Source organism: Nothoprocta perdicaria, unplaced genomic scaffold (assembly GCF_003342845.1).
Source record: "Nothoprocta perdicaria isolate Ctin4 unplaced genomic scaffold, notPer1 scaffold_283, whole genome shotgun sequence".
NCBI lineage: Eukaryota > Metazoa > Chordata > Aves > Tinamiformes > Tinamidae > Nothoprocta > Nothoprocta perdicaria.
This window is the reverse complement of record NW_020455514.1, coordinates 373,279-426,198: the sequence shown is the minus strand read 5'-3', so window position 1 is coordinate 426,198 and position 52,920 is coordinate 373,279. Positions and strand designations below refer to the sequence as shown.

Here is a 52,920-nt window from a genome sequence, read left to right as displayed (position 1 = left end):
CAGCCGCCCCCCCCGCAGCGCAGCGTCTCGGACAACGCGCTGGTCGCCATGGACTTCTCGGGCTGCACCGGCCGCGTGCTCGAGAGCCCCGGCGAGGCGCTCACGGCGGCGCTGGAGGAGGCGCAGGCCTGGAGGGTGAGGGGGGCGCGGACCCCTGGGGGGGTGTCGGGGGGATCCCCTGGGAGGTGCGGGGGGGACCCTGGGAGGTGAGAGCAGGGGGGGCGCAGACTCCCTGGAGGGTCACAGTTGGGGGGGGAGGCGTGCGGACCCCCTGGAGGGGGAGTGTGGGGTGGGGGGCACACGCGCACCCCACTGCGGGCGCCGCTGATGCCCCCCCCCACCCCGGCCGCCAGAGGAAGACAACGCAGCGGTACAGCCTGCCCACCGGCTGCCACGGGCCCCCGCTCAGCGCCGGTGAGAAGGGGCTGCAGCCCCCTGGGGGGGGGATACGTCCTGGACCCCCCACCCCTCACACAGCCCCTGTCCCCGCAGCCATCCACCGCACCCAGCCCTGGTTCCACGGGCGCCTCTCCCGCGAGGACACCCAGCAGCTCATCGGCCGGCAGGGCCTGGTGGATGGGTACGGAACGGGGCAGGGGGCACGGGACACCCCAGGGCACATGGGACCTGGGGGCTGGCGGGGGCCGTGGGACACCCCAGGGCACACGGGACCTGGGGGGATATGGGACCCAGGGGCTGGCAGGGAATATGGGATCCCTGGGGATATGGGATCCCCAGGGATACAGAACCACCAGGGATATGGGACCCCTAGGGATAAAAGTCCTGAAGGGAAATATGGGACCCTAGGGGGTCCAGGGGTGTCCGGAGCACCCGGTGACACCACTCTGGGACTTGCAGCGTCTTCCTGGTGCGGGAGAGTCAGCGCAACCCCAAGGGCTTCGTGCTGTCCCTGTGCCACCTGCAGAAGGTCAAGCACTATCTCATCCTGCCGGTGAGTGCGGGGGGCCGGGGGGGCCGGGGGGGGCAGGATGCCGACGCCCGCGCTGACACTGCGTCCGCAGAGCGAGGAGGAGGGTCGGCTCTACTTCACCATGGACGACGGGCAGACCCGCTTCGCCGACCTCATCCAGCTCGTGGAGTTCCACCAGATCAACCGGGGCATCCTGCCCTGCAAGCTGCGCCACTACTGCACTTGTGTGGCCCTCTGAGCCGCCGCGGCACGGCCGGCGCGGCGCCCACCTGCACGGGACACGGGCCGGTGCGGCCAGCACGGCAGGACCTGCACAGCACAGCCGGCATGGCACAGTCCTGCATGGCCAGCACGGCAGGACCTGCATGGCCAGCATGGCACAGTCCTGCACGGCACAGCCGGCATGGCACAGTCCTGCATGGCCAGCACGGCAGGACCTGCACGGCAGGACCTGCATGGCCAGCATGGCACAGTCCTGCACGGCACAGCCAGCATGGCACGGTCCTGCATGGCCAGCACGGCAAGACCTGCACAGCACAGCCAGCGTGACACAGGCTGGCACGGCCGGCACGGCACAGCCAGCACGGCCAGCAGGGCACAGCCAGGATGGCACAGCCAACCTGCCACGCTCCTGCATGGCACAACTGGCCAGGCCTGGCCCGCACGGCACAGTCCTGCACAGCGTGGCCAGCTCAGCACGGCGGGACGGCACGGTCCTGCATGGCACAGCCTGGCGTGGTCCTGCGTAACAGGAGCGGGTGCAGCCGGCGCTGCCCGGTCCCGCGCGGCACAGCCGGGCATGGCCAGCACGGCCCCGTCCCGCTCCCGCACGGCACAACCGGGCACCGCCTGGCAGTGCCGGCCCTGGGCACCGGCTGCCAGGAGCAAGCATGGGGACAGGGGGGTCCCCCCGGGTGCCCAGACCACGTCATGCGGCTCCCCTGTCCCCCGTCCCCACCCCCCACTCATGCACTTTTCCAGCCCCACACGTGGGGGTCCTGGGGGAATGGGGGGACACCTGGGCAGAGGGCAAGCAGCACCTGCCACAATGTCCCCCCTGTCCCACGTGTCCCCCCAAGGCCGCTTGAACTGTGACGTGTTTTATACGAGTGAGAATAAAGGTTATTTTTTCAGAACTGCCGGTTTGTGCCGTCTGGAGAGGAACTGGGGTCCTGATACGGTCTCCATCCCTATCCCTGTCCCTGGCCAAGAAGCCCCAGTGGGGCCAGTGCCCGGACGCCTGGGCCCCCTGGCATCGCTGCCAGCCTCCGTTCCCCTTTGGGGCCCCTGCCTCTCCCTGCCAAGCCGGGGGCATGTGGCAGCGTCCCCGCTGTGTCCCTGCTGTGTCCCCGCACAAAGGCCCCTCTGTGCGCGGAGCGGCACCACGTGCGGCTCAGCCCCTGGCGGGTGGCAAATCCCGGCGGATTAGCGGGCAGGGGGATTAAGAGCCAGGGCCAGCGGGTATTAAAGTGGCAGGGCCGGGGGGGCGCGCGGGGACACGATGGCTGTGGCTCCCAAAACGGTGCTGATCACGGGCTGCTCCTCCGGCATCGGCCTCGCGCTGGCCGTGAAGCTGGCGCAGGACAAGAAGCAGCGCTTCAAGGGTGAGCGGGGCCGGGGCGAGGGGCGGCCTGGCACGGGCAGCCCGGCGCGGTGCAGCCTGGCACTGTGTTGTGCAGTGCAGCCTGGTGCAGTGCAGCCCGGCGCTGTGTTGTGCAGTGCAGCCTGGTGCAGTGCAGCCTGGCACGGTGCAGCCCTGCACTGTGTTGTGCAGGGCCAGAAGGCACGATGCTGCCCTGCAAGTTGCAACATGGGGCACTGCAGCCCACCACGGTGCAGCAGGGCATGATGTGGTGCAATGCAGCATGTTACAGTGCATGTTACATCGTGGTGTTGTGCAGTGCCGAGTGGTACAGTGCAGCAGAGCAAGGTACAGCAAGTCACGGTGCAGCCCGGCACAGTGCAGTGCAGTGCAGGGTGCAGTGCAGTCTGGTACAGCTGCAGCACAGTGCAGGGTGCAGCGCAGGGTGCAGTGCAGCCTGGCACAGCGCAGTGCAGGGTGCAGTGCAGCCCTGCACACTGTGGTGCACTGCCCGGTGCAGCGCAGGGCGCAGTGCCACGCTGTGCTGAGCCGCCTCTCGCCGCAGTCATCGCCACCATGCGGGACGTGGGCAAGCGCGGGGCGCTGGAGGCGGCGGCGGGGCCGGCGCTGGGCCGCACGCTGGACGTGAAGCAGCTGGACGTGGGCGACGAGCGCTCCATCCGCGCCTGCGTCGACAGCCTCCCCGGGCGCCGCGTGGACGTGCTGGGTGAGCGCCCCGCGTTGCCCCGCGCGGCCCCGGCGCCGCCCCCGCTGACCTCCCCGTGTCCCCGCTGCAGTGAGCAACGCCGGCGTGGGCATGATCGGCCCCCTCGAGTGCCAGAGCCTGCCCGACATGCAGCGCCTCATGGACACCAACTTCTTCGGCCTCGTGCGCCTCGTCAAGGAGGTGCTGCCCGACATGAAGCGGCGCCGCAGCGGCCACATCGTGGTCATCAGCAGCATCATGGGGCTGCAGGGTATGGGGGGTCCATCCCCCAGGGCTCGGGGTGCCCCCCGGGCACCGCTGACACCCCCTCCTACCCAGGCATCGTCTTCAACGACATCTACGCGGCCTCCAAGTTCGCGGTGGAGGGTTTCTGCGAGAGCCTCGTGGTGCAGACTCTGCACTTCAACATCGCGTGAGTCGGGGGTGCCGCGGGGCCGGGCGGCCCGGGTGCCGGTGCCACCGCGGCCGCCGTCCCTGCAGGATCAGCCTGGTGGAGCCGGGGCCGGTGACAACGGAGTTCGAGACCAAGGTGTACGAGGAGGCCGAGCGCGCCGACTACTCGCGCACGGACCCCGAGACGGCCGACATCTTCATGCGCCTCTATCTGCGCAACTCGCGCGACGTCTTCGCCAGCCTGGGCCAGAGCGCCGAGGACGTGGCCGAGGTGCTGGAGCCCCCCGGAGCTCCTGGGCTGGCGGGAAGGGCAGCAAATAGCACTAATGAGGAGCTGGGTGGGGTGAAGGGAGAGGGAAAGGAATGGGAATGGGAAAGGGATGGGCATGGAGAAGAGAAAGGATTGGGGATGGAGAAGGGAAAGGATTTGGGATGGGAATGGGATGGGAAAAGGATGAGGATGGGAAAAGGATGAGGATGGGAAAAGGATGAGGATGGGGATGGGAAAGGGATGGGGATGGGAAGGGGATGGGGATGTGAAAAGGATGGGGATGGGAAAGGGATGGAGTTGGGAAAGTGAAATGGAAAGGGATGGGATGGGGAAGGGAAAGGGATGGGGATGGGGAAGGGATGAAGCCGTGGTCGGGGATAGAGAAGGGGATGGGAATGAGGATGAGATCAGGGTTAGGGATAGAGATGGGGCCGGGGTGGGAAAGGGTTAGGGCTGGGAACGGGGACAGGGCTGGAGAAGGGGATGTCGGGATGGGAATAGGGATGGGATGGAGGCTGTGAGGGGCCCCGGGAGCGGCGCCGTGCCCGTGGCCACGGCAGTGACGGCGCCGCGCACAGCACACGCTGCGGGTGCTGGAGGCGCCCGAGCCGCCCTTCCGGCACCGCACGAACGCGGCGTGCGCGCCGCTGGCCGCGCTGCGGCACGCCGACCCCAGCGGCGCCCTGGCCACCGCTGCCCTGGCCGCGCTGCTCTTCCGGCGGCAGGGGCTGCTGCGGCTGGGCCTGCGCGCGCTGCGCCTGCTGCGCTGGAAGGCGCAGAAGCTGCGCCAGGGCGCCCGCCTGCTCGGCCTGCGCTAGCGCCCGCCGCAATACAGCCCTGCAACCGGCCCCCCGCCCGGCTTCGCGGGTGCCGCCCGGACGCCGGGGCCCCTCGTGCGCTCCGGGAGGCGGGCGCAGGATGCCGGGGCCCGGCAAGCGGGACGGGAGCCGCGCGGGGGGTTTCGCTTCCTGCTCCCGGCCCGAAATAGCGGCGGCCGCGGCCGTAGTAAAATCGGGCGGGTATTTTTAATTGGCGCCGGGCGCCAAAGCGGAGCCGCTTCCTCCGAGAGCGCAGCGGCCGTGACGGGGCTGGGAAGGGCTGGCAGGCACCGCCGAGCGAGTCCGTGGGGACGGCGGGTCCCTTGGGGGTCCCCACATGTTCCCACAGCCCCCCGCAGGCCCCCACGTCCCCCCTGCACGCCTGTCCTACTGCACTCGGAGCTGCAGGGTGGGTGCTGGTACAAGGAGCAGAGCCGGGTGCAGGGTGTCACTGGTGGGTGCAAAGGGGTGCAAGGGAGGGAGCAGGATGGGTGCAGGGTGCAAGATGCAGGTGATGGGTGCACGGATGCTTGCAGGGTGCAGGGATGCAGGCTGCAGAGATGGATGCAGGACACAGGGATGCTTGTAGGGTGCAAGAACGTGTGCAGGGTGCAGGGACGGGTTCAGTGCTGCGTGCAGGATGCAGGCATGCATGCAGGACGGGTGCAGGGACGCATGCACGACTGCAGGGTGCGGGATAGAGGGATGAGTGGAGGGATGAGTGCAGGATGCAGGGGGCTGCGCGGGAGCCAGGGAGCCCCAGGAGGGCCCCCCCCCCATGCAGGAGGTGCTGGTTTCAAACCCCCCCACGCCCACGAGCCGGTGACAAGGGGGGACGCGGCGCTGGTGGCGCTGGCGACGGGCGGCACCTGCGGCCGGGGGGGGGGTGACGCCCCCCGGCCCCCCCGCTGCGGTTTCTGCCGCTTCGAGCCACTTTCTCCGCCCGGGGCGCCGGGGGGCGGCGCGGGCCGGGCCGGGGAAGCGTCGCCCCCGCGGGCGGGAGGGGCCGCGGCCGCCGGGGGGGCCCCGGGAGCGGGGGCGGGTCTCGCCGCCCGGGCTGCCCCCGCGGGAGGGGGGCGCTCGGGCACCCCGAGGTGCTCGGAGAGCTGGGGGGCTCCGGGCTTCATTGGGGCCGCGCCGGGGGGGCAGAAGGGGGCCTCAAGGCCCAGGGCAGCGTCGCAGGGGCAGCGTCGTGCCCCGCGCGGGAGCAGCGCTGCAGCACTGGGGGCAGCGTCCCCGGGTACCCCTCACTGCAGGGTCCCCCTCACTGCAGTGTCCCCCTCACTGCAGGGTCCCCGGTGTCCCCCTCATTGCTGCATCCCTGGTGTCCCCCTCACTGCAGGGTCCCCCTCACTGCAGGGTCCCCAGTGTCCCCCTCACTGCAGGGTCCCCAGCACCGGGGGCAGCATCCCCAGTGTCCCCCTCACTGCAGGGTCCCCGGTGTCCCCCTCACTGCAGGGTCCCCCTCGTTGCAGCATCCCCAGCCCTGGGGGACAAGGTCCCACATGTCCCCCTCACTGTATGTCCCCAGCCCTAGGGCCGTGTCCCCAGCCCCGGGGGGCAGCTTCCCCAGTGTCCCCCTCACTGCAGGGTCCCCAGCCCCAGGGCCGCGTCCCCAGCGCGTCCCGGCCGCGGCGGTGGCTCCTAACGGGGACTTCTCGTCACCGCGGGGACTTCTCGCCACCCTGCGCCGGGCGCCCAGCTGCGCCGCTCGCCTCTATGCAAATAGGTGCCCGATATAACCGGCGGGGGGGCCCCGGCGCGCCGCGAACCCAGCACTGGACGTGGGATCACTGAACGATTCGCAGCCAACGGAGGGAGCTCCACGCGCTCCCAGCCCGGAGCGCTGCCCAAAGCAGCCCCCGGGGGACGGAGCAACTGCGGCCTCCCGAGTCACTCAGAAGGACTTCTGGGTCGTGTTGTGGCAATGGGTATTTATTAGGGACAAGAACAACCATCCATCCTGCCAGCACGAGCCTTAGCACGAGAAAACGGCCACTGGGAAAGCCCTTCCCACCGTGTCCCACGCGGCAGGAACAGCTTCGCAAAATGAGTTGTCCTTATTCGTCCCCCTCCCTGAGACAAGCAGAATTTGGCACTTCTATTGTACTTGAGATAGCAAAGCACTTTGGCAAACATATTTATCCTTCTTCAGACATATTCCCATCAAAAAAACCTGACTGCCGTTTCCCTTTTTTCTACCCTAAAAATGAGGGAGAGAAAGTGTCCGGCCCAGGGAGAAGGAGCGAGCCCCAAAGGCACCTCGATAGCGAACCACGCAGCGCACAGCAAGCCCACCAGGCTACATCCAGCGCTGCATTATTAAAAAACTTGCAAAGAACAAGCATCCACTCAGCAAAACAGTTATCAAATTCGTATCTTGGGCACGGTGACTAATAATACAGCTGCAGAACAATGATTAGAGCAAAAGAACTATTTTTAAAGCTGGCTTCAAAGTCACCGTCAATACTCATTTTGCAAAGCAGCACATCTCAGTGCGAGGGATATCCCCGTGTAAAACCAGAGCGAGCCGCGAGCTCCCACACATGCCGACGCGAAGCTTCTCACGGCGTCTCCCGCTCCGCGCGGAGCCTTCGGCTGCGCGGAGCCTCCTCCGGGACGGAGCTGGGGCTGGAGCAGGAGCGGACGCGCGGGGCAGCACAGCCCTGTTCCGTGGCTGAGCACCTGCTGGAAAGAGGCACTTCCCACCAAAAGCCAGGATATTCCCAGCACGACCTGCCAGCGCCCTGCGTATTCCGGGCTGTGTGCCATGTAAAAATCCCAGCCCCAAAATCAGCCGGATTTCTCATTTTGCTCTTCCTAAGGGGTATGAGCGGAGTGATTTTTAAGAAAGTGAACGGAGAGGTGAGAAAAAGGAAAGTGTGGTGGGACCACAGGCTCCTCAGGCTGAGGGGAAACCCACTAACAATGAATTAACGCTCCCGCCCCAAATACATGTTTTCTGTGTTTCACTAATTAGCCATTTTAAGCCCATAGGAATCGAAACAGCGAGAAAACACTCTCCTTATGCACTTGTGCCTCTGCATCTGCCCCACCACACTAAATGGCAGAAGGGAAGAAAACACTTCTGTGCTGAGTTATAGCAAACACTATAAAACAAAATACATGTTAAAAAGTTAAAAAAAAAACCCAAACTTTAAATTGTTATTAACTTTCACAAAAATAAAGTTCATAAAATCTCTCTCTGTCTCTCTCTACTTCTGCTATTGTTTTTTGCAGAACCGCTCAGCAGAGCAGCCAGGCAGGGATGCTACAGAACAAGGAACCGCTTGTGAGAAAAGACCAACACACAACCCAAAACGCAACAAAACTGTCCCTCTGACACTGCTCCTTATGAAACGGCATGGGAAAACACTCAAGAAAACTCTTTAGACTAAGTAAAAACAAACGAACAACCTTCCCCCTCCGCAAAACTCCCGTGGCGGACTGCGGCAATCCGAACGGCCGCTCCTATTTCAGCGGCAGCCGGTGCTCCCCTCGCGCTATGTGCGAGGAGAACTCGTAGCGGTCGTGGCTGCGGTAGCCGCACACGTTGCACTCGAAGGGGTCGCGGAAGCCGTGGCAGCCCATGTGGATGGTGAACATGACGTAGTCGAGGAAGAGCACGCGGCAGTGCTCGCAGCGGTAGGCGCCCACCGCCGCCCCGTCCCGGCCCAGCACCTGGAAGGCGTCGCGCGCGCCCGGCGGCTTGAGCGCCTCGCAGGGCCGCGGGAAATCCCTGGAGCAGGGCCCGCCGTTGCGGGCCGCCGCGGGGAAGGGCAGGCCCGGCCGCTCCTCGTGGTTGCTCTCGGTGTCCGTGGAGTCGTGGCCGCTGTTGTTGGGCGAGGGGCCCCGCTCCGCGGGCAGGCTCTTGTCTCGCGGGTGGCTCCTCTCGTCGTGCGAGGCGGCGCCGTTGGGCATCTCGGCGCGGGTCAGCGCCACGGGATAGAGGCTGCTGATGACGGGCACCATTTCGGAGGCGGGCGCCGGCGGCGTCTGCACGAGGGGGCGCAGGGCTTCGGCGCCCAGGTAGCTGATGGCGTTGTTTATGGCCTGGTCCATCATGCGCCCCTGCATGAGCTCGCTCTCCTTCTCGTAGAGGAAACCCGAGCTGTAGCCCACGTCGAAGCTGTGGCGCTTCTCGCCTGCAAGAGAGCAAAGGTCCAAAATCACCCGCGTGCTCCAGGAGGGATTTAACCTCCAGGCTGCTCTTCGAGGAGTCTCCCGGGCAGAAAGGTTCCCTGCGGAAAAGCCAACACTTACATAATACAAGTAACAATACAATACAACAACAATACAATAATAAAAAATAATACAAGTAAATTTTTTAAAGCCCAAGACCACCGGAAGCAAAACCCAAATAGATCAGGTTGTGACAAACTCATCAGCCAAGCCCCTGATTTTTTTTTTTTTTTTTTATTATTATTCTAGGATATAAGGGAGAGAACATCAAGAAAGACTTCCATAGATTAATTTCTCTCATCTTTTTTTTCTAGGAGATGAGCGGTAATTTGTGGAAAAAAACCCGTAAAAGAGCTAACCATTTACCAACCAAAGGCCCTTCTAGGGACCCAGACTGCAGCTTCCCCTTCTTGAACTGTCTCCTGCTTTGCGGAGCATTTTCCCCAGTGTGTTTCAACATTTTTTAAAGATATTTTGTTATTTTTAGGTAACAAAAACCGTGCAGATTCCCAGCCAGGCCATAATGTAGCTTCCTCGGCACTACAACTCCTTCGCATTATACATAGATTTTCAGATAACCAGACGCTGGCAGCCATGTGTGTATGTGCAGAACAGCAGAACAGACTAAGGGTAACTTCACAGGAGGCTAACAGCAGAGGAACAAGACATATTTCTCTGAATAATCTCACGAGGCAGAGCGGGAGGGGAGCTAAGAAACTGCACGCCTGGAATTCTGCTCCCGTCTCCTGGAGCAAGGGGCAGGGCCGGGCGGGCAGCGCCCTGCAACTCGTTTCCTCCACACTAGGTACGAGACAGAAAGAAAACTGCCCCCCGAAAGCAGCTAAAGGCACTTTATATATTTATCTATTTTTGCAAATGTCTAGAAATAAGTAACTGAATTCTGCGGTTACACCAAGCTTGAAATTGTTCACAGATTTAAAAAGGAAAAAAAATAAAAAGTGGATCAGATCAAGTGTTTCACGTGCAAGTGACTTGCACACATCAGATCCCCTAATCTTTTAGTTACGGTAATTTGAGTAGTGCAGATGTTTATCAGTCACCTGTCAACACCATGACTCAACGCACATGAAACTCATCAGGTTTCACTGCAAAGGCAGAAAAACCAGGAGCTCACGTTTCTTTTAGAAAATACTCAAAAAGGTCCGTGAACCACAAGAGCGTAACTGCTTCCAGCCCTCGACACGACGTGTGATCCAACGGTGCGCGGAGGGAACCACCGCGGCCAGCACCGCCGGTGACTCACAACCCCAGCTCCAGGCACGGGAAGGCTGTAACCAAATCTGAAATTTTAAACAACAAAACAACAGCAAAAATCTACCGGGAGAGTCTACAGAGCCCTAGCACAGGCTGTGCAGGGAGGCTGTGGAGGCTCCTTCTCCGGAGGTCTCCAAACCCACCTGGGTGCCCCCTGTGCTCCGTGCTCTGGGTGTCCCTGCTGGAGCAGGGGGTTGGACTGGATGGTCTCTAGAGGTTCCTTCCAACCCCAACCACTCTGTGATTCGGTGAAGTCTGGGGCAACGCTCTGCTCGGGAGGCACTAGGACACAGCGCGCAATCCGGGATGGCTGAGGCTCTCGCGCTGTTTTCCTGCTGTCTTTGTGGCTTTTTAAAATCTCCACTAAAACTTATTCTGCCTCTCCTACATTAGCAGCGATATTGAATTAAATGCAAACATGTTTGCTCTCCTGACATGCATTAAGATGCCACGTGGCTGCAATGCTCCCCAGGAGTGGGCTCAGCTTAGGAGAGGACAAGCGACCGCCTCGTGAGGCAGCCTGGGAGCAAACGGGAGCATTGCACGAAGAGGAGCATCCCTCTCTGCACCGAGCCCAGGGAAAACACGATTCCAAGCCTGCCTAACCCAGTGTGAGGCCCTTGCTTAGCCAAAACGCCCTTTTTTCGGCCCGCTCCCTGTTTTCCTGCTCCGGGTGCGGTGCAGAAGCTCTCCCGCGGCCGCACCGCGCTGCTCCCCACGGCGTGGTGCCCTGGGAAGCGGGCAGGGTCCTGCCAGGCCAGGCGGGTGGCCGTGAGGGAGGTGCCTCCTGGCGCCACGAGCGCTGCCCTTGCACTGCTCCCAGGGAGGATTTCCAAGGCTGCCCTCGGGGGAACCTTAAGGAAACATCATGTGAGAAAAGAGCACCTGCACAAGGTGGCTACCAGAGACTCCTTAAGGTTGGGAGGGACCTTCAGGGATCATCTAGGACAACCCCTGCACACGCAGGGCACCTAGAGCACGTGGCACAGGCTGCATCCAAGCAGGTTTGGAAGATCTCCAGAGAAGGAGACTCCACAGCCTCTCTGGGCAGCCTGTGCCAGGGCTCTGGCACCCTCACTGCCAAGAAATTTCTCCTTAAGTCCCTGCAGATTTTTCCTTAAGTTCCTGCAGAACTTTCGGTGTTTAGTTTGTGGCCGTTATTCCTACCGATGACGAGTACAGGGGAAATGGAGGGTGAGAGTGCTCACACACGCAGAAATCTCCGTAGGGCCATGAAAGAAAGTTATTTCTGACCAACGGACTGCCAGCACGATGCGCCCAGCCTGGCACACGTACTTCTCCATCCCTTCTTCCTGCCGTCCTCCCAAGGGCAGCGCCCCTCGCGGAAAGCCCGTTCCCCAAGGCAGCACCAAGCTCTCCTGGCAGACTCGCACTCCCACGCACGCAGTTCAGAGAGTCACAAGAGTCAAACCCAGGTCGGACCTCGGGCTGCCGCTTCCCAAGGATAAAAGGGAACGAGTGAGTCACTTTTTCACACGTTACCCAACACGAACGCGCCAATAACATGGGCTTTACAAAAACACCAAGTTTCAGAAATCGGTTAGTTTATGCCCTTAAGTAAATGGCCGCAGTTCCTCTGACTTTTCCCCCTAAACTTTTGCATGACGGTTTCAGTTTGCGCTATCCGCAGACACTGTTACTGAGCCTTACCAGAGGGCTAAAAATGGATTTATCCTGCCCAGAAAGGAGCACGCGGGTACAACAGCGAGCAACACACCAGTGCTCATGCATCATTGCATGCACGTGCTAAGTAGTTTTGCCCTGCAGAAGTGTTGAAGCAGGATGGACTGGGGAGTCACTCCAAAACAAGACGTACGAAGCTGCTCCGGGCGCTAAAAGGAAGCTCAAGATTTTGAAAAACACTTGCATTAGTCTTACATTTTGAATCACGGCATGACATGCACGGCCCAAGCCACCCAGTCAACAGTTTCAATATTAGGTACCCCATGGCGCTAGCGCGGAGCAGCCTGGTGTCATGGCATTCCTGCACAGAAGGGTGACATTTTAAAGTCTATACTACAACATCTGAATAAAAATGATCGATTTTCACAGATTATGAAAGTCCACCACTGCCCAAAGCCCCCCAAATCTACATTACCTTTAAAAAAGTCAAAATGTCAGTGTTTCTTATGAATTTACGGACAAAGCAGCATACCCCGGCTTTGAGCCTTGGCCCCAGAAGTTCAAGAAGCTGCCGGGAACCTGCCTGTCCCCACACGTCCCCTCCCCGCGTCCCCGCGCGTGGGAGCGCAGCAACCGCAGAGGCTGCCGTGCTGAACGCAGGGTTTATAGTCAGTGTCCAGCACCACGCAGATCCACCCAGAATATTGCAAGACATTCTCAGGGCTGATATTATAGAGCTGCTCGGCAAAGTCCAAAATTTCAGTTGCGTTTTCTTTTTATACAGAGCAAGATAATGAAACACAACTCGCCAACAGGATTAGGCATCCACTGAAACATAGAAGCTGCCAATAAGCTTATGATTATGTAAAAATTAAACTGATGAGCTATTTTAATTAAAAGAAAGCCCCTTTATTTTCCTATTATGACACACAGCAGATCTAGTTACATAAAACGATGGATTAGTGCACCTATTTCAAATAGCTTCTTGGCAAAAATAAGTTCCAAACTTCCTAGTTTTTATAGGAATATTGGTGGTCCTTTTTTTTTTTTTCTGGTAAAAAACCTTGAGACGGAAGTGAAATAAAAAGAACACACAAGTGAGCTACAGAAAGCAGTAAGTTTGCTAAACGAATAGGCGAGATCCCCAACGTGCAGCACTGAGGGCAGGGGACTCAAGGGGCTCCCAAACTGTCCCAGGCCTCATTCTGCACATGTCCTACAGGAAGGCTGCACTAGGAAGGGTGGTGAGAGCAGGCAGCAGCTCAAAGCCTTTCTGCTCTTTTCCTGCTTAGACCCTCCTGGAGAATAATTCAAACATATAGCTGCAGAGAGCAATTGCACAACATATCTATATGCTGTCTGTAAAGACAATTAGGAGCGTATTTCCAGCTTACCCGCAACAAAGCAGCAAAAGCATCCCAAAATTAAAGTTAACATTACTTACGTTCTCTTGTGCTAGACGGGATTATCAACTGGAAAAGGATATTCAAAAGAAGCAGGGGCATTGTCCTGTAGGTTAGCAGCACTGACATATTTAACTGTTGCACAAGAAAAGGCTTTTTGTTCTTACCAATAAATTTCTGGGGCATTGAGCTTTTTCGCTTTGCCACGTTGCTCGCTAGCCTGTCCAGCACAAGGGCTCTTTCACTCCCCATCTCTGCCTTCATGTGCCTTGCCTCCACGCTCGCTAGTTTGGAAAATGTGAAAAGAGAAAAAGAATTAAAAAAACACGTAGGTGAAAAGGGAAAACACATATATATCAAAAAAGAACGAAACGAGTGGTTTAATCTCCGGAGTTGGCCACACTAACTGGGAGGAAACAGTCTGGAGAGCTGCTGTGAACTTGTTTTGTTGCTGTTTCTGGTGTTCTTGCTTTCCGCGTCTCGGGCACTAGTTGCGGTCAGTGGAAGCCAGCACAGAAGCTCGCCCTGATCTTGCAGTCCTGAGCTCATGCAGGGAGAGCACAAACCATACAAACCCAACACCTTCATTAGCAAGGGGAAGTGCAAAACGAAGAGGCTGGCCGGGTTGCTTGCAAAGCGTGGAGGGAGATGCAAGCTCTGTTAGCCTTTCTTTTTGATTCTGAGTAACCCTGCGTGACACCTGCAGGCTGACACAGTTCTCCAAAGCTTCAATATGAGACATTCGCTCCCTTTGTTGCGCTTCACATCAGTCATACATGGATGCCTTAACTGAGTACTAAGAAACGCACACCAAAATACATCAATATTGCACTAAAGTCACAACCTTTCAGGATTCACTAATTTTTTTTAAGTTGCATTATCACTTCTTCAGTCCTTTTGTAGTTGCTACAGCTGAAGCCAATTGCAGCTCTTTTCCTTGGTGCTTTAGGTGCGGGAGGTGCCTCAAAGCTCCTTAGGAGACCTGGAATTTCTCCCTTGGGAAGGGCTCCGGGCTGCACGGGGGCCCCACGGCCGGTCCCGCGCGGGGAGGCCCTGGGGCTGCTCGCGGGCTCGGCAGGGGCTGCCACCTCATCTCGCAACCGCGGGCGAGCGCAGCCGCCGCCGCCCGCAGCGCCGCTGCCCGCAGGGGCGGCCGCCCTCACTGACGGGCAGCGCCAAGGGCTCGGGATTAGGGACCTCGGCACGAAAACGGTGGCAAAAGAGCAGGCGGCCGCCCGGATCCTTAAGCTTCGTGCTTGCCAGCCAACAAACACGGAGGTATACGAGGATGAGCGAGGGGAGCTGCCTTCCCAGCAGGGCACAGAAAAGGGTGCATTTCATGGGAAGGGAATCCTGGCTGCTAGGCTGAAGTGTCCGTGTGCAATAGTGCAAAAACTACACAACACCTAACAGAGCAGTAACACGTAGCAGAGGAGCAGAGGAAAGCGTTCCAAGCGTGGGCATCGCTGTAGACCTGCTAAGCTCACCTTTGTGAAGCATCAGGCTTAAATTTAGGCTTGCTGAGCACAGCCCGTGGTAAAAATGCACTATCATCCTTCCATAGCTTACGGTGCAGCATTTCCCTGCTATTTCTAAGTAAATTACTCCTTCCTGGCTTATTGTTACTGTTATTGCTAGGAGTTTCAGTCGGTGCAAACCATGACTCACCAAACCTCAGCCATAACCATTGGCTAATGTTTGTACGGTATTTTGAGAACGTGAGGTGCTTCATAAGAGCTCAACGCCACAAAAATCAGCTCTGAATATGACTCAAGATGGATGGGATAACAGGGCTCGCTTCGGCACTGTGTTAATCTGGTTTCGTGCGGCTGCAAGCCCAGCACATACATAACAACCAGGCAAGGAGAAAGCACGAACACTCAGGGCTTTAGAAACACCAATATCTTCCTTTTCTCCTATAGCTGCGATTCCAATTTACTCTGGTACCTTTAAGAAATGTGCATATTAATACAGAGACAATTTCACCAACTGCTTCCAGCCAGAAACAGCACCAAGAGGCTACCTAGTAGTTTCCATAAAGTGAGGCCAAATAGCCCATTCCGTTGAAACTATATGGGCAAGTTAGGCAGGTAAAACACTGGATTTTGTCCAGAAACTCTTGTGAATAACTTTCTGAATTTTTTAACTGCAAATTTTTAACCTATTTTAATAATTTCATATCCCATACATCCTTGTGGAAACAAATACCCTGATCCCTGCCATTTCTTTCCTTTTCTTCTTTTTTTTTTTTTTTTTCCCCTAGTTCCTTTTCCCCCCTTCATCCTTCAGCTTCAAGAGCTGCTGTGCTCTTAACGCTTTGTTTTCCCTTCCCATGCTCAGATTTTCCCCCCTTTATCTCCTGCCCACACTCCAAGAGCGGAGCTGCTGTAAGGCGGCCTCAGACTCAGCCTGGAAGCCACACGCAGCAGCTCAGTGTCCTACTTGTCTCCTCAATGTTATTTATGTGCCACCAAGGGGACTTTATTACATTAGTGTCAAAAGGGCAGACAAGTGGCTTCCTGCAGAGGTAACAATAGTTACTGTCTCCTCAGCAATCTCTTCTGAGTAATGATTATTGACCTACATAGTATCTTCTGGGACAGCTGTAAATATCAATCTCCCAGCTGCATGTCTGCCTGCTATTTTATTTTTAAAGCTAAAGGTCTTTTCTTGAACATTAAGAGTTTCTACTGCTTGTCAACGACTGTATTTTTCCTAAAGAAATAAATCAAAATCATCTCTATTAATAGATCACAAAGGATCTTTGACGGTGTCTTCTAATAGCTTTAGGAAAACATAATTTGCTTCCCTTGAGACAGAGCCAGCTGAAAGGAAGCTAAGTTTAAAGGATCTGCTCCACCTTTTAATTCTGGATCATTTATTAAACAATCTAAGGATAATGTTTAGTAAATTAGAAACACTTTTTATTGCTCAAAATCCACTAAAGACATCTTGAAGCAAGACTTAGGACTATCTCCTTCTTCAATTACTTTTACCTGCTAGGAGATTTCACTGCACATCATGCCATTTTAGCTAAGGAACTACCTACCTATATATATATATCATGCATGGACCGTACAACACCTCAGAAATATCTTCTGTGGATCAAACATTTTCAGAAGCAAACTTGTGCACGTGGTTTATCCGTTAAGAATGACTACGTGTGTGTTGTCCTAATCACTAGATGACAAATCAGCTCTTTATAAAACTATGCTGTCAACTAGCCCTAATGTCATGCTGCAAGAAATACAGGCAGCGGGTACTTTTCTCCCAGCCTGAATGTGAGGAGACCATCGTTCAGCCCATGCTAAGTTGTTTCCACAGTGTGGTTTCTGTCACACCATAACCGTGAGTCTAGTTTTTAGTGCGGGCATCATCAACAAAACCCTCAAGCACAAAGCGGAGCTCAAATTAGAGGCATTGCTTCCTGTAGCATCTCTGTGTGGTCATTAAATAATGGAGAGTGGAACACAGAGGTGGGTTATTGTGCAACAAGAACAATGTGACCAGAGATGGTTATCGGCGAGGCAGCAACGTCCTAGCAATACTGTCAGAGAGGAACATATGTATTCTTATTTTTTCAGAGGTCTTTCCGTCCTGCTCTGTTTGGCACATGCAGCCTTCATGCTGCACAACTGGCACAGCGGGAGCTGTGCTCCCAATGCTGTAATTAACAACTGGATGGGAGGGAGAGCGGGCATGTCAAGATGACGCCGAATGGGAAGGTTGCAAGCGCTTCAGAAAAGAGGACTACAGCCCCAAGTGATGTAGGTAAGTAGGAGAGAGGTCAAAAATCAAAAACCAGTATTCACTGAAGAGCAAAGGGCTACACTCTGAAGAAAAAAGCCAAAGCGAGCGCACAGAACAAGCTCTTCAGGTCCTTCCCAGCCCCACTTTCCTACGACTCTGTGATGTGCTACAGAGCTGATACCGGCAAAGTGAGGCCTCAGCAAGACGAGAGTTCCTGTTTTTAATAAAACTTACGACTCCACTAACAACATTGCAATATTTTTCAAGTCTGAAGGTCTTAAAGGCATAGGGAACAACCACGTTGTGCTGAACTGGAGCTTTACATTTCCTTTGTGACCAAGTCATATGGTGCTACTATAGTAAGTACATTGCAGATTCCGGATAAATGACATGTTGCTATTCTGAAATGAATATAAACTATGGGAATCATTTCAAGCAGAAATCTCTATTAGGTATCATGTTTTCCATTTTCCTGTGGTGGGCATCTCAACATGATTGCCATCATGGGAGCCTGTCCTGTAACATAATCTACAGTTACAGCATGTACGGGTTCTCATGAAAATCAAAACTTGCTGATGCTCAGATAACCACTGACTTTTACTAATGCTCTATAAAACCACGACTTGTTGAGAAGATGACACTCCATGAAAAAGTAAAAGACTAATTTAATTAAATCGTTGTTTCTTTCTGGCATGAACATGTGTCTGAACCTCAACCTGCTTCGCATGGGGTTAACAGCTCTTGCATGCACACAGTTACCCTGTGCACACGGATCTTCCCACTAGTTGGGGGCCCTGTTTTGGGATGATGCTGGAGATTTTTTGCTTGACCATCAGATCACTCAAAGCAATTTTGTCATTATTCAAGGGCCGTACACTGTCGGCTTTCTAAAATTGTACAAAATTTCAGTCTTTTCCTTGCAAAGAGATGCTATTTAAAATCCACCATCAGAAGTAGGGAGCTTGGCACTTGACAGGTTTTTAAGGCTATGCAGCAGAATAGGAACCTGCCTTGTGAAGTTGTCATCTCGGCTCCGTTATGGATCAGTTCCATAAGCACTGGGCTAGTCACACCTTTCCATGGCTCCCTGAGCGGGAAGAGTTATTCCTTCCTGACTCACTGGCATAATGTGGGACCTCAGTTCAATCCGGGATTTGAAGTGCTCCCATTAAGAAGGCTCAAAGAAGAAAGCGGTTATTTTTTCATTGGAATGTTTTCAGAAATCCAGCATTGAGACTGTGCAATGGAAAATACAGCATAAAGACGGTGTGTTTTGATCCATTTTACCTTCATCCTTTGCAAAAAGCAGCCCTACACCGAGCAGCCCTTTCCCTATGATCTTCAGAGTAATATTCCATTCCAATATTGCTAAAACTTTGGCAAATTCTAACTGATTCTGACCGACAGCTCTTACTCTAAAGAAAAGGAAGCACCAAGTAGACTGACACATGTGGACAACTGCTGATAACAACTATGCACATCAACTCATCTAATAAAAAAACACCCCATAATAGCATTAATATAGGAATAATTTAACCTATGGTGAGTGTCACCTACAGAAATGCTGCAGAGAAGGTAATTCAGATGTTTTATTCAAAGTAACTGTGAAATAAAAAAGTGATTAAAATAAAAGTATTTTTTAGCTAGCTGCCTGAGGGATACGTTAAACCTGACCGCTTTACAAGACATTGAAGCCCCTTAGGTTGCTGAAAATTAGTGTAATAAAAACTGTTCTCAAGCTATAAATCAACAGCTTGCCAAATGCTCTTTTTAAGCATTGTAATGTACAAAAAAACCTCACTGTAATGTGATAAACTCACCAGTCTCACACATGCCAGCGTTCTGCAAGTAAGAACGGCACCGCTCCTTGTGCTCCTCTAATGAGCTTCTCTGTTTGTAGCTCCTTCCACAGAACTCACATTTGTACGGCTTCTCCACTGGAAATAAAACAAGAGAGAAGAATAAATAACCCCAAGAGGCGAATAAAACGGTGCCTTGCTGACATTCGAGTGCAGAGTTACTGATAACACAACACTTGGCAAATGCTTTTCATTTCTATCAACTTTATGGGCACTGGAATTATCACAAAGTTAGATGGCACAAGGGTGATACCTGCCAGACACGGCGGGTTCCTGCAAGGCTCCCTCATTCCCTAAGCTCAGCACCACAGAAGAGGACTTGGAATCAGCCGCTGTTCCCAGGAGCTCGGGTTCCTGGGGCCCTACTCCAGCTGCCTGCTTTTCCCGGCATAATTCCCGTGGGAAGTCTAACTGTGGCACTGCCAGAGGTGGCAGCTCTGCTAACTGCCCAACCAAGGGCTCCACACAGAACTTCAAGGATTCCACAAAACTGAACAAGTTAACCCAACCCCAGGCCTGTTCTCATTTCATTTCCAAAGCCATTTACTGTAGCACAAACACATTCCTAATTACTTTAAGCTAAAACAAATCAGTTTGAAACTAAAGACATCAACACAGCCTTACATAAAAAGACCTAAATGCTCCCTGAATTATCTCATTTCTCTCCTGGGCACAGATATTCCCTAACACATACGGGCACATCATCATTCCCAAGAGGGTACGGGGCTAACAGGGCTCTCCTCACGTCGTACGCTGTGCAAAAGCCCATGCTCCCTACTGCTAATGCAAGTGTCTGTTTATGATACATTTAAGGGGATTTTCTTTAAAGCTTTTAATAAACCGGCTCCTAAAAGCCTCAGTCCCAGTAACCACCTGATGTGTTCGAAGATGTTTTTATCTCAGTACTGATGGGGGACAGTTGCCACTGCTGTGTTGGGGCTTGGTCAAATAAGAATCTCATTTATCCGTGTCAGATAATCTCCCTTTTAACTTTGATTCTTTGTGAGGTTAAACATTTTTCCTGTGAAGTGCAGTGCAGAGATAATATCTGTAATTTAGAATTAATGCTTTCTTTCTAAGCCTGCGTATAAAACAGGACATACACAAACCAAAGAGCAAGCACGATCTGGCTGTTAAAGAGCAGGATTAACCGTGATGAGCCGAGTTACACCGGGCTTGTTATTCAAGTCACCTCAGCCCCAAGCCTCCTTTTCTTCCATGCGTAAAACGGATATGATGCCCTAGCAGTCTTGGAAAAGCGGCATTTGTTAAACACCTTAAGATATTCAGATGAAAGGCACTACCCAGCAGTGAGGTATGAACAGGCAATAGAGCAAATCAGTCCTCGATTGCGTTCCCAGAGCCATCCTAAGGTCATCAGTCCTTGACTGCGTTCCCAGAGCTATGCTAAGGTTCAGGTGCGGGAGGGAAGAGGCCCCGGCAAAGTGAGTCCTGGTGCTGCAGAGGCTGCGAGCTCCGTTGTCAGACTCATCTGCAAAGCCCAAAGAGCTGCACGAGGCCCCTTCTCCCAGCACCATTCCCTGCGCCCTCCATCCTTGCCAAGGCCAAAGAGCAGAGCCGGGCCCAGGACAGCTCCGTTAACCCCACGGGAAGCACGAGGGATCGTCCACGCTTGTGAGCTCTTCAGGACTGGGCTGGCTCAGCCGGCGCCGAGTGGTCTTTCATTCGCCGCAACGAGTGTCCTAGTGACACAGATTTAAAACACGTGAAGTGTCTTTGAAGTCACTTACCAGAATGTGTCCTTAAGTGACCCGTTAGCGCATCCCTCCTTTGGCAGGCATAACTGCAAAGATGACATTTAAAAGGTTTTTCCCCTGTATGTAGTTTAATGTGGCGGAGGAGGTTACCCTTCTGAGTAAAGGAAGCTCCGCACTGATTACACTGGAATGGCCGTTCACCTTAAAATGACATACAAAAAAGGACATTTAATGGTTATGTGGGCATCACGCTATCCTCATACCCTTTTCTTTTTGGGAGAGGAAAGAATGAGATACTGGATCTATTTCTTTCTCTAGAAATATACACTGCCCTTCCGCTGACTTCAGTGGGAGTCGCATGCAGCTCTGCCGTCACAGCATTTCATAATATAGGTTCAACTATGGTAAACACCAGACAGATTTTCCATGGAAATAGTGCTCTGCAGGAGGCTGTTTCAAACACGCGAGCAATTAAAAAAAATAAGTCTCACCTTACTGAGTGTCTAAACCTGAGACGCTCATGCATTTGTTGCCAAATTATAGCACAAAGAAATACAATGCACAGACTGGAAAGGGCAGCACAAAAAAACAACCTAAGTTTTGGTTTTGACTGAAATATTACAGCGACATAGTGCCTTTCATCCAAAACTCTTAAAATGCCTCACAAACATGCTTTTACTTACATTCAGCCTTGGCGAAAGAAAAGGTGAGGGAAGCGAGGCACAGAAAAATTAGTAACTTGCTTAAAGATCACAGGTGGAGTCAGGGAGAGAATGAAGAAATCTCGAGTTTGGTATCCTCCTTTTAAACAAACAGGCCATATTAAAAACCACCCTTTCAGTATTTAGTTTTGCAAGAATAACAGAGGGATATTTACCAGTGTGGCTACGCTTATGAACCATCAAGACATTGAGGCTAATGCAGGCTAATCCACAGATATCGCAATTCATTTTTCCACTAGCTGGCCTGATGTTGTCATATGAACCCGAATGTCTCTCCAGTTTAATGCTTTCATATTCATTATATTCTCTGGGATAGGTGTAAGGGATTTCAGATTCTTCTGTATTTTCCATAGGCTCTGAATTTAAAGCACTCTCCTCTCTTTCACCGTATTCACCTTTCACTTTAACCACTTCATCTGCAGGTAAAACACAAAGCACAAAAGTGAAAAAGCTAATCTTAGGCACCATGGACTACCTGAGAAACAAATCATAGCAAATTATACAATATTACACTAGAAAAAAAACATTCTACAAGTTTTACTTAAGCTCACAGAGATAAAGAAACAGAGCTGAGAGATGAATCTGTATAGGTCATGTCTGTTTGATAACAGTCATAGTGCATTAACCTTTAAAAACACTGACCTGCCTGTTGATTAGAAGGAAATTAGCCATCAAAATTACATATTCTAAAAATATAACAGCATATAATTCTACGATTGCAATTGCAGGGCCCTGCCCCGCACACAAAAGAAAACCCTTACTCTCACAATTCCCACTTAGCCCATGCAAGTGGGTACCATGAGTTCCGGCTGGGAATTCAAAACGTGGAAGGAAATGCAAATTTAAAGCAAATTTAAAGGATTCTTATCTGTTTGTGTGGAACCTGTGGTGCCTGCACACTGGATATAAAGATTTCTAATCCAATTTAGGACTTCCAGTGATTCCACAGTACTGTGTAGCAAAGAGCCCCTTTCACCTTGATTGTCATCAGCAATCCTATCAATCCCCTTGCTTTCAATGGGAACTTTTATTTAAAGACCTTAAATGTCTGAGGAGCATCCCATAATACCCATACCCCTATTGTAAGATTGCTATTTCCATGGCTTAATTTACTTTCCACTATTAACCCTACCATTACTAGCACTTGTATTAAAACCTTACCAAGTGTGAGGACGGGTATTTTCAGATTAACGATGATTTTCTATGTAGACGGGAGCTGGGTTATGCCTGAAACTTGAGTTGTGCCTCAAGCTACCAAGTGAAGAAAAGTCCTAAGAGATGAAATATATAATTTCCTGTTTGAAAGTACTGTTCTCGTGGCCACCTGCTCTTCTCAAACTGAGGGTTAGACAGTTAAATATGGCATTTAATCACTTGTCCTTTCTCCAAAGTACAGAACCTGGACTACTGAATATGTATTAGCTCCAGTTCTGAGTAATAAACCACATCAAGTGCAGAGAACAAACATTGGGTGATAGTGAAAATAAGGTGGCAACATAAAAGCAGCACTGAAAAATAAAAATCTGGCAACCAGCACGGTCACGAAATCCAGATTTTTCAGCTGCCGTTTGGGGATCAAATGACTCCTTTTCCTCAGGGTTTGTACCACGTCCAGCCAATCTAGCTCACTTTGGGCTAAACTGGGGTGGAAGAAGCAACTGGCTGCTAATTATTGCATCCTGTGGAAGAATCCATGGGAGTGTGGAAATCTCCAAGAGGCTCCTCTTAGTGATGACACTAGATGTTGTTCAGAGAATTTTTCGCCGTATTGTGTTTTTCCCCTCCATATTCTGTGATTTTTATCCCCTCTCGTAGGCACTTTTTAGAGTCAACGTTAGAGCTGGCTGCTCAGATGCCAGGAGGACTTGCCCAGGCTTTGATGCTTGCTCGGAGAATCACATGGACATCTGGATTCACCTATAAATGTGCGATTTTCCTCTGCATCCGCTTCAGGACCAGCCTCGCTTCACATCCTGGCTCCCACTCCCACCGAAACGGTCTCCTCAGCTCCAGGTCTCAGGGCGTTAGGGTGATCCTGTTCTTAAAACTCTTTCTCAAGTTATTTTAAGCATCCATTTTCAGCATTTTAAGGATTTTTTTGCCAGTTACTGAAAGACAATGTCAGCAGAACCTCTTTTCCAAAATATTTTGGAACAGCCTCCTTTTTAGAAAACAAAAAAGCAAAATTTGTCACGTCCTGTGCAGAAAGGCAGAAGGAAACACACGCTGCAGCTGCACCTTGTTGCTACTTTCAGAAACGATTTCAATTCCCACTTTCTATTTAACGTCTCACCTTCATCCGTGCATCACAAGCCCAATAGCTGAACAGCGAGGGACTGGCTGTAGCCTCCAATCGAGAGGATTTCTGTCCCCTTTTCTACAGTTTCTCACCGCAAGCTCATGGTTCACAGCTTTTCACTCCATCACAGAGCTAGGGCAGCGCTCGCTGTGACCATCGCCTTGATTTCCACCTGGCAAGCACTTGGCAAAGGCATCCTACAGTTCCGCGGTGGAAAATAACCACCTTTGCATTTTCCATGTTGCATTCAGACCGCTGGCAATGGGTTTTTTGGGGTTTCTTACAGCAAAAGAGAAGGATGCACCTGAGCTCTGATCAAGGCTTTCCCCGGCTGCCGCCCCCCCAGCCGTCACCGCCGCTCCTATCCCACCAGAGCGCCGGGCGCTTTGCAGGTTGCACGTGGGCGTTGCAAGAACCTCAACGGAAAAACTCAGCTGCTCAGCACTGAAAACAACAGACTGCAGAAGCCATTAAGGAAGAGACTTCTTCATTGAGCGGGCAGGAGAGAAGTGCTGGAATTCCTCTAACCCAAGGCATTATAGTCCCGAGCCTGGGGATCCTACCAGGCCTTTCTGGCCTGTTGAGAGGGTGACACAGCAGCAAGTTCTGGTGCAAAGGAGTCCAAGGCAAGGAGGGTTCAGTGCCCTCAGCCTATAAATAAACAAATGCAAAGGTCTCAAGCAGCCTGATTCCATTTTCAGCCCCGGACTTCTGCTTTGTATCCTGGCACTCCTTGTATCTATCGCTTAAAAAGCACATTAATATATTTGGGTGAGATCAGCGAGTGTCCAGGCTTAACCAACGGGAAGGGGGTTGTCACATCAGCTTGGAAAGGGACATTTAAGTGCACCACTATCCCGAGTGACACTAGCAAGGCGCTCTGGGTTGCAAAGAGAAGCGTTATCGTCTCCCCTGTGCTTAGAAAAGCAAAGTTAAAAGGGGAAAAATCCTTCACGTGTCACCTTCAACACAGGTAACTGTTTTGCTCGGAGCAGTTAGTGAAGGTAATTCACACTGCAGGAAAAGGTAGATTTTACACAACAAAGCACGAGCTTGCTGCATGAAGGCTGATGCACCAGGTTTCATTTCCTGGGGAGATGATGGCAAGATGAAAGGCATGCTCCAGAGTAATATTTTTGTTTCACCTGAAACACTGTAAAAACAACGAGCTCTGGAAAAGCTCCAAAAATAAAGCTGTGGTGGCAACTTCAGACTGAGTCACCACACCAACAGGGCATGTCTATGTTCTATAAAACGTAGGAATAAAGGCTCAATAACAGCAAATAATTAAGAGAAGCTGAGTGATAACTTAGCAATTCTTTAAGAGGAAATCTCAGGATAGCCCCTCCCCAGTTACTATAATTAATCCAAGCCCTTGACATCAAATATAAAGAAAAGAGTGCTACTTTTGTGCTGCTGTTAAGCCAAGGTTGGTGGAAGCCTTATGAAAAGCACAAAGAATAAACCCCAGAAGCCATTAAAGACAACAGCACAAAAGGGGGATGTGTTTTACAAGGAGGGGGGGCAGAATCGTGAGATCCTTTTGCACGTGCAAAAAGTCAACTGGGGAACAAAGAAACTTAATCATCTTGCTGGGGCATTTTAATGATGCTGCTGATTTGCTATGCCAGTTCAGAGATAATGAGCCCCGAATGCTGCAGATGTTCAACCAGACTAAAGGGAAAAATAAAGGAAAAAAGAAGAGCTTTCCTTGTATGCCACTTGCTAAGCATCCAATTGAACAAATTGTGAGAGCAGATAAATGGTTTACCAGGTTTTGACAGCTGTTAATAGGATTCAGATGCTCAGACTATGGAAGAAGGAGAAGGGAGGCTCCTGTTTGTGGGTGCTGAAGAATTTGTGCGACTACCTGTGCTTGGCAGGTATTAATGGATGAATCATCACAGATTATCGCCACAAACCATCCCCAGAAATAGCAACACAAGGGAGAAAGGCGGGAACGTAGACTGCTAGCTGTGGCCCTCACAGAACGTGCAATTCCTTCACCAAAGTCAGCTTAAAAAAGGCTTTTTGGAAAAAAAAAAGTGCTTTTTTTTTTTTTTTTTTTTAAATGCAGCCATAAACTGCAAAAGTTAAAAAAAAAAGGTCACCTTTTTTTTCCCAAAAGCAACACAGTAACAGGCAGAGCAACTTTTCTCTTTACCATTCTAACATCACTGCACATATCAAAAGAAAAGAAAAAGAAAAAAGGGATTCAGGACTTCTCAGCCTATCAAGTCTTGTTTTTTTTTTTTTTTTTTTTTTTACCACTGGTTCCAGTGACAAGATCAGTTTGTGACAATGGCAGAGATGTTATGAGCTCATGATTGCTAAGGAAGGAAGAAGCAGCCTCCAAATATCAGCTCTAACTTCTATTTTATTCTTATCTCTGTCCCTTTCAGTATTTTCAGCCTCTCAGGACTCTTGGTGCGTATCCATGTTCTACAGAACCAAATATCTATTTTGTTTAGGCCCTGCCTAACACGTAGTTGAAGGGTAATTCCTGCCTGAGCCAGGGCACTGTGCACCTGGGGAAGATTTCACTTCTAAAAATAGGAGAGAAACTCATAATTCCCCTTTGTGGGATGCACGCACTACGATAATTAGTCCCCTTGTTTTTATTGTTACTTGAAAACAAAAATAGAGACGAACCACATTGAAATGCCACTGAGAACAGCAAAAAAGGCAGGCGCTGGGTCCTGAGCATTTGGATACGCATCTTCTATCTCATGAAGACCTCTGTCTTTCTGTCATCGAAAGGGAATATAATTTATGTTGCTATAAAATTAATTACCCCCAAAAATCATACATAATGTGCTCCAAAGTAATGTGAGTTAGAAAACTTGAATTTAAACCAGCTGCTTCTTGAAGCATTTTAATCAAAGGTGGACAGGCTTTGCTTTTCCTATAAAGAGCTGCCTTCCTATATAGAGCTGCAATTCCATTATCTGAATAGCTGATAGCTGTAGCTTTCTGTCTACACTGTTTGTCTTCCAATAACAATCGAGCATTTTTAGGGTTTTCTCTTAAAATATTAAGCTGATGCTTAATTCTAAGTACTTAATGCTTAGCCGCTCTCCAGACCTGTGCGAGTTCTCCTCTGTTACAGTTAAAATGGCATCAATCAGAGAAAACACTTTGAAAATTACAATTCCTGAAGTCCAGAACGCCCGACACAGTCACAACCGTTAAATCAGACTTCAACTAGTTCGGCGGAGAACATCTGGACCTAACAGTCAGACTGAAAAAGGCCACATGATAAAGGCTGATAAGCGCCTTCATTAGTTATATCAAGGGAGCTATTATTAATGTGACCGCTCAGGCATCATCATCTCTGCTCTTTCAAACGGGCTCCACATCGGAGAAGGGGAAAGAGCAGCTTTATTTCGCCTTCCTGAATCTGTTTTCCCAAAGCCTCCGTTAGAGCTGGATAACCTCTTGTCCTGCCTTTCACAGGAGAAAACAAATGTGGAGTGAGGAGAAAGTATTGAACCAAATGAAAAAAAAAATGGAAAACCTGTTCATCACAAACAACAGTGGAACGTTAACCCTCGTAAACCGAGGCCAAGAACTTGGGAGCTTTTTAAGATGTTGCTTAAAAGTGAAAACACTATAATCCTCAAAATTAAATGCATTCATTTTACTTAACTAAGAAAAATATTTGAGAACTAAATACTCTCTATTTAGAGACCTAGTTGTTATTTTCTGCCTGCCCTTCTATGAAGGCTCATCCACCCGCTCTGTTCCTTTAGTCACATTTGGACCAAATGCCGAGTTCTCTCCCACGTGGCGAAGGGGGCGTTTCTGTGACTGTTTGGATTTCCTTTCTTTTTTTTTTTTTTAATTTTAATTTGATGCCAATGGAAAAAGTATTTCTCCCTCCTTTTATTCCAGGGAATTCTTTTGCAGGAAAGTGAGTTACGCATCGCAGAACAAGGGTAAAAGTTCTTTAAAAAGTTATGAAGTTTTTAATCTCTTGAATGCCATGTCCCCATTCCCCTTGTGAACTTGGTCCTGTTCTGTTAGCTGACACCAACAGGCACATGTCTCAAACTGTCCTATCCTCCTGCTAACCACGAGGGGCTAAGCAGAACACGGAAACAACTGCGCTTTCCTAACTACCTCCAGGCAGCCAGACCAGCCGAGTCTCCACACCTCTGAGCCCTCGGAGCCTGGGTGCACGGGGACCATCCAACCTGCTGTCCATTATTTACAAGCTGCAGTGGCCCGGCGACGTCCCCCTGCTGTCACCAAACGCGCTCGGCAGCATTCCTGCTGAAACCTGGGCGGGAGGATCTTTGGTGGGTGACGTTTAGACGCAGCTTTCGGCCCATGCAGAGCCCCCGCTGCGCAGCGCCGGCCCCGGTTAAGCCCGCCAGGCTCCTCGCCTGGTTTTAACACTTACAGAAATCCCCTGTCAAGTGAACTTCTGCAGCAAAGTACTGCTGATGTTGTGAGATAACCTCTGACTCCCATGAGCTGCAGGGCTCGATCTGGGCTTGGGAGATGTAATATTCTGATAAAAAACGGCACTTCCTCTTCGAGCAGATAAGTGCGTGTGTTACCAGCACCGCTGGAACCTCAGTGAGTGCCGAGGCGAGGGCTTGTCAGCCTCTCCTGTCTCCCTCCAGCCTTTCAACCGCCCCCTTTCACACACCTAAATGCAGCAGCAATTAGCATCCATAAACCACAAGTGTGGCTTCTATTTCTTTTTATTTCACAACCATGAAAGCTAGCTAACATTCATAACGCTGAGGAAGTCGCCTGCCTCAACAGACGAGGGAATGAAGACAAAATTAAACACTTGCACTTGGCTGTGACTCCCATGGAAGAAAGTGCGTTTTTAAACTCAACTTCAAAACTCAGGGCGTGACTCTGGCCACTCAAGGGTGCATGTAAAGAAACAAGAGAAATGGAAATCTCTTCCTGGGCATCTGTCTCGCTGCTTGTCTCTCTTCTGACTAGATACAGGAAGCCCCATGGGAGCCGGGTACTTGATGGCTGTGCACAGGCGCACGCCGTGTGCACCGCAGCATGCAGCCCCGCTCCCCCGGGCCAAAAAGGGGGGGGCTTTTGTTGTTCTCCATCAAGCTTTTAATTAACATATTACCATAGTCTTCTGCTTGCCCCACATGAGCCATCCTCACAGCTGCAGCGCTGTGAGAAGGGGCGAGCGATAGGACGGGCTGAACGGCGCTCGTTGGAGGGCACCTTCCCCTGGTGGCTATGGCAAGGAGAACAGAGCAGGAGCCTGGGGGTCTGCACGGGTGTGGAGAAACACAAACGGGAGGGACAGGATTGCAACAGTCCCACTCTGCCAGGGTGCCCAGGAGGCAACCCCAACAGCTTCACTGACCCCAGTATTCTGTGACTCTGCATCCACTTTTCCGTGCATTACTTTGCTTTTTAGGGTAAGCAGAGTGGAATTTATCTGCCCAAGTGAAGATTCTACCATGCAGCCACCTACACTGAGCAACTCTCCACTAATAATGGAAGGAATCCTCGTGAACAACAGCTGCTTTGAAGACACGGAGCAGTTCAGCCCAACTAGGCACCTGGATCAGTGCACGCTGTTCCTCCCCATTGACTGCCTAGAAAGGGCTGATACTAGTTCAGTTTTAGGTGCCTACAGCACCAGTATCTCAATGAGATGAACTTAACCCTTAGCACAGTGCACCCGCTTAACTAGTGCAGCACTTTCCTCAGCTTTTGTATCTTTTGGGGCTTTGTTAAATAGATGGGCTTGTTTTTAATACAGACGTTCCAAATCTGAATGGGTTGTTTTAATCCCAAATTAAATCCTCGCATTATGGGAACAAGCCAAGCTGGCTGGGTGAGCAAAACAGAGATGGTGATTTGCTTGATTTATGTGATATGCAAAGCCTCCCTCAGAGAGCTACTCAGCAAAGCCACAGACATCATTTGCCTTGACACTAGCCCAGTTCCCTGGATGTACTTGAGAGGCCACACAGCCTGGTAGAACCCTGCATGCCTTTTCCTCGGTACGGACACCACATCCTCTAACAGGCAGCATTTTTCACTGCTTGTGGTTGAGAGCTGGCATTAATGAACACGCTCGCCGCCCCGGCAGGAATGTTCATTAATGCTGTGATTTCAGTTTATGAGCTTCTACATCAAGGAAGAAATTCAAGGCCTCTTGCTCTGCATATTTGCACTCTATCTGCATGAACTCTGGACTCCAAGGCCCTGTAAGGCTGCTGAGAGCGCAGGATCTGCCTCTTTTATCTCTAGACTTTATTCCTCTCACAGGCATGCAGGCAAAAGGGAGCCACCATCCCGAATAAGCTTTTGATCATTAACTTAGCATAATCAGTCGCGTAAGAGAGGACAATATGTAACTACTAATTTTCATCATTTAATCCCCACTTTACCTGTGGCTTCTTCATTAGACTCATTGCATTCCTTCATCTCCTCCACATTATCCAGACTTTCCATTTCTTGGGATTTGCTCAAATTACAGTCTCTCAAAATCTCCCGTCCTTCTGAAAAGGGGAAATTGTTAAAAAAATGGCAATTAACAATTTGTGCTCCAATAACATTTCCAGGCAATTACCTAAAAGTATCTGCAGGCTCCCGATACTGTTCGCAACGCTCATAACAACCTTTCCAGAAATGCATTAGACTGAGATTTGGCTGAAGAGATTTGCTTAGTTCTCTAAAACATGTATAAAAACTCTTACACAGAGACACATTATTTAAAGATACATCTGTTCTTAAAAAATAAAAAGACAATGTTCTCATCAACTTAAAATTTTAAAATTTAAAGCACTATATATCTTTTTCTTTTTTAACTTTATGAACACTTTGATAGCAAAATAAACAATTTTTTTCCCCTCAAGCTGAATATATTGAATCTTAAAAAGAAAAAAAAAGCACTTATTTGGGGCTAGCTGAAGAGTCACACACTTATCCGGCTCAAGCAGAAGCACCAAACTTGAGGCACCGTACCTGCAGCCAGGGGCTGCTCCAGGGGGTTACTTAGGTCCATACCTGCCTGTGAATCTGCAAGAGAAAGGAGAGCAGTCTGAATTAAAATTAAAACTATTCATGATATAACAGTGCCGAGCGCTGGGCAGATCAGTGAAGTCAACACAAGCTGCAGATATTTCCACCTCCCGCTCCACTGCCTGAATTTATATTGTCAAATCTAACAGAGCAGCAGATGTGGCCTGTCCAGATCAGTCTTTACTTGATCCCTTGTTGTCAGGGGACTTAATGGTCTTCAAGGTCTGACTTCACTGCACAGGGTTAGTTTTCTTACGAGTGTCACTGCTACCTGCTTCCTTCTTCCCCTTCTCTTTAGTTAACACATCAGAAACTCCGTTATCCTCTGGTAATATAAAGAAGAGCCCCAAGGGCCAAACTAATTCCCGACAGTTACGTAACAGAAATACCCCCGCAGTGGCCATGAGGTGCTAACCACCAGTGACATTTACCCTATAATTATCTATCGTTACCACCGCTTCATGGAGAACATTTTTGTGGTCTTGCAGCATCAAAATCTGCAGCTCTATTAACTATAAGTGAAAAAAGCCCAGGATCACATGAGGTTGCCCAAAGAATTCTGCATTAATAGAACTTGGGCTGCTCCTCCAAAATAAAAAACAAGCACAGAAAAGAAAAAAAAAAAAAAAAAACAGCAGATCTGCCCAACCAAGGTTTAAGCGGCGGGTTTTGTAGTCCCCCAAAAGTGCTCATCTTCTATTTTTTGATAATAGGGCTAAGAGTTACATTATGTATGTGATTCCCAGTACTGTTAACTAGCTATTAGAAAAGAGCAGCAAGAAAAAACGCATTTAAGGATGAACACGTTAATGATTCAGGCCATGCAGCAGCGGTCTGAACTCGTCAGGGTGCAACTCCTGCCTGCAGAGGGGTGGGTAATGATCACTAGCACTTGGGATGTGTATCCTAAAACTAAATCAGAGTTCCCATCCTTCCACGCACATTCAGCATGAAGGAAGTTTTGCACTGTGCCTTTTATTGGAAGCAAGCAGGTCACATTAACTTGTGTCATAAATGGAGCGCTGGAGTTAAATACATGTTCAAATATTTATTAAGTCTGTACTAAAACACGGATATGATTTTTAACCTGCCTTTGTTTCATTGTATATACTGGGAAAAATGAGGTACGAAGAAGCACACAGATCAATTATGTTACAAATACGGACGGGAAATTGCAATCACTATATGATAAATGAACAAAAATCTCATTAGTACTGATTTGATTTTACCTCAATAAATAGATACTAAAAATACACACCTTGTGATTATGCAAATGATTCATCTTTGTGCAAGATAACCCCATGCTCATTCTGAAATACTTGGGCTCCATCTTAATGGCATGCAACAGTATTGTGCAGAGTCCCATTCGACTCACGAAGCAGTGTTAACCAGCGGGAGCTCCAGGAGGCGGCACAAAGGAGGCATCTCCCACGTGCAGGCTCCTAATTCCATCAGAGTCTGGTGTTTCCAAGGGTTGTCAGGCCTTAAAAACAAAAGCTCAGGTCCCCTGGATGCTGCTCTCCATTAAGATACGCTTGGTTTAGTTCTGGATCTATGCGTTGGCTGCGAGGCGCTGCCTCCAGCCCAGGACTCTGCCTAGCAGGGGTCATTCCCCTGCAGCTGCATCACTGCTGCAGCGTCCTCCGCAACCCGGGTCAGCACCCGCTGCTGTTTCAGCACTCAAAGCAAGACCATTACGAGGTAGTAAATTGGGTTTTCACCTCTGAGCTACCTAACTGCTAGAGAACAGCATTGCTTGAGCCCTGCAATGCCTTAGCAGGGCTTTTAGTCGCTTCCCAGATGCACATCTATCCAACGCAGAGCTTGTCTACACCTGTTTATTTATGTTGTGTTGAGCAGCACCAATTCCAAGCCATGATGGGCTCCTGGGCAGTACAAGCCCTCAAAAAAAGACATGAATAATGACATTGCCAATCCACAAACATCCCAGTCTTCACATCACTTTTAAATGCCTAATATCCACTCATCTGTCCTGGTTTCTTTATGGTACCAAAGAAGCTTCTTACAACCTTAGGGGTCTCTTAGTATTTAACTTCGGCTCTCTTTTCTTAGCCAAGTATTTTATACCAAACCCTCCTCTATCACCTAAAAGCACTGGAAGGAGATGCCTGGGAAGTTCCCATTCCCATTTCTATAGAAAGAAGACCCGATTTTTACGAAACGCTGGGAAAGGCGCAGAAAGGGCAGGCACTTACATAGCACCCCACTCCAGAGAGCCCTGACTGGGGAGCACGGAGGGAGCTGCTCGCCCGAAGCTGCCGCCCGACGGTCCTTATGGAGCACAAGCAAAATTCAGGTGCCTTGAAGCCCTCCTTAGGCACCCGACGCTCCTCACCAGCGGCCAAGGCAACAGAAATAGTCAAAGGGCTCACTAGAGTGTCAGGGCATTTGAATACCCTGTTGGAGTAATGTTTTATTCTGCCGTTTGGTCAGTGAACACAAGGAACAAAGCTGCGTAGCTGCATTTTTACCAAAAAAGGGGCATTTTCCAAGTAAGTTATACCGCTGCTGGAGCATTATAAGCTGTTCTCTGCTTCGGTCATTCCAGTTTGTTCTGAAGTGCAAGGTGCATTTTGAAGAAAAAGATGTGAAAATTCCAATATAGAGATATTCAGATGCTCTTTCTGCCAATACATGTCTCAGAAATAAACACCGTGCTTAATATATAAGCACCTCTAATACTCTGAAAATAAACACCTCTAATACTCTTATATGGCACGTATCCTTTTAAACATTATAGCTTTAAATGCAAGTACACGCGCTGTTTGGGGTGCAAACACAGCAATGTGTAACTAAAGGTACGATATGATGCTCCAAGTAAGAATAGTGGGGTAACTTCTAGCAACTTGAAATATTCCAGACTGTAACAGTGGAAAGGGCAGCACGTGCTCAGATTGCTGCGATCTTTGCCAAAATCAGCCACTCCTGCAGAGACAGGACCAGGAAAACTCGCCCATTCCTGCTTACTGGAGCTCGTTCTCCAACACCTACCCCTGCAGGGACCGTTATCCGATCCATAATCAGACACTCCTCACACTGAAAAATCAAGGAGAAAATCCTGCTCCTCTTCCTCAATGGCAAATTTGCCCTTTACTATGACTTTATCCAAGACACATGAGGACAGGGACATATAACAGCTGCTGTATCCAGACATGATACAGAGTGACACCACCTTTTCCCTTAAATTCATCCTCAAACACAAGCCTTTCTGCACTTCAGATACTCCACAAGCCCCACATGCAGCGCTACAGCCCAAAGGATAATTTCCACATTAACTTCTAGGTGCACAAGAAATAGGAAGCCAAAGGAATGATCTAAAGAAAAAACAGAAGGGCAGAAACACGCTCATTTTTCTGAGACTAAACTGCAAGTTTCTGACACACCTAAAGAGCTTTCACCACCCAAAAAACATGTACAAGGATCCCAACATAATCCGCTAAGAAAACTTAATTGCACTTTAAGTGCCAGGTTGCTGTCAGACCCATCACTTGAGGACATTCTTTGCAGCTCTCAAGCTCTTATACTCTGAATTGAATCAGAGGGTATTCAAATAATCACTTTCATATAAATAAGCTTTTTAAAAATCCTTCAGCAAAGAGATGATTTTAAAACAGACAACTCAGCCCAGCTTAAAGTAAAACAAGCATTTGAGTGAGACAAGGCACAACCTAAACCATGTTAAAATCATAGGCAACAGCAGAAATAGCCCTAAATCTATATCCACATAACACCCGCGTGCCGCTCTGCAGAGCTTTTCTTATTGGATTTGTTAAAAGTTGCAGCAATTTCGCCTCCCTGCAAAAGCTGCTTCTCCCGCAGCCCGGGATTAACGCGCGGGGAGCGGCGAAAGCCGCCTGCAGTTTCCAGGAGCACCAGGAGCCAGCGCAGCCGTTAATTCAGTAAGGGCTACAACGGGCGCGCAGATAACGCGGGCTCCGACGCAGCCTCATCGCGCACGCTGGGATGCTGCTGAAATTAAAAATAATAAGAGAAAAGAGAGCGCGGGTTCCCCCGAGTGTAAGCGCGGGGCTCGCCCAGGGGTCTCACCTTCCATGCTCAGGCTGCGGCTCGGCGGGTGCGGGACTGAGCGCGGGCGCCGCCGGCCTCGCCTCTCCCCGTGGCATCCGGCCGCGCGCGGCGGGCGGAGAGCGGCGCCGGGCGGTGATGAGCGGCGGCGCCGGGGCCCGGCCCGGTGCAGGGGTTCGGCCCGGGCGGGATGGAGCCCGCGCCGCGGCCGGTAGCGCCTGGGGACACGAGAGGCGCAGGGGCTGGGCGCTGCAGTGCTCGCCATCGCAGGCCACTGGGCACGCGGTGTCACGGTCCCACTATCAGGGTCCCCGGCATCACAGTCCTCAGTGCCAGGGTCCCTAGTGGCATGATCCCTATTGCTGGGGTCCCCAGTGCTGGGGTCCCTGGTGTCACAGTCCCCAGTGTCATGGTCCCACGTGCTAGGGTCCCCAGCATCACAGTCCTCAGTGCCAGGGTCCCCAGCATCACAGTCCCCAGTGCTGAAGTCCCTAGTGCTATGGTCCCCATTGCTGGGGTCCCCAGTGCTGGGTCCCTGGTGTCATGGTACCCAGTGCTGGGGTCCCTGGTGTCACAGTGCCCAGTGTCATGGTCCCAGGTGCCAGGGTCCCCAGCCTCAGGGTCCCAAGTTCCAGAGTCCCTGGTGTCACAATCCTCAGTGCTGGGTCTCCAGTTTTATGGTTCCCTGTGCTGAGGTCCCCAGTTCTGGGGTCCTTGGTGTCACAGTCTCCAGTGCTGGGGTCCCCAGTGTCAGGCTCCTTGGCATCAGGGGTCCCTCCTGTCATGGTCCCTGGTGTCTTGATCCCCAGTGCCAGGCTCCCTGGCATCGTAGACCCTGGAATCATGGGTCCCCAACATCACAGTCCCCAGTGCCAGGGTCCCTGGTGTCATGCTCCCCAACACGGCAGGTCCCTGCTGCCAGGGTGCCCAGCAGGCCCTACCTGCAGCCAAAATCCTACGGTGACATCAGGGCAGCAGCAGGCGGGCGAGCACGGGGCTGAGCCTGGCCTTGGTGCAGAGTGCTGGAGGGGAGAAAAAATAGTGCTAGAAATGCTGCTCTTTGGAAAAAAAAACATCCCAACAAGCCCCGCCAGAGGTGGCTTCATGACATGTCCTTGTAAAGGAACCCTAAGAGGCCCCTAAAGAGGCACAACCAGGGGAATCGCAGCTGAGGGTGACACTTCCTTGGGGGCTGCCTTGGGGACGGGGGGCCGCGGTGCCGAGTGGTGGCACTGGGAGCTGCAGCTCCCCGGGCTGCTACCGAGAGGCAACGGCAGCCGCGGTGCCGAGGGGACGACGGCACCAAGGGCTCCACACGGGCACGTGGCTCCGTGCCCAGAGCGTCCTTGGGAAGCTGCGGCCCGGCTCTCCCACCGCACACGCGTCCCGCGGGACAGCTGTCGCACGGGCCCTTCGGAAGGGGCAGCCAGCGACACCCGTGGGTCCCTGAACCGCGCTCGGCGCTTTAGGGAGGTTTTCATCAAAGCCTAATAAGCGCTAATACATAAAACGCTGCCTGAAAGCCACATCTGATGATTGCTCCAGGTCATCCAAAGGACAATAGTTAGTCATAGACGGAGCCTCGCAGGGTGACAACTATTCTGTGCGGGCACATCTCATTTTTATCTACAAGGCAGAGCTCTATCTGAACGGGTGCCCAGGAGCGTGCCCCGATGCCCGCACACACGAGAGCAGAGGCTCTTCCCCTTTTCCCTTCGTGTGCCATTCGCCCTGGCTCTGCCTGCAGTCTCAGCTGTCCCACGAGCACTCCTTTCTTGGCATTATTGACTCATAAGCAACACTGCTCAGATGGTACCTTAAAATTAGATGACTGAGATAACACTAGGTTTTATCTTAATCTTAAAATATCTTTGTTATTTAAAGAAAAATCGATGTATAAAATTGTTCATTAAATTCGAAGACAAATTTCACTAAAAAAAGATTTTGTCGCTTGTTAAATGATCATTTTTGCACATCTAATGCAAAAGTCTGAAGAAAAGCTCCATCTACCCTAAGAAGTTGTAGGTATATCAGACCAACATGGTCTTTACATGGTAGTTAAGAGCTACTTTTTTTAAACCAAAGCCCAGAGATATTTACGAAGAAAAGGTTAAAGATTCTAGTTGGCCTAGATACCAAATCACCACAAATCAGCGGAGAACATCAGTACAGAACAGTCAGTTCCAGGCACACACATCAACATATATTTTGTACCTGTAGCTTGAGACTCTGATGAGCCAAACAGAGGGAAGAAAGTCAAAACCAAAATACTTCATCTGAGAGCCTCACTGATGGCTTTCATTATGACTTTAGTCAGATGTTCTTCTGGATTCTTGGAGTTATTTCTGCATCTGTTTATTAGTTTTTTACTTATTACTATATCGGGTGTAGAGGGTTGGGTTTCTTGTGTTTCTTTGGACTTGCGGCTCAGTTACAGGTTTTAAACTGCAAAATTAATGTGCTGTGGTACGAAGGCCAACGGAGAATTAATGCATCTTGCTCCTTGAATGCAGATGGTTCCACAAAAAGGGTCCGACAGACATCGGCGGGACTTACACAGCTGCAAAAATCTAGATGTTAATAAAATGGGAAATTAAATATTGATGTTACCTCTTCATTTGGAAGATAAAGCTGACTAGAGCGAGTGTCCTTTCCCATGGATCCAGCGTGCAATGACTAGACAACATGGAGACACGATTCTTATACTTACCTTCTGTGCCATCTCAAAGAATGCTCCTTACAGTGCTTTTTCCATCACATCTAAAAGGATTCTGTGAACGCAATATTAAAAAAAATAACCAATAATAAGCCCACTTCTCTGCTAGTCTGGACAACAATTTCCATTCCCGAACTAGTCATGTTCCTATTTAAGGGAAAAGGTTTCTGGCTCCCATGGAACCTACTGGAAGCTCTGGAACCTACTGCCTTGATGACTAGAAACATTCTATTTTCCAGACAGAAATTATTGTCATATTAGTGATTTGACTAACAGCACAGATGCGGAGCCTAAGCACACACAGATCCAAAACTGCACACCAAGCTTCCTCGCAAAGATGCCACTTCACATAACTAACAGGTTGGATATTGAAAGGACAGCTAAATTACAGTGGGGTATAAACATCCTTTGGAACCGACGATGTTCAGACTGAGATATGACTAGATTATAGCAGATGCGTTAAGAACTGAATCATTTTGCCTACACGGTAAAAGCGTAAAATGTTAACTTTGAGTAAAACTGAAAACGTTCGAGACGGCGGAGCGCTGGACCTCCTTGAGGTGGTCCTAATTGCAAATTATTGAGCCCCTCGGGGACATTAAGAATGAGACTCTGAGCGATTTCTTACACCTTAACCAGCCAGCAGACACCGTGCCTTGGTCTAACGAAGTGTGGGATATGGCTCCCCTGCAAAGAGAGAAAAGTGCAATGGTGAGGCGGTGCATTCAGCAAGGCAAGGGCCCACAGAAGACACAAAATGAGGGTGACTCGTTCAGAACACTAGCAGACTTGAGAAAACCTGTTAGTAGTTTCCTTTGATAATTTAATGCCTCTGAGACCTTTTTTTCAAAATCCTTTTTCGTATACTTTAAGGAAAATCTGTAACTTAAAATCCTAACATCGTTTCACAACTTTTACATGGAAGTGCTAATTAAAACCTTTATAAATAGCACTAAAACAACTCCCACGCTGGCCAAGTCCGTATTTGCTAATGCAAATACCATTACATCGTTTTTGGACCCCGGCATGGTGCAAGGCTGTGGTTCACACACACACCAACACTCGCTCGGTGTCTGATCCCGAGCACATGCATTGCCACCCTGCCCAAACACCAGCACCATGAGCCCAACGTTCGTGGCTGTTTTCTGCACCCACGAATTCTAAAAGCAATAATATTTCTACTTTCGGGAGCTTAAGCTTTGCAAGCAGGCCTTCCAAAACACGCAACTGGCTTCGAAACCACAAAGTACGTGAAGAACTGTGGCATTCTGCTCTGTTTTCGAGCCAGCAGGATATACCCAGCTCTTATTTTTCGCTCTTGTTTTCTCCTCACAGCGAGCAGCAGGAATGTCTCGGGGTTTTTCAGGCTGACAGCAGCTCTCCCCCAAGGAGCTGGGGCAGAGGGCGGCACGTGGGGCTGCGCCGCTCGCCGTTACCTCGCGGCGTGCAAGACGCCGGCGGGACGTCGCCGTCTCCCCGCCCGCGCTTTCCAGCCGGTAAAGGGTGGAAAGGCCCAGTTCCCGGGCTAGGGAGGGAAGCGGCACCCCACGAGGGCCGCGTGGAAGTGTTTCCTATGGCCGGGGGCCGCACGGGAGGGCGGCCGGCATCCGTGGGCCACCTTTTCCTAACACCTGCGGCGGGGGTAAAGCCTAAAAATAAAGAATTTTAAAGCAAAGGGAGCGGGCGCGGGTGGGGTGCGTGGAAAAGCACCGCGGGAGCCCCGGGGCGCTGGGGTTTGCGGGCGAAGGGGCCGCCTCGGCGCGGGCCGCGCGCGGCCGCCTCAGGAAAAGGGCGGGAAGAGCCGTTAGCGGGGGCGGGAAGGGCGGTTGGCGTCGCGCGGCGGCCGTTGCCGGGGGCGGGCGGCCCCGCTCGCCATGGCCGCGCCGCGGCGCCTCCCCGCGCGGGGCCTCCTCGCCTTGGCCGCGCTGCTGGCGGCGGCGCCGGCCGCGCCGCCAGGTAGGGCGCGGGGGGCGCCGCTTTTGGGGGGAATAACGCCGGCTTTGGGGCCGTGTCCCCGCTGCGGGTCACCCCGGGCCGGCGGGGCCGCAGGGGCTCTCCCTGCAGCGGGAGCCTCTGTTGATTTTCACACCTGCAGGTTCCCCTGGTGCATCCTGACCTTCACCCGCAGCCCATGCCTGCCTCGGGACTCCTTAAAAAAAAAAAAACTTTATTTTGGTTTAATAATAATAATTATAAAGGCACCTCACACCCCTCTGCTTCACAGTCCCCTCAGGAGCCCTGCAGAGACCCTTACTTCCCATTTAGCTTTTGCAACTTGTCTTCTTTTTTATGTCTTCATTCCCCCCCTTTTTTCCTTTTTTTTTTTTTTTTTTGGAAAGAAAGTTTCTGTTGATTCATGATCTCTCTGTTCAATATGCTCCAACCCTGGCATTAAAGTAGCAAAAACTGCTAAATCCAGACCCTGCGAGAGCCTGTTTTTAAGAGAAGGGCAAGTGGGAGGAGACGCGCACGCCGCTCGGCTTCTTTGTGACTCTGTGATCCCTTTTCTCTGCAGAGAGAGCTGTAACTGAGAAAGAATATTCTGCTGATGTATTTAAAAAGAATCATATTTATGGCAACATCAAGCGAGAAGGTAAAATGGCTTTTTTTAAAAAAATGCCTTTAATTTTACAAGTTTAGAAAGCACAGTGATAATCATGTAAATAATGCTACATGTGGAGATGATGCAGTATCTGTTATAGCAGGCCCTTTTTAGCCATAATCATGTACAAGAATGTAAGGGATCAGCTAGAGAAAGCTCATTTCAGATAAAGCAGGTAAACATGTAGTTCTCTTATTTTATTCCATTTTTGTCTACCAGTTAGCTGACTTCGTACATCATTTTCACTCCACAAGCAGCTTACTATCACATTTCATTGTTAAATTTATATGAATAGACTTAGGTGAGCAAACATTGCTTCTGAAGCAATGTTAAGTACCTCGCGCTAGAAATATTGTATCCTAAATTGTTAATCTCTCCTTCAAGAATAATAAATTGAAGAGCAGCAAGGGGCAATTTACGCCTAATGGCAATTCTTAATGCAACCTCACTTAGCTAAATATGGTGCTAAGGCCTCCAGAATATGATTGTAACCGTATAGAGTAAAGGAGGTGATGGCTTTAGAAAAACATCCCTGCTGTGGAGCTTCTTCAAGCACTGGGAGCATGTGGTACCCCAGGGAGCAGCTGAGCTGCAGGCTCCGAGGCTGGTTGATGCTCTCGAGACCTGAGGGTCCTTCTGCCCCCCATCAGCACCAGCCACAGCACGGACAGTTCCGTAAGAGCAAGGATGCACCAGAAACCCACATAATCCTGACTTCATTTTCCATGTTGGAGCTTTAGAAAGTATAAGCTTAAGTACAGCTTTGAAGCAAGTATTTTGATAATTTAACTCCAGATAGACAGGGCAGGTCTTTTACCTTATTCTCTTGTATTTCAGTGAGTGTCTATGTTAAAGTATTTACAAATAGCCCATTCCTCGTGTGTATGGATTTAGGCCTTTCTCAAGAAGAAATAATAGATCCCACCTATCTGTGGATTGGTCCAGATGGAAAAAACTTACAAGGTTAGTTACTTTGTCCTGAGTACAACTAGTCTTCACTCTTCCTACCTTAGCCATTTTTTCCAGTCACCCATAGGAAGTTTTTATAGAAACCTCACATACATAGAAACAGCCCTGAGCGTGTGGAGGGAGGGGTTGGGAACCAGGAAAATGTGCTGAGACAGAAAGCAGAAACCGTTTCTCAACTATTTACAAGGGAAAATGAGTCAACCACAAAAGGCCAAATAGATTTGTGTGTGAGATCATGTATTTTCCTTTGTTTCTGTTGATGCCATCCTACATCAACCCAGCTGGTGGGTCCCAAGAGTCACACGGTCCCTTGTCAGTTTTTCCCCTAAAGCTCTGACACTGAGACTGTTTTCTTTCTCCCTCTAAATTTTCAAATGCTCAGTATAAAAAGAAACTTGTAATAAGTCCTAGAGTTCATTAATTATAAGATGTTTCAGTCCAATATGAATCAGGATTTTGTTGTAAACAAAAGAACAATCTCATCTTTACGTTCTAAAGTAGAGCATCAGAACCCAAATATTTCCAGTAATTAACTATTTCCCATTTCTGTTCTAGGGCAAACATATGTGAATCTTACAGCAACAGGAAAGCTGATGGTGAAGCGTTTTAAGGAGTCCATGTCTGGAGCGTACACTTGCACTCTTTCTCACAAGATCATTGAAACCGATGCACAGGACGAGACGGAGGTGTCTGAAGCGTACAAATTCATGGTCTATGGTAAGATCACCAGTCTACTCATGAACTGATGCACGCAGCTTCCGTAGCCTGATGGCGTTACGGAGTGCGTGTTTATCTGAAGTTTTGATAACAGAATTAGTTAACACCATCCCAGAGAGAAGTATTCTGTCCAATTAACACCTGCAGAGAACTCATGGCAACCTCAAGAATGAGATAATTCCTGTCCTCTACAAGACCAAGGTGAACTACAATAATTCCTGTGATACTCAAGACTAGCAGAGGAATCTCAGGTCTGAGCAGCCTCCTTTCAGAGGAGGCACCACAGAAACACACTGTGTTTGAGTCCTGCCCATTAGAAATGGTGGTTCATGAATATCACTTCCTTACCCACCAAAAACACCACAAAAAAATGAGTAGAAAGAAAATGATTCCTTTTGTTTTAGCCATTTCAAAACATTCACTCTCAAACTAAAATTGCATGGATTTTTTTTTTTCATAATTCCAGGACATTTTAGTAACTAAGCTTACAGACTCTAAAATGGTCTTGTTAGTTCCTTTGTTTTAGTATTTGTCATTTTCTTAATACTTGGGAGCAGAGCCTCAGGACTTGCTTACTTCTAAATAAAGGCTTATATTTAGGATGCAGAGTACATTTAGGATGTAGAGATAAGATGCCGTGTAAGATGTTGTGATTATCTTGCTGTACTCATTCACAAATCTTCTTTCAAGCATACAGGGAACCCGACTATACATACAAGATATCTGTTCGCTTCACTACCAAGGAATGCAAACTAGTAGCTAACAACAAGTTCTTTGAGGAACTGAAGAGAATCCTGGATAATATACTCTCTGATCTGGCGTGTCATGTCATAGAGCCATCGTATAAGTGCCATTCAGTCAAGATACCAAAACAGAGCCTCCTGCATGAGCTGTTTATTACATTTCAAGGTAACAGACATAAGTTCAGGAGGAATCCGTTCATTTTTAAAATGAAGGAATTGTGTAAGCATCTGAAGTTATATTAGTGACATATACCTTCCAAAGTTGTTTCCCTTTTTTGGTCTCCCTGTATTTTTTCTTAGCAGCCCACAGATGGAGCTAAAATGCAGTTTATATGTTGAGCTTGTAATAGTTCCTAAGGTTAAGAAATACAACGTGTTACTTTAAGGTGTAGAGTTCGGAAGAATTGTGGAAAGAAGGTAATTGAGAGCACGTGTCATGATTCTTCACCATTGCAATCACAAAAGGAAAAAGGTCATAGTCATTTTTCCTTATTTTAATGAAAAAACCCTTTCTTATCCAAGTTGACAGTATTTTTAATGAGCCTGACCTCTGTGGTTTTACTTGATTCTAGGAAATTGGGCAGAGATTAAAAGCAAAAGCTTCGCAGCTCCCTTATGGTAATAGCAGGGAGGCTGTTCCACCGCACAAAACAGGTTAAGACAACCCTGATGGCTGCCCTAATTTAAAGCGACTGTGTCGCCGAGGAAAGGAAACTCTTTGTGTTTTGGCCACATTTTCTCCCGTCTATATTCTCATCACACGCCAAGAGATTGCCAGTGTTTTCCAGGGTTAGCCTGAAGATACAAGTTACAGATACATTCATTGTAATGTATTTTTCAAAGTACATACATGAACATCTTCTTTTCTCTCCCCCAGTAAACCCTTTTGCACCAGGATGGGAAGAAGTTTGCAACCACCTTCCTTATGACTGTGAAGATGAAACAAACAAGAGAGTTCAAGAGGTTGTAGCAGCTCCTTTGTCTTCTCTGCACATTAAAGATGAATTTCTACTTTAGCAGCTACAGATTTGACTCAATTCAGCTTGCCCAAGTTTTTCTGGAATGAATAGCATTGTAAATGATGGTTTATGGATTTCTAGTAATTTGACCAAAGATGGAAAATTGTTTTTAAAAGTTGAAGCAAAATTTTGTTGAAGAATAAGAGAAAGACTTAATCTTTTTTCATATTTACTTCATAAAGTAGTAAGATTTTGATAAGATTAGTATATTAGTATATTGTACTTCAAATCTTATAAACTAGATATTTGCATTGTGATTTGGTAAATGGAAAACAGTTTAAAATAAATCTGCTGAGGTTGATCTTTAAATCTCTAGCTTCTTAACGTGCATGTGCCACCACACTGCAATAGCAGGTCTGATTCCAGGTCCTCTGAAGCCAAGGGAAGACTCCAGTTAAGGTGGCAGGTTAGAAATATAAAGTACTTGCTGATAGCCAGATTGTAATTTTTTCTTGATTATCTTTTTCTTCTTCTTATGTTTCTAAATTCTAGGCAAGAGACCGTATTGAAGAGTTTTTTAATAAACAGACATATGCTTTGAAGCATGACTTTCAAGCTCTGCCTACAATACACTATGTGGATCACAGCTTTGAAGTTACTCGCATTGACAGCTGCCGACCAGGCTTTGGGAAAAACGATATCACCCACAACGACTGCGCTAGTTGCTGTGGTAAATATAAGATCCATTAATTTACGGTTTGGATACTGGCCCTGAGCACAGCTCCCCCTAAGGAATACCTTTTAAATAGCCCTTTCACACATAACTGTATTTCTATTTGTCTTTTGGAAAGCCATTCAAACTGCAGAAACCTTTCTTAGGGCATTAGGAAACATAACTCTGCTTCAAAATAGATTAAGTGAAAGCAGTGAAATATCTTTTTGAGGTAATTTCTCAGCAGTAGTATTGACAATTAAGGGCAAATAAAAATCGTAATGATGCTGCCCTGAAAGCGTCTGTGTGATTTTCACAGATGTGCTTGACAGGACCTAGTTCTGGATTCAGAGTTAGTGAGGGAAAGGCATCCTCGGTAGAGGTCCAGAACAGCTGTAGCTGCGTAGCCTTGTCCGATGGTCGTGGTTCCTGTCCAAGGTAACGGGAAGCTGACAAAAATACTGTAAATGTGTTTTGTTTGCAGTGGTTTGTGACCCTGGAACATACAGTCCTAACAATGAAGTGACCTGCCGAACTTGTGTAAGAACTCAAATCAAACAGTATGGAGCAAAATCTTGCTAACGAACTTAGAAAAATAAAATTGGAAAGTGAAGAGGAGTTGTGAAAGCTTTGTCGTCATGTTCCTTTTCTTTCTAGTTACCATTGGGGAAACCTGCACTCACTGCTCAACAATAGCCAGAGCCCATCACTCAAAATCCTACAGTTTTGGTAATCAGGAACCTCTCAGATTATAAAAACAGGTACAGAGTGTTCAAAATCAACACAAGGAAGAGGATATCAAGAAAATTACGATGTCGGCCATGTGGTTTTTAGCAAAAAAAAAGCCTGGTTCTCTGTGGTGACACCAAGCAAGCCCCAGCTGTGCACTCTGGCTTCACATTGAGGAGTTATAAACAGCTCAGGGGACAATAAGAGATAGTCGTAGTGAACTGCGGATCATAATGACATAAATTATATATTAATATTACCTGCTAGAAGCTGCTCTTGCCAGTTGGAAGTATTTAATCTTCATAACTTAAGAATAAAATATTAGTTGCACTTCCCTTTGTTTTTGCCTATTTTTGACAAAACAAATCCTGTCTGAAATGTTGCAGCCTGCGCTGTGCAAAGCTGGACGATCCCCTGGACGAAGCGCCGGGACGTCTGCCCGGAGCCCTCCAGCTGCCGCCAGCAGTGGGAGCTCTGCTGAGGATGAGGATGGCCCGGGAGCAGCGCAAAAGCAAAGTTTTAGAGCCCGAGCGGGTCCCCGGGAGACAGGTTTGATACCGAAGCCTGGCTCAAAGGCCGCAGGAGCGACGGATGCAGCCTCCGCAGCGCGCTCAGCAGCTGCTGCTTCCAGTGGGGAAGCGACAGCGACAGGGAGGAAGGAGGAGAGGGGCCGCACTGCCACATCTGCTCCCGTCCACGGCTGCACGGTGGCGGCTCCTGGCATCGTTCTGCAGGAGCTCTGGCTGTGCGAGCAGAGATTGAAGCTCCCAACAAATCTGCTCGATCAGTAAGAAATCGAGAAAGGAGCTGCCCAAGCACCAAGACACCAGAGACGTTCTCCGCGGAGCACAGCGGCAGATTTCAGATCTCTGCAGGCAGCTCTCTTGCCTTAGCCATACTAGAAGGTGCATGAGGCACCCTCGTCCTCTCCCACAGCCCCTGCGTGGGCACACGGGGGGCACCGAGACCAGCACCCTCAGAGCCATCCCTGGCTTTCCACAAGGAATAGTCCATATACCATCGAGTCAAGCAAAAAAAAAAAAAAAAAAAAGATCACCTCTATCAAATCACTGGCATCTAGCTCTTCCTCGGTGGACAGTCATCCAAAAACCAACCCGATTCTACCCACTTTAACTTATCTAAGCTGACAGGAACACAGCAGGAGACGGCACGGGCACAGACCGCGCTCCGAGCTTTCCATATTCATTACTTATTAAATACTGACGAATAAAATGCACTGTAACAAGAGCATTTAAACTGCCTGGGGGCTGATTATCTCAGCTGCCAACTGGCCATTCTGAGCACTGACCAGGCTTGTGCAGATTAAACAGAAGGGCACCCTGTGACTGCTCCATGCATTTCTTGGCCTATTTCACAGGAGAATAGCTCACAGAACACAACCACATGCGCAAGTTCGACAGGGAGGAAAGTAGAGTAGCAAGTAGATATTAAATGTAATGGCTACCAAGTCACAAAGGGACATTTATCTGCTTCTCATTTCTTCTCTGTCAATGCTCAAGAAAGAAAAGGTTGCAGATGCATTTAATGCACTGATTTTTTTTTCCAAAGAGCCTTAAGAAATTGAAGAATAGGTTAAATGCTTCGATGTTGTCCCAGCACAAACAGCCTCGTGTGAAACGGGTCTGCCCTGACCTTCCTGGCGCACAAATGCTCTTTATCCAGCCTGAGCTTCTACTCACAAGTTCTCACAAATGCCAGATTTGAAGCTTAAACCGCAGGCCCATTCCCTGCTCCTGTGACACCTCATCCTCCCAAGCAGCTCCCAGCAGCACAAACTTCTCCAGCCACATCCACACAGCCCGGTGCAGCAGCCAGCTGGACACGGCAGCCCATTGTTTTACTGGCAGCGCTGGATTTTCCCAGCCTGGAACACGCCAGAATAGAAACACTTCACAACCACATGTTCAAGTACTCACCGTGGAGCCGCTGCGGCCAGGAAGCGGCCGCCACGCAGGATCATCCCGCTCCGGCTGAGCTGGAGGGGTCATGCTGGTCCCCAGGACAGCAGAGCCACACGTGGCAGCTCCCCACAACACACCAGGAAACAGAGGCACTTCCAGCAGGTTTTAAGTAACAGGGCTCTGCAAGGAGGAGGAGAAGAAGGAGGAGGAGGAGGAAGAGGGTGATTGGTGCCTCCTGGGCAACTCATCACACCTGCCCTCGAGCCTGTTCCCAGGAGGGGCTGAGACCTGGGGTTACACATGGGGCATTTCCAAAGGACTCCAGGTTGCGACTCCCAGCACCCCACGGAGAAGCTTTTTGCAGGCCAGGAGCCAACGGTGCCACTTGGCTGCTCTTTCCAGGGTCCTGGAGTGGGTCAGGACCCCCAGGAGGCAGCGCTGGGACAGTGGGTGTTAGGGCTGCCGCTGCTGGGCACTCTCGGACACGGCCGGGCTCCGTGTGGCAAGGGGATCGTTTCCTCTGCGGAGCCTGGAGCCAGCTCCAAACGCTCAGTGCTCGGACACAGCAGCCCCAGCAGCACCGTCCTCGATGGGCCCGAGCGTTTATATAAAATTAAGCGTGTTTTCAAGTGCTCTGCTGAACTGAAACGGAAATACATAAATATAAAGAGGCAGAGCTGCTTCCTAGCCCCTAAATCCCATCTGGGAGGTGGGATTCAACCCATCCACAGCCCGGGTGGATAGAGATGTCCCCACGCGCGGCTCTTCCCGAAGTCCAGGAGGCTCCACGGCTCCCTGACCTCATTATTAATACTCTTATTAATAGGCACAATCTCTTCTTTAAACACAAAACCGTGGGGGAAACGAGAGCGGGTGCCCGCATCGGCGGCACGAGGAGCAGCCGGCAGCGACGCGGGGCACCGGGCCCTTCGCTCTGCTCTCCCCAGCGCTATGTCTCCGGGCGCAGAATTCCAGCGGCCGCGTTTTGCAGCCTCCTCCACTCACTGTGGGATTAACGAGTCCTCCGCAGGCAGCGAATGAGCGGGATTCGTTACTGGCAGCAACGCTGCTGCAAATGGATTCCCCCTCCCCCCCCCCTTTTTTTTTGTGGTGAAAATAAATAAATAAGCCCGCATAATCGAAGTGTAGCCCAGCGTTAATCACAGGGTAATTGCTGCCATCAGTCCTAATTATTTATAAATATTTTTATAATTGTGGAAATTAAACAATTCGATATCCTTCCTTCCCCCTTCCAAATCGAATAATTTGGGAGGCCAGGACAGGGTCTGGGGCCGCGGAGCCGGTTCTGTGCGCCGGCGGGCGGGGATTTCCTTGGCCGTCCCTTCAAGGCACCGCCGTGCAGAGCTCGCATGCGGCACCAGCCCGCGCGGGCACCCAGCCAGGCCCGCACGTGCGCCCGGCTCTGCTCCCGTCCCCAGGGCACCATGGGGGCCAGCGCTGCAGCCCACGGGGTGGCACCAGCGGGGCCGGGGGTGGCAGCGGGGTGGCTGCGGGCCCTGCACGCCCCTAGGCCGCCCAGCTGCTCACGGGGCCACCATCTGCTCCAGAGCCCAGGTGCGTGGCCGGGCAGCAGATGGGTCAATGCCACATACGCCTTACTGTCGCACTGCATTAGGCCGCATGTTTCGCCCGCTGTGCTGGCAATGGGGCTGGGCAGTGGGGCTGCCTCCCCGTCCCGCTGCTCCGGGTCCCTTCCGTGGGTGCCGTGGCAGCGGGAGACGCCACGCAGTGACCCAAGGCGGGCAGCGAGCCGGCACGGCACCGGCAGCGCCCGCGCTGCTCAGGTTACCACAGCGGATCCCCTTTCCCGCAGCGTTGGCCCCGGAGCAGATCCAGGGGCCACGTCCTTCAGTCACCCCTTACGTGCAGCACCCCAGGGTGCCGCGTCCCCACGCACCAGCACCACGCGGACCCCAAGTAAAAGGCGCCTTTATTGTTGTACAAAGAACATAAAAGGTCCCTTGGAGGCAGCGTGAGGGCAGGTGCTGGTGGGCTGTGCGGCGTGGAGCTCCGGGGCCGTGGCCGCAGAGCAGGCACTTGTGGAGGGGCGCGAGGCGCCACAGGCCCCCCAGCCGCCTGGCCCCGCTGGGGACTGCACAGGTGCCTGGCGGTACCGGGGCTGCTTTGGTTGGTGCTCTGGGGGTTAAGGCAGTTGGGTCTCGGCTGCCGGCAGCCCGGGCACAGTGAGCGGTCGGTGCCCCCGGCGGCGGGGGCTGCTATCCCCCACGCTTCCCGCACACATTCCTTCCCTGTTCCGCGTGTCACTACTTTCCTGCCCGCTCCCTCCACGCGCCACAATCCTGCAGTGCTCCTGCCCACTGAGCCCGGAGCCACAGCACCGTGGCCAGGGTGGCCTCCAGCACCCATCTCCTTAATGCCCCGAGGGACTTCCGCAAAAGAAAGAAAACGGGTTAAAATGACGTGTGTCTGTGCAGGCTGGGCCCCCTCCGACGCTCTCCCAGCTCTGATGCTCCTCCCGATGGCTCCACACGGCAGCAGCCAGCACAGCCCCGTGCCGGCGCTCACACCACCGTGCTGACGGTGGACGACTCCTCCGAGCGCCGCTGCTTGCTGGGCAGCGACTTGAGGTACTCGAGGTGCCGCCGCGCGTCCTCCTGGTTCTGCCGCACGTAGTAGACCAGGTAGGAGATCACCATGGCGAACCAGCCGAACATGGTGACCAGCATGGCGATGTCCGTGGTCCTCTTGTAGGCGTTGCAGAAGTCCGTGTGTGCGATGACCTGCAGGAAGGCCTTGCCCACATGCTCCTCGAGCGCGGCGGCCTCGCACACGATGCCACCCGCCGAGCCAGCGGCCAGGGCCACGGCGCGGATCAGCTCCTGCAGGCGGCAGTCGCAGAGCCAGGGGTTGTCGGAGAGGTTGACCTTGGCCTTCAGGTGGCCGACAGCCTCCTTGCTGAGCGACACGAGCCTGTTGGAAGACAAGTCCAGGGAGCGCAGGTGGTCGGCCAGGCCACGGAAAGCGCCGCTCTCGATGCCCGCGATGCTGTTGTGCGACAGGTCGAGCTCCAGCAGGAGCGGCAGGTCCCGGAAGGCATCGCGGGGCAGGAAGGGGATGCGGTTGGAGTCCAGATAGAGCTTGTGGGTGTCGTTGGGAATGTCCTTAGGGACCTCGGTGAGGCGCGCGTGGCTGCAGCGGAACGTCTTGAGGCCGCCCTCCTCGGCAGGGTAGCAGCCAGGCGGGAAGGCGGTGGCCGTGCGCACGCCGGAGGCCGCAAGCAGGAGGCCGGGCAGCAGCAGCCACGCTGGCAGCAGCTGCTCGCCCATGGCGCCGCGTCCGCATGCTCGGCGCACCCTGCGGCGGGACAGCGAGGGTGAGCGTGAGCGTGCAGGAGCAGTGGGCCCTGGCGAGCACCAAGCTCACCGGGAGGCTACTCCAGAGCCGGTAGGAGAGCCACAGCACCCCGCAGCGAGCGGCTGCCCGGGACGCCTCCGCTCGCGTAAACTGGCTCCATGTAAACCAGCCCTTCCCGCCCAGTGGACACCAGGCTCTGCCAGCCGAGCAGGCCCTGCCGTGGCCCCAGCTGCCCGCACCGCCTGGCCACTGCCTTCATCCAGCCCTTTATTCCGGAGGGGAAAAACGTCACCGGGAAAGAAACAAAAACAAGGAGAGGAAATTTGCTTCGGCTGTGCACAAGTTCCCAGGGCGGCGGTGGCAGATAAGGGCTGCGGCGCAGATCTTGTCCCCCGCCTTTCCCAGCCGCTGCCACTGCGAGTGGATCATCCTAGCCCTGCAGTGCTGGGATGTGGAGCCTTTCCCAGGCATCCGGCGCCTGGAGCATGAAGGGGACCCCGAGGGCACAAGGGACTCCCAGGGAAGGGGCCGGCCCAGTGCCGGTGCCGGTCCTGCTCCCGCAGGTGCAGGTGCCCCGGCCAGGAGCGGGCGGGAGTTGGGCTGGGATCCCGCGCTCCCCGCTGCACCTCGCAGCGCGCCAAGGTCACGGAGGCGGCGTCACGTCGCGGGGGGACCCGGCCACGTGCCCCTGCAGCTCCGGGCCCCTGCTCAGGCCCTGCTGCAGCGGCACCGGCCAAGTGTGGCCCGAGGTGGAGGGTGTCCCGGGGGTGACACAGACACCCCAACCGCCCCGCAGCTCCAAGGACCCCCGCCGGGCACCCGCGGAGGTGCTGGCTCTGAGCGGCGCCAGTCTGGTTGGGAGCCGTCAGGGCCGCCCGCCGCGGAACCGCCGCCCTGGAGATGCCCAGGTTTCCCCGTGGCGACCGGTCCGAGGGAAGCCCCGGGGCTTCCCAGGGACAGCCCGAGCTGCGGGGACCCCCGCTTTCCTCCCTCCCGCCCTCTCTCCCAGCGGAGAGGCAGCTCCCGAGCGCCAGCCGCGCTGTGGGGGAAGGGGGTCCCGGAGCCCCGGCCACGCCGCGGAGCGGGTCTCGGCGCGGACTCACCTGCCGTTGCCGGCGCAGCGGCCCCGCGCCTCGGGCCGGAGCGGCCGCGCCCCGCGCAGCGCGGCGGGCCCGGAGGCGGCGGCGGGGCCGGTGGGCGGGCTCGGCCGGCCGGGCCTCCCCGGGGCTCCCCGCCCCCGCCCGGCCCGGCCCGCCCCGCCGGGGGGGCTGCCGCTCTAAGCCCCGCACTCCGGGCGCTGCCCTCCCTCCCCTCCCCTCCCCTCCCCGCGCCGCCCCCCGCCCCGCTCCGCCCCGCGCCCCCCGGCGGCTCCCGGATCGGGCAGGGGCGACGGGACCCCAGGAGCCGCAGGAGCCCCCGCCGTGTGTCCCCCTCCTCTCCTCCCCAGCCGCCTCCGCCTCGCCCGGCACCGCGATCGCTTACACGGGGAAACCGGAGCCGCGGCGGGGAGCGGAGCCTCCGCGGGGGGGACTCCCAGGCCGCCTCCGCCGCCGCAGGGGCCCCCCCGCAGCGCCCAGGTAGCCCTGGGCCCGGCCGAGACAGTGGTGGCCACAGAGGGACGCGAGGCTCGGCCAGGAGCCCCGGGGCGGCCTGGGCGGGGGTGCTCTGGGAATCCCCCCGCCCTGGCCCGGGACACCGGCAAGCCCAGCTCAGCACCATGGAGAGCGGCCGCCGTTGCCGGTGCCCTCCCTGCCCGGTCCGGTGCCGCTCCGGGGGGAAGCGCCTGGCCGGCCGGCTCCTCTGGGAGCTGGAGCAGCCGCAGCAGCCGCAGCCCCTGCGAGGGCTGCCGGGACTGGGCGCTGCGGCCCACGGGGATGCGCCGGGATGGCCGGGGGACACCAGAGCGGAGCAGGGCGGGCGCGGGGCCCCGGCAGCCGCACTGCCGCAGGAGCCTCCGGCTGCGAGAGCAACAGGGCCGCCTAGAAACGGAGCTCGGCGGCGGCCGGCGGCGGCGCGGGGGGCAGGAGGCGGCGGGAGCCGGTGCCGGGAGCCGGGGAGGCCGACGCGCTCCGGGGATGCCCGCGGGGGCGGCCGCGCCGCGGGGACCAACGTTCACGACGCTGTAAAAACAGCTGCCGCTCCGGGCGTCACCGCGCGGGGGATCTGCTCGCGCGGGCGGCACCGCCGATAAAAATAGCGGCGCTGCGCGCGTGACCGCGCGGTATCCCCGCCCGCGGCAGCCCTGCCCGCGGGATCCCCGTCCGCAGGATCCCCGCCGCGGCATCCCCATCCGCGGGCATCCCTGCCCGCAGCATCCCAGCCACCGGCCCCGATCCCGCGGGATCCCAGCCGCGCGTCGCCTTCCCGCTCACGGGATCCATGCGAGTCTTGTGGGGTCCCCGGGGGATCCCCTTGCGGAGGAGGCCGTGGGTTCGACCCACGCGGGGGGCGGTGTCCCCCGTGCGCCGGGCACCGTGTGGGGAGTGGAGCGGGCAGGGGCCGAGGGGCCCCGCGCGCTCCCGGCTTCGGTGGCGGCGGGAACAAAGACGGGGCCGGCGGCTCCCCCCGCATGCGAGAGGCGGAATCTGCGGGCCCAGGGCGCTGCTGCGGTGTGTCCCGGCGGGACGCACCCCGCTCCGGCAGCCCCGGCTCACGCGTGCCCAGGGGATGGGCTGCAGGGGAACACCAGAGGGGCCACCAGCCTGGCGGCCCCAAGCACACAACCAAGGGACAGAGCGGCTCCCCCGGTGCTTCCAGGCGCCCCGCTCCTGGACGGGCTCCCGGGAACCCTTCCGCTCTGACCCCCGCTCCCGCAGAGGCTCCCCGGCACCCGCGGGTCTGACGGCGGCGCCGGTGGCGCACGGCGGC

The 52,920-nt window shown here is 52.1% G+C and overlaps 5 protein-coding genes across 5 annotated transcripts in view; 3 read left to right on the top strand and 2 right to left on the bottom strand.

Moving 5' to 3' along the window:
• GRB7 (growth factor receptor bound protein 7) overlaps positions 1-1,169 on the top strand; it is a 4,390-nt gene extending 3,221 nt beyond the window's left edge. Inside the window, exons 10-14 of the mRNA XM_026041380.1 lie at positions 1-135; positions 354-414; positions 493-580; positions 859-952; positions 1,023-1,169. The exon at positions 1-135 is cut by the window's left edge and continues 37 nt beyond it. Coding sequence (XP_025897165.1) covers positions 1-135; positions 354-414; positions 493-580; positions 859-952; positions 1,023-1,169 — 525 coding nt within the window. The remainder of the gene's footprint in view (positions 136-353; positions 415-492; positions 581-858; positions 953-1,022) is intronic.
• A 1,263-nt stretch (positions 1,170-2,432) lies between these two features.
• On the top strand, positions 2,433-4,722 carry RDH8 (retinol dehydrogenase 8). Its single transcript, XM_026041397.1, has 6 exons — positions 2,433-2,535; positions 3,079-3,240; positions 3,311-3,490; positions 3,559-3,652; positions 3,721-3,904; positions 4,483-4,722. The coding sequence occupies exons 1-6, from the start codon at positions 2,433-2,435 to the stop codon at positions 4,720-4,722; spliced, it is 963 nt and encodes a 320-aa protein (XP_025897182.1).
• Positions 4,723-8,193: 3,471 nt separating this feature from the next.
• Positions 8,194-36,908, bottom strand: IKZF3 (IKAROS family zinc finger 3). The gene is made up of 9 exons (XM_026041426.1): positions 36,862-36,908; positions 35,589-35,669; positions 30,544-30,597; positions 29,967-30,077; positions 21,431-21,691; positions 20,587-20,754; positions 18,797-18,913; positions 13,394-13,510; positions 8,194-8,867 (listed from the first exon to the last, which is right to left on the bottom strand). The coding sequence occupies exons 3-9, from the start codon at positions 30,581-30,583 to the stop codon at positions 8,194-8,196; spliced, it is 1,488 nt and encodes a 495-aa protein (XP_025897211.1). The 5' UTR covers positions 30,584-30,597; positions 35,589-35,669; positions 36,862-36,908.
• A 2,329-nt stretch (positions 36,909-39,237) lies between these two features.
• Positions 39,238-45,048, top strand: ZPBP2 (zona pellucida binding protein 2). Its single transcript, XM_026041396.1, has 8 exons — positions 39,238-39,319; positions 39,879-39,956; positions 40,803-40,928; positions 41,490-41,651; positions 42,342-42,560; positions 43,272-43,357; positions 43,906-44,083; positions 44,550-45,048. The coding sequence occupies exons 1-8, from the start codon at positions 39,238-39,240 to the stop codon at positions 44,645-44,647; spliced, it is 1,029 nt and encodes a 342-aa protein (XP_025897181.1). The 3' UTR covers positions 44,648-45,048.
• A 4,180-nt stretch (positions 45,049-49,228) lies between these two features.
• LRRC3C (leucine rich repeat containing 3C) lies at positions 49,229-50,024 on the bottom strand. Its single transcript, XM_026041395.1, has one exon. It carries the CDS (start codon positions 50,022-50,024, stop codon positions 49,260-49,262), a length of 765 nt encoding a protein of 254 aa, XP_025897180.1. The 3' UTR covers positions 49,229-49,259.
• Between the last annotated feature and the right edge of the window lie 2,896 nt (positions 50,025-52,920).

Coding starts and splice junctions, on each gene's coding strand:
- RDH8 (XM_026041397.1), top strand. CDS start 2,433: ATGGCTGTGGCTCCCAAAACGGTGCTGATCACGGGCTGCTCCTCCGGC. Junction 3,491..3,558: donor CAGCATCATGGGGCTGCAGG/GTATGGGGGGTC, acceptor CCTCCTACCCAG/GCATCGTCTTCAACGACATC. Junction 3,653..3,720: donor ACTCTGCACTTCAACATCGC/GTGAGTCGGGGG, acceptor CCGTCCCTGCAG/GATCAGCCTGGTGGAGCCGG.
- IKZF3 (XM_026041426.1), bottom strand. CDS start 30,583: ATGGACCTAAGTAACCCCCTGGAGCAGCCCCTGGCTGCAG. Junction 20,755..21,430: donor TCATAAGCGTAGCCACACTG/GTAAATATCCCT, acceptor TGTCATTTTAAG/GTGAACGGCCATTCCAGTGT. Junction 13,511..18,796: donor CGCTGGCATGTGTGAGACTG/GTGAGTTTATCA, acceptor TTTCCAAACTAG/CGAGCGTGGAGGCAAGGCAC.
- ZPBP2 (XM_026041396.1), top strand. CDS start 39,238: ATGGCCGCGCCGCGGCGCCTCCCCGCGCGGGGCCTCCTCGCCTTGGCC. Junction 39,320..39,878: donor GGCGCCGGCCGCGCCGCCAG/GTAGGGCGCGGG, acceptor TTTTCTCTGCAG/AGAGAGCTGTAACTGAGAAA. Junction 39,957..40,802: donor TGGCAACATCAAGCGAGAAG/GTAAAATGGCTT, acceptor CTTGTATTTCAG/TGAGTGTCTATGTTAAAGTA.
- LRRC3C (XM_026041395.1), bottom strand. CDS start 50,024: ATGGGCGAGCAGCTGCTGCCAGCGTGGCTGCTGCTGCCCGGCCTCCTG.